This window comes from Perna viridis, chromosome 4 (assembly GCF_037379345.1).
Source record: "Perna viridis isolate PV_CMFRI_1.1 ecotype Kerala chromosome 4, ASM3737934v1, whole genome shotgun sequence".
NCBI lineage: Eukaryota > Metazoa > Mollusca > Bivalvia > Mytilida > Mytilidae > Perna > Perna viridis.
In genome coordinates this window covers 27,529,209-27,601,297 of record NC_142448.1, presented here as the reverse complement: position 1 = coordinate 27,601,297, position 72,089 = coordinate 27,529,209, and the positions used below count along the sequence as shown (strand labels likewise).

General features: G+C 33.0%; 2 protein-coding genes across 2 annotated transcripts; both read left to right on the top strand.

Moving 5' to 3' along the window:
* The first annotated feature begins 430 nt into the window (after positions 1-430).
* LOC148619571 (uncharacterized) lies at positions 431-6,494 on the top strand. Its single transcript, XM_088579637.1, has 8 exons — positions 431-665; positions 1,049-1,117; positions 1,383-1,434; positions 3,709-3,744; positions 3,954-4,168; positions 4,550-4,727; positions 5,689-5,943; positions 6,187-6,494. Exons 1-8 carry the CDS (start codon positions 492-494, stop codon positions 6,459-6,461), a joined length of 1,254 nt encoding a protein of 417 aa, XP_088435763.1. The 5' UTR covers positions 431-491; the 3' UTR covers positions 6,462-6,494.
* A 14,194-nt stretch (positions 6,495-20,688) lies between these two features.
* LOC148619570 (transmembrane protein 114-like) lies at positions 20,689-64,518 on the top strand. The gene is made up of 4 exons (XM_088579636.1): positions 20,689-21,752; positions 57,446-57,526; positions 61,110-61,247; positions 62,662-64,518. Exons 1-4 carry the CDS (start codon positions 21,518-21,520, stop codon positions 62,913-62,915), a joined length of 708 nt encoding a protein of 235 aa, XP_088435762.1. The 5' UTR covers positions 20,689-21,517; the 3' UTR covers positions 62,916-64,518.
* Positions 64,519-72,089: the final 7,571 nt, after the last annotated feature.

Genomic DNA, 72,089 nt, shown 5'->3' with positions numbered 1-72,089 from the left:
TTAGTTACTTTATGTTCTTTGTTGTGTGTGTTTGGTCTTTGTCCCTGGATTACATTCTTTTGATTACCGCTATAACCTTGATTCCCTTGATTACTCTACTAAACAGCTAATATGTGAGGAGAATTACCATTGTTGCACTTTGATTTATCACAGACTGTAGCTTTTAAAATTTCAATAACTTATATATATGTTTGCTGTTTATGTCTGTATGTTTGCTTTTGAGTTTTTAATACATTTTTATATTATTTCGAATGCTATTGAGTTTTTCTTACCATAGTCCTTAATTAAAATTTTGTACATAAAATCTTGTATTTGTGGTGTCTCTATATCAAATAAATTAGCTTATTTACTTATCAATTATAACAGTGGCTATCGGTACTGATCAATAGGACGTAGTGGATATCAAATCCCGGTCATGAATAAGATAAAAGTAGAAGATAGTGCAGTAGGTAAATTATCAACCAAGTGTCCTTATCTAGTTTGTTTCGACAATGTCGTCTGACAAGAAAGGCACATCGCCATGGTTAGGAACTCTTTTAATATTGACAGTAATCCAAAGCAGCGTGTTCATCTCATTCAGTATACTGCAGTTTGATGCTCTCAATGACGTCGAAGACCTAGACCAGGATCTAAAAATCAAATTAGACAAGTTAAATACGGCAAATGTAAGTCTCTGCATGAAGTTTTGTTTTGTTTTGTATTGTATTGTTTTTTTATATATCGTTTTCAAAAATATGGAATAATCCATACACACAAACACGGCGATGTTTTGTTCTAATTGCCTAGGATGTTATATGTTTCTACTTTACATGCAAGTTTGTAATACAGAGTAATCTACGAAGTTTCGCTCAGTGAACATTGCGTTAACCTACAATTAATGTCATATTTTTTAACATTGACGAATTTTTCATCGGCTATGTGGAAATGATAAGATCACTGTAATGTCAGCCATCCTAAAAATGTAATATTTGCGCTTATATAATTGCTTTGGAAGGGCCAGCAAGATAAAGGCCAGGTATTCGTATTTTAATATATGTTACTTTTTCAGGGGAGAGAAAAACGAAATGCGAAAGATAAACGATTTCTTGGAATATTAACTGATCTCTTACAAAGTCAGGTAAAAGAATCATCGTATCATCAATTGTCTAAAAAAACCTCAATGACCCGTTAAGGGTTTTTCTACATTAAACTAGAATAAACTATACATTTTATCTTTCTTCAGGATCTGTGTGTTATAATGAAAAGCTGTCTGAAGTTACACATCAATTAAACGCTAACACAAACTATAAACGGTGTACAATCTCAGTAACAGATATGTTTCAATATAATATGGAAAGTTTCGCATAATCTGGTGTATATCACAAGGCTGAACAATATTTCAGGAGAAAATCCTTGCTCAACACTGTGTGCACAAAGACAGCCCCTGTCCTCGAGGTATTGTATCTTTTTTCCGACCACAAACTAAATATATATTAACAGTAATTTGTCATAGCACAAACTTCGGAACCCTAAAACACTGATGCTTCACTTCTATTATATATCATGGTCTACTATGGAATATCTCCTTTGACAAATTCTATAACAACTTATCGGTGCTGGATTTGGCTTCATTTTTCGATATTGTATGGTTTTTTAAAACGTCTTGCATACAATCTGCTTTTAAATCGTGAACTTCCTAAGAATATAGTTCTAAGACTATTGTTGAGAAGTTAAGTGAACAGAATTTGGCAACATTTATATGGTTAGCAGTATTGTTAAATCCGAAGTGTGAAAGTCCATATTGACTTTGATTTACACGAAAGTTAACGTTTTCAGAGCGTTTGACATAGCTTTTATTTTTTTAGGTTTGTATTTGGTTTTCCTTATTTGTTTTGTTTGTTTGTTTGGTTTTCCTTATTTGCTTGTGTTTGTTTGTTTGTTTGTGTTTTGCCTGTATTTGTTTCTTTTATGTTCATATTACTTCATCCAGTAGCTGTGTTCGTGCAAACTTTAATCTCTAATTGTTTCTGAATATAAATTTATCGTATCTCATGCAATATATCATATTAGTTTCTTGCAATTTAATCGACAACACTTCCTTCACATCGAAAAGATATACCCTTAAAGCATATGCAAGATCTGTTTCTTTTTAAAAGTCTGCATTAAAGTACAATATCCAAGGATAGTTTATGTTCAGAAATTTCAAACGTCCATCCATACTCTGACGGAAACACAATTCAATACCATATATTTGCCTGTCCGTCCGCCAGTCAGTCAATTAGTCATTAGTCAATCGGTCAGTGGGCCGGTAGGTCGGCCGCAATGACAATTCAAAACTACCTCCAGGATTGATTTACTATTTTAAAGAAGATCGTAAGTCGCGAAGAAATGAAACTTTTTTATACAATTCTAATTAGAATTATCGGCATTTTCACACCAAACAATTCAGGGAAGGGAGCCACAAGGTGTACTTAAGAACATCAGTATATTTTGCACTGTTTACTTACTTTATTCTGCAATGAGGATATTTGTTAAACGAATAAAGGTATACGGTTATTTTTTTGCTGTATCCGTACATTAGCAGGTTATCGACTTTCTGGCTCCTCCCACTCACGTGATCGGCGGAACTACTTTTTTTCTGGTATGCATAAATTAATCATGGCAGCCACCATAGATACGATATAAACAAATTGCGATTGCGTATCCGGTTAATCTTTTTTTCGCTGTTTTGTTTCGTTTTCACTTTTTTTAGCTGAATGAAATAAAAGATTTTATGTAAACCAATTAAAGATTTTGTTTGTATTTTTTTCACCGTCATATATATGGCAAATCCCAAATCTCGTTCAGATTTGATTCATTATCAGTTTGCAGACGACTTCCCCTGTCATTTCAGGCATGTCGGACTCGGAGCCAGAGTGTCCGTCACAAATTAACATAAACTGGTCCCCACTTAGAAATTGAAGCATTACAATATGCTAAAACTCTTGAAGAGACAAATTACCAGAAAACTGTTATGTTCTTGGATTTATTACTACCTAAACCCCAAGATAATGAATCAGAGGAATACTACATTATAGATCTGCCCATACAACTGCTTCCTCTTCAAAAATCTCAAACAAATATTTCAAATCCCAAAGAAACTATTGCACAAATTTCACCCCTGAAATCTACTGCCATATACTAAACAGAAACAAGTTAGCTTCCACCTTCCTCGCGAAATTCAAAACCTTAATGTTCTTAAAATCGACTTTACAACATTTAAAATATTTGTATTTACTGTTCATTTTACTTATTTGTCTCTTGGAATTAAATAAATTTTGATACATTGCTTATTTTCTTCAAATAGCTTCGACGGATCATATGGTGCGGATTAAATTTCAATGTTTACTGAGTCATGCGCCATGCGTATTAATTTTTTTCTTCCGGTTTAACGACCGGGGATATGCATTTTAAAATTTTATTTTAAAATGTACACATACACAAAACTATTAATATAACAAGATAAAAACAATATAGGTACATTGTCGAAAATTATTGAAGATATGTGTTCTGCTTGGAACGGGGGAAATAGTTCGGCGGAGCCTCGCATTTCCTACCCGCTCCGTCGCCTCATCACATATCTTCAATAATTTTCGACAATGTACCTATATTGTATATGTATATGTAAGTTGTAATGAAGTATATGTTTATGCGCATAAGATAAAGAGTAATCAAGATGTTCTTTTTAAGGCAACTCAGGGGCAAAAGGTCAAGCAGGAATACAAGGTAATACAAAGATAAATATTGCCATCATTAGTAATTCAAAATGATTTTCAAGACGGTTTTATAGATATTTTGATTATTTTATTTGCCACGATTTTAAATTTTTTTTTTTCATATTTTAAACTAGATTGTTCAAATAATGATTAGCTACAGCGTACATACAAGAATGCGTTCATCTGCATATTAAATGTCTTATGAAACATTTTTGGTAGGTGAAAAGGGCAAGCAAGGTTTATTTGGGACGAAAGGTGAACAAGGCATACCTGGACCTTCAGGTCTGCAGGGAGATCCAGGGTTAGACGGACCGATTGGGCTTAAGGGTGAACATGGTATGATAGGTGAACGTGGATTAAAAGGAAACCCAGGACAGAAAGGAGATCCTGGACTTAAAGGAACCAAAGGCACACAAGGTTTTACTGGATTACAGGTAATACTGAAGAGGAAGTCACGTTATTAGACGTAAAGAAGAACAATGAAACCTGTCTAATAATTGTTTTGAAATTTCGTTCGGTGACCTTTATAACGAGAATAAATACGGAGAGTATGTCATAGAGACAACAACCTTATCGGGATGAACAATGTCAGCTCAAGGCCACCCATGGGTCTTCATTTTTTTTTTTGGGGGGGGGGGGTGTTTTGTTTGTTTGTTTGTTTGGGGTTTTTTTTATTTGTTTTTGGTTGAAGCCTAGTACACGTTAAGTTAATTTGGTGGTACAGTATTTTCCAGTACTTTCAATATTTTATGCCAGCTAGAAATGTTACATGTTACACTGTCTAAACGTTGATTATACTATTGCCATCATTCTAGGGTGAAAAAGGTGAAGGTGGTTTATCAGGAATAAAGGGAATGACTGGTCCGCCAGGTGAAAAAGGTGATGTTGGTGACGGGGGAGCACAAGGGGTCAAAGGTAATATTGGAATAAAGGGATCACGTGGACCGCAAGGCAATGCAGGCGAATCAGTTTCGGATGATTGTGAATGTTTCAGTAAGTAACTTCATTTTTCCGATATAAATTCAATAAAATTCAAATACATGTGTCAGAAAATATATTATACTTTGAACCGCAATTTTGATACAGTTAGGGGAAATTAATTGTCCGTATTAATTTATAAAAGTAAGAAAAAAAAGGGATACAATAAATTTGGAACAAACTCCAGTTTCGCATCATTTGTGCTTCCCTGCTAAATGGCTTCAATCTCCACGTATAGGTATGCATTATATTCCTTCTTTATTAACTGCAGACAGGCATTTCGAAATTCCCGGGCATCGTTGGACAATCGAATATTGTTAGGTAAAAATCATTTATATTTTTGTTCTGCTCTGCCAGATTCTTGCATTTTTAAAGGGCTGTTTCCAGTGCCTAGAGTGAGTTTCAAATGTCAGACTTTTTTTTGGTTTTTTTTTTCGTTTTTTTGTTTCTTTTTTTTTATTATTTTATTTATTTTATTTATTTTTTTTTTTTATTTTTATTTATTTATTTTCTTTTTTTTTTTGGTTTGTTTTGGTTTGTTTTTGTTTTTGTTTTTGTTGTTTTTTGTTGTTTTTTGTTGTTGTTGTTGTTTTTGTTTTTTGTTTGTTTGTTTTTTTGTTTGTTTGTTTCTTTACATTCAACGATCTGACTGTTACTTGAAGTGCCGTATTCTTATTTATTTATTTATTTTTTATTTTATTTTCTTTTTTTTGGTTTGTTTTGGTTTGTTTTTATTTTTTTATTTTTTTTTTGTTGTTTTTTTTGTTGTTGTTTTTGTTGTTTTTTGTTTGTTTGTTTTTTTGTTTGTTTGTTTCTTTACATTCAACGATCTGACCGTTACTTGAAGTGCCGTATTCTTGTATGACAAAGTAGTTCCGGCATGGAGTTCAGAAAAGACGGTAGCAGCAGACTGGTATGTTCGTGAAAATTACTTACTTTTGTTGAAGAAATTGTAATTTTTTTTTTATTTCCACAGGAGCACCGAAATTTACAAAGCCATCGACAGAATATGTATATGCAGCTGCAGGCGAAAGTAGAACAATACCTTGCTTTGCCAGTGGAAACCCTATTCCAACGCTTACCGTGACAACAACAGACCAATCTGTAAGAAGTATCGAAGAAAACGACGGAAAATTTGTTAATCTCAAAACCAGTGACACTGGTGTTTACAAATGTGTAGCCTCTAACACCTTTGGTTCTGCAGAAAAACTCATTAATGTTACCGTAGGAGGTAAGCGTCTAGACTCCGTTCAACGTAATAAATCTTTTAATTAAAATGTTTGAAAAATAAACACGTTTATTTATTTAAATGAAAAAAAAGAGATTTGTTGCGTATCAAAGAGGCTTAGCCAACCAAAGGTATATAGAAACAAACTATGGGGTTGTTGTGTGATCTGCTAAAATAAATGCTTGAAATCGGTATCAAATTCATTCGTTTTAATTAGCATCACTGATGTATTTCACTTACTTTCAGCCAAACCAAAAATGACGAACACACCAAGTGACTTAAGCCTTTCAACTGGAATTACTTTGGAGCAGAACTGTGGCGCGAATGGTGGTACTCCTTCTCCTGTTATCACTTTCTACCACGCCGGGCAGAAAATCACCACTTCGACCCATTTCCTTGTAACAAATGGTCGTCTGACAATCAGAAGTACCAGACAATCGGACAGTGGCACGTACTACTGCACTGCTTCAAATATTTTCGGAACTGTGACGTCACCAACATGGCAGCTGACAATCACGTGATATTCTTGAGTTCATTAAATAATGCTATATTTAGTATTTGTTTGAAATTAGTTCAATATTGCAAAAAGTAGGTCTATTTTAGCTCACATAGCCGAAAGACCATGTGAGCCAATGCAATCACAATGTGTCCGTCGTCGTCGTCCATTAACTTTTTCAAACATCTTATCCTCTGTAATTACGTCACAGATTGTAACCAAACTTTATATAAATGTACCTTAAAATTGTTCAGCATGATTGGATGGATCTATGCCGAATTTTTCGAAAAGATCCATTGACGAATGAATGCGTTATGGGTCTTGAAATTCGATATTTCCAACTTTGAAAATCTTGAGCTCTGAAACTACTGGCTGGATTGAAACAAAACTTAGCATGAGTGTTATGTAGATCATCTTTAACAATCTATGTGTGCGTGTTTTTTGGTTTTTGGTTTTTTTTTTTAAAAAAACATGGCCGTTACTAACAAGAGGCTCCCAGGAGCCTGAATCGCTCACCTGGTAAAAGTTTGTCTTACAAGGGCAATAAATTTGACAAATTGTCCAACAATTTTGACTCAAAAATATTTTGGTAGGACATATCATCAGCATCATTTCAGCAATTGAAAGTTTCTATCTATTATGGTTTCCAAGATGTTGGCTGAAAACAGTACAAAAAACCGTCATTTTTCATCTTTCAAGGGCAATAACTTTAACAAGGAGTCGTCTGACATATTTGATTCCTGAAGCCTTATAATAAGGATCATTTCAGCAATTGAAAGAGTTAACAGTTTTGGAGATATATGCGCATAACTACTGTCTGACCCCTATGTTCTATTTTTTAGTAACGGCGGCCATGTTTTTCAACGGATCAAAAATCCCCACTTTAGTTATATGCAGAATTTCCCAAGGAACATTCACACCAATTTTGGTTTCAATTGGTCAAGTAGTGTCAGAGGAGAAGAGTATTGAAAGAAATAACATTAAAAATAGCAAAAAAACGTCGAAAAGGGGCAATTACTCAAACATGGCTTAACAGATTAAAAAGAAAATTAGACCACTGACAGATCTCATCATGCTGAATACTTTTACCCATGTCAAAATTTGGGTAAACTTGAAGGTTTTGAAGATATATGCGCATAACTACTGTCTGACCCCTATGTTCTATCTTTAGTAACGGTGGCCATGTTTTTTGACGGATCAAAAATTCCCACATCACTTATATACAGGGTACACCAAGGAACATTCATACCAAGTTTGGTTCCAATTTTTGGTCAAGTAGTGTCAGAGAAGAAGATTTTTGAAATAAATATCATTAAAATAGCAAATAAAAGTTGAAAAAGGGCAATAACTCCAACATGGCTGAACAGATTAATATGAAAATTTGACCACAGACCGATCTCATCATGCTAAACAATTTTACCTAAGGTAGTACAATACAGTTAGGTCATTTCTGAAAATTTGGTCGCATTTTCTTTGCGAAATAAGGTATTTTGAAAATCAGCCATCTGATGCTGAGGAGAGAAGCTAATACGGTAGGGGACTGAGCCGTTCCGGATACCATTCTTCATTCAAATTACACCTGTTTACCATTACATATATTATATCTGTCTATGTATAAATGCTTAACTACATTTAAACAATATATCCATCAAATTTCACCTTTTAATTTTAAGTTTTACAAAATTTGACCGGGGTAACTTGATGTGCGAAACAGTGCACCTTAATGTAACTGTATAGTGCAACCTAAATCAAAATTTGGCTACAATTACGTTTTAGGAGATATATGCGGAAAACTACTTTCGGACGCCTATGTTCTATTTTTAGTAACGGTCATGTTTTTCAACGGATAAAAATTTCCCATATCAGTTATATGCAGGATACCCCAAGGAACATTTATACCAAGTTTGGTTCCAATTGGTCGAGTAGTGTCAGAGGAGAAGAGTTTTGAAAAAAAATGTTGACGACGAACGACGACGACGACGACGGTCGCCAAGTGATGGCAATAGTTCACATCGCCTTCGAGCTAAACAATAGACCATAGCGGCTAGATTGCAGAATTAAACATATAACTAAAAACAGTTGGGTTTAGCTTAAATCTGTCAAGAGTAAAATTGTTTAGCATGATAAGTTGGACGTATGCTAAAATTTTCAGAACTATCCGTAGACTGAATAGGTTATGGGTCCTGAAATGGATTGTTTCCACATATTGTCCATTTCCGACTTTGAAAATCTCCTCAAAGACTGCTAATTGGACGAATTGTAACCAGACATGGCGTGGATGTTTGTCAAGATATCCTTAACAATTTTTTATCTGTCGAAAAACATTACCACCATTACTAATCAAAGACAAGTTCTCAAAGTCGATAATCGTCAAATATTCTATGCCACTGATTTTGGCTTGCTTTCAACATCCGAAATGGCACGAATGCGATATGCTCTAAAATAGGGGCGCTTAACATCTTGTCTTGACCAGGGAACTAGATTAAACAACTATCAATATAGTTCATAAATATTACTAGGGTCCATATATATATAGATGTCACAGCAGTACGAGTTCGAGTCCCGCGGAAGGAACGAAAAAAATATTTGCTTCGCAAAATTGACAGTTCTAACATCTTTGGGAATTTTTCAGACCCTTCTATAAGTTTGCGTTATCTTCCCTGTATCAATTTGATCCGATGGAGCAGTGTAGCGAATAGAGTCGTCACATTCTGAGACGTTGTATATATAACACGTGTATGATATCTGAGAGGTACATTTTCTCGTATGAGCCTATAATTGACGGTTTTACGGCACCGAACATTATATTATATAATTATGCACATCATATGCGAATTTAAAGTAATGAAATTATGAGTGCAAAAAGTCTCTAACACTATTAGCGACTTAAAAATTGATGATTTGTGGAAGTAACTACGGGGTGCCGAATGAGGTTTGATATTTTTTAATCAAATTCACTTTACGTGTACACAAAATTGAATTTTTTCATAACAAAATAGTTTTTGTCGTACAAAACTGTTATATATGAACAGACTTGTTTTATGATCATATTTGTAGACAAAATTCATTTTAGAAAATTAACTGTTGTTACCTGATATGGAAATTAAATAACAAAAGTCAATTTTGTGAGAGGACAAAATTAAAATTGTATGCAAAATATTGATTAAATTAGTTAGCATCCTGTGATTTTGTATTTAAAATTAATTTTTGTGGAGACAGTAGTGAAAATTTAACACAAAAGTCAATTTTATATGCAAATTAGTTTACGGGATCCTTTGGATATGCAAATGAACACTCTCATCGCGATTTTGTAAGAAGGCCTCTCATTGAATATAATAACTGCGGGTCTCGCAGGTTTTCGATTACTTTGAGCAAGGGCATATCATATGGTTGATGCGCTATTCTGCAAAAGTAAGTAATACTTAGTGAAGTATATATGTTAAATACAAGACATTTCGTACAATATTGATTATTCTAATATGACGTCCTTTACTTGCTCGAAATAATCGGAAACCTGCGTCTGCGAGACCCGTAAAGACCGTATCCACAGTAAAGACAAATCACCAAAAAATACAAAAAATAGTCATAAGAATAACATAAATAAATTTAAAGAATTAATGAGCAGCCCAGGCTTGATAAAAAAAAACACTGGGGGTTCGGACCTGGTTCATTTATAGGATGTTAATTTTGACGCTTTATCTCTGTTTTTCCACAAGCGCCCGTAGATCTGTTCTTATATAAATGATGTTGTTCCGGATTTAAATGAAGGAGGGAAACTCCGGCATTGCTTTAAAGTCACCTAGTATGCGACTGTGAAAAAAAGAACGTTACAAAGATTTTTTTTTTTGTAAATGGATTATTTCAAATAAAATCTGCCTTTACTATCATATAGACCGACCAAAAGTTCCTAGCTTTTACATCCTCTTCGCTAGACAAAGGTTACGGTCCTGCCCTCCCATTGGTAGGAAGCAAGACCGTAACCCTTGGGTATCGAAGCTGCTTTTACAATTGTGATAAATCCCAATTTCAGTTTGACTTATTCATTCTTTACGTGAAACAGACAGACGTGATTGGCTGCCCGAAAATTAAAATTATGACATTGTAAAACGTTCAAATAATCTTTCATTTTCAAAATATGACAACAGAAGTAACGATACTTTCTTATACCAATCAATTCAATGCACAAACAACTTACTACAACTGCCCTGTACAGGTATGTTAACGCCGCAAAAAAAGTAAGTTTATAACAACTTATAGACAGTAAATAGTAAATGATAGATTGTATCCCATGTTTATAAACCTCTTGATCAAAGCCCCTCCCTTTTTCTAAGATTGTTGATCCGCCCCTGCCCTGGACAATGATGTTTCCTTCGAACTAATATTCTATACATGTAACAACTATGTTACCATTGAGGGTCAGTTCGTATGGCTACTTAACTGGAGTCTTTTTGAGAGGTAAACAATCATAATGCGTCTGAAGTACAAAGTACCTTTGTAAGTTGGTATAACTTATGTCCAATACAATTGCCTGTAAATTTTAGCAATAAAATATGTTTAAACTAAACTGAAGTTCTTTGTTCTTTTTGAGTTGGAATGTTTATACAAGAAATCTTGTTTGTTTTTATCAACTCGTTTAATTCATTCTGAGCAGCGGCGGTTCCAGAGGGAATGAAGGGGGTTGGCACCCCCTTTTTATTGGATGAATATGTCATTTTCATGTTCATTTTCATTGACAAAATGATAAATAATGTCCTAGCATACATACATCCTTTTTCTGAGGAACCCCGGACAGCACCACCCTTTCAAAGTGTGGATCCGCCCCTGCAGATGATATTGCATTACAAGCATCAGCCTGGCGCACAGTTAAACAGAGTAAGAAAATAAATATTGTGATAGCATGCATGTACATGTATACACATTCTTCCATACAAAGTTCACAGCTTATGTCTTGTCAAATTTATTACGAAACCAGTCTTGTCATGAACCCCCGGGTCGCATAAATTTATTTTATTTGAGAATCCCTGATTCATGGTTAAATCTTAAACATTTTATTTGAAGTCCTAGCAAATGAAGACTAATGAACAAATATGTATGATTTTTGTATGTAGAATTATAAATCTCAAAACCCTAAGTCTTTTCGTCAAAACGTAAGGTGGACTGTATACTTTACATGTGTCTTTGTTCATGAAACGTCCCGGAAACTAGGCAAATTGTCCGGAAACGATTCCGTGTTATACAAATTTAGTACAATTAATAGTATAAATATGTGAAAGTTTGCAACTTCAAACTCATTTTGCAAAGCCCATATTGCGGATCGAATCGAGAACGTTGTGTTTATTTTATTCGTTATTCAATACAGAATATTTAGATATACATTTTAATATTCTACGGTGCCTCATTATCTCTTAATCATTGAAAATGCACTAAAATGCAACCAATTTTAGAGGCATTTTTGTTCTGTGATAAAATAATTAACTTTTGTCGGAAAAAGTTATTTATTACATTTTTGAAATTCTATACAAGTGATCTTTACATGATACCCGTTTCCCAATACCTACAATAAACGATTTCACTTAAATTACTTATCAAAGTGTATGGGGTCGATTGATCTTTGACCCCTTCTTTAATTAATGCAAAATAGCAGAAAACTCTACCGTTTTTCACTTTGATAAGTACGATATTCAAACATTACTTTGATTTATCTTTCCATTGATATATACTATAGCCGTATACCCTCTAGGCCCATTAAAGTTCGAAAAATTCTTAGCCGTCCGCAGCACAAGATCTATCTTTAGAAAGCTAAAAGAAAATTTTTACCAGGTGAGCGAGTCAGACCCCCTAGAGCCTCTACTTATTCATGAATGATTCATAATGATAATTATTGACTAACCTTCAAATATTAGCCCAAATATGATCAAAATTGCCAATACAATACAAAAGTGCGCCAATCCGGGATATAGCCGTCCAATATGTCATATTGGACTGGTTAAAATCCATAGTGGCCCAGTGTATTGGACTAGTAATTTTTTTTCAAAACGTAAAAAAGAAACGAAGTGTGACGTTGAGAGAACTAGTCTTTAATTGGCTTATTGAATTTTGCTTATAGCGTTATTATACCGGGTCGGGCTTTCCTACGACGGCTGATTAATCTTACTTTACGTGAACGAGTGTGTGGAACGAGTTAAAGACTCAAACGTTATAGGGACGAGTAATTCTACTATGGTTATTCACAATAACCATTTGATGATACTATATAATATATAGGTATATTTTGTAATAGCCGGGTTGATATTTGTGTTGTGACGTTTTGGCTATTGCACACAAATGAAAGATAAAAGTACAAACATTGGAATCTCACGTAAAACATATGTCAAGTCATATTGGTAAAGCACAGAAAGCATTCAATGCCCTAGACAGAAACACGCAAGGCTGAAACAAACAAGAAAATCTGCAAATAAGCCAACAAGATGTAAAATGGGCAAGTGTCATTTTACTTTTAAGTAAACATACCTTTCTCGTGTTTCGTAAGATAGTGTATTTATTCATTTCGATTGTTGTTTACTGAACTTCTAAGAACTCAATTTGTTTAAAAAAAAATGATCAAAAGAATTAATTAAATGAAAACAATGAATAATGAGTAAAAAACACGATCGTCATATGCTACAATTGTTTTATACAACATAATTGGATGAATTATTAAAGAATTCTGATTGTCTTTGCAAGACAAGCTTTTTGATCTACTTAGTAGAACATTTTCTGAAAATGAAGGGTAGTAACAATATTACCAAACTGATTAGAACTATGGGCAAAATCAAAAGGGAAAGTCAAAAAAGAAAGTCCGTCTAACAAACAACAATATCAAAATGAAAACCGGAAAGTTGGAAACAATTTCCTTAATGGTCTTGACATTGGTAATGGTAGGTTAATCCATGTTTCCCTCCCGTTTCAAATATTGTTTTAAACAGTTTCCGGTTTATCGCAATACAAACTGCAGCGTAAAATTGTCATCCGGCAAAATTATTTTTTGTACAAATTTAAACCCTGTAACTCAGGCAACAATGGCACATTATAAAGTCAGAATAGTGGCTACTAACTCTTGAATACCTCAACAACTGAGAAATGTAAAAACCATGTGCAGGGGAAACTGGTATTTTACTTTTCATGGAATGGAAATTTATAATTTAAGAATTAAAATCTCGCGTTTGTCATATTTTTTTTTGTTTTGTTTTAAAAATATAGTTTAAAACTTATTAAAAAACGATTGATGAAGGAAAAAAACTATTAGGTACCAGTATCGCATTGATATTCTCCAAATGGTGTAGGTCAAAACATGGAGGCTAATAAAATATAGTTCCTTTTTTTTTCTTATATTTTTTACAGTTGCATGTAATTTTGAACTTGAATTTTGGTCATATTTAAAGATGTATCCAAATAGAAAAAATGCGTGATTTTGATTTACTGATACAAAAACAGGAAAGAGGAAGGATACCCAGTTGATAGGGAGTACTGCAGCACAATAAAAACACCAAAACGATAGAAGAAAACATGTGCTTTCTCAATTACCTCGGTGAATGAATATATAAATTGATATGCGTTTTGTTGAATCCGAGTTTTGAAAACGTTAAAGACTATAATATATTATCAAAATATTGGCAGAAAAAGCATCAATATACGGTTTGTGCATGTAAAAACGGGAGCTTAAAAACAGTATAATGGCAATTTCATTTTCGCATAATTGATAAATGCGATTGTGAACCACACCAGTCTAGGAAACATAAACTAGCTTCGATGATTAAATAAATCGAATCTGAGATTTTTTCTAAGATAAGGATGGTCAAAACATGGCACCGAATGTTCACGAAATTGATGTAATAATACACTGTCAGGTCAATTCGACCTAAAGGCATTTCGGACCATGACAACCCACAGTTCCTTACCAAAGTTGGACATTTCGGCCCGAACATATTTCAGATCATGAAAAAGGGAGAACGCATAAGGACAATAAAAATTGTATACATGTATCCTGACACATATAACCAAGTTGGTAGTTAGTAATAACAGGGCTGACAAAAATCATTAAAGGACTTTAATATGTGTTTCTTCGGGAGCGTTTAAGGTTTCACCTTCCTCAAATTAACTAACGAAGCTTCGAAGCGCTTGGCAAAATTGGATACACTGGGTAATTGATGACGTGTTGATCTAGAAATATCTGTTTCTGAAGGTTGCAACAGAAGATTCAGTCTAGTTAGAAACATGCTTGAAAAAGACAAAGTTATTCCTCAAATAAATGAAATTAGCGTTTTAAGAAATGACAAGCATTAGTTTGTACTTGATATGCTATGCATGAGTGCAGTAATTTCTTTTGATATAAATGAACACTATACTCGGAGTTTCGGTTTTGCAACTATGTGTATTTTGCCTCTTCCCTAAAATTTTATTTTGAAGTAATTATTATTTTTTTTTTATATAATGTGAGAGTTAATGATTTCATAAATTAATATTATATTGAAATTTAATAGTTTTTCTAAAGATGATGCGTTTCAATTTTACAAAAAAATATAAGGGCGATTTTATTAATGTTTACGGCATTCTTGAGATGGTCCCTCTAAACAGACCTGTTGGTTTTGGGGTACAGTATCGAATGAACAGCGTATTTTTCCAACCGTAACCACTAGGCCTTAACAAGAAGAAGGATGATTCGTGTTAGGAAAATTAATAGAGGGAAATTTATATCACCAAATATTTTACATTAACTTCAAGAAATATGCAATCACACCAACATTGCAATCTTAAAATGTGACCATAAAAAACTAAGTTATAAAAATAGAGCACAGAATGAAATAAAGCAGACAAGGAAACAACGAAATGCATACTACAACATAGAAATACATTGTGGACCCAACTCCTCAGGGACAACTGAATAGATTTTGCTGAAACTTTGTAGAATTGTTAGTAACCATGTGTAGTTGACCATATCCCACAGTCATTTGGATTCGACAAATTTTACGAAAGTTATGTGACTTAATCATCTTTGTGCATACTACAATATAGGAATACTTTGTGAACGCTACTCCTCGGAGACCAAAATTTCAGCCACTTTGCTCAGCTGTATCAAAAATAAAGTCGCCTTGACACTCATTTTCCATACGAACCACTCAGATTATGGTTCAAATCTCAGCAACTCTAAGAGATTTAGTGATGATAATTTTCAGCCTAGGCATTCGCCGACGAAAATTGTTTAAGGGAGGGGTTATTGGTGAGAAAATTCAATTGAAACAAAACTGTAGACAGCCCAAGATTAGTGTACAAGGTTTTCATGCAGATTTAAGTACATATAGGGATATAAACATATAGTAATTCTTAATAGTACTAATATTTCGAACTCTCCAACTTCCAAAATAAATTCTAATTTAAGTCTTGAAAACTATTTCTATTCACTTTTCATTCCTTGCAAACTTGAAGTTTCCCTCAAATATGCCAAATGAATGACCTCAGCTTTTTTTAAAAAGCTAATCTTGTTACTTCAAGGTTTAACGATTTTCGAATCTTCGTGGACTGGTCTAGGTTTTCCGAGTTAAATTCAAATTTGAACATTTCCTGAAACATGCATATGCATGAAAGTTTAATTGAATCGACTTTTCAATTTTTCAAATTTGGTCAGGTTGAATGATCTCCCTTTTCCCATTTAGCTGAAAATACGACAGGAAAGAGAAATATTATTATTAACTGTACTTTTCTAGACTGTTGTCAACGTGACTTTAAATACGAGGACAAATCAAGCGGGTGTGGGGGTCCCAAGGGATTAAATGTAGACGCTTTTTTTAAATTAATTTTTTGCATAATTGAGTCAAAAAAGCAAACGATAGCTCAAAACACTCCGTTTAAACTAATCTTGCCATATGTCATATGACCTCTTGCCACGTACGTCATTGTCGCCGTTGTCGTCGTTTACATATTTTTTCAAACGTCTTCTCCTATGGAACTATTGGACGGAATGTAATAAATATTGGTATGATTCTTCCTTGGGATATCCTACAAAATATCATCCCTGGATTTTTTATCCCTCGAAAAACATGGATGCTGTTACGAAAAAATAGAACTATAGGGGTCAGACAGCAGTTTTCTGCATACATCTCCAAAACCATTAATTTATACCAGTTCTTACAACTTAAAGTGGGATCTATCTGTCAGATGTTCGTGAAAATCTGTTTATCAATGGTGACGTAATTGCTCTTTTTGGGTGTTATTTATAATGTTATTACTTACAAGAAACTTCTTGATAGAATTCAACGAAAATTGATTGATTATTTCTTCCTGTATCCTGCACATAATGATCGTTGGGATTTTTTGAAAAATCATGGTTGTTGTAACTAAAAAATAGAACAGAGGGGTCAAACAGCAGTTTCTCACGTGAATCTCCAAAACTCCCAGATTAAGCCAGATTTTGCATACATATAGTATTTAGCATTGTGAGATCTACCTTTGATCAAATTTTCGTAAGAATCTATTAATCCACGTCGAGTTAATCCCTTTTTATGTTTACTGTTTTGTTTTTTGTTTTGTTTTTTGTTTTTTGTTTTGTTTTTTGTTCTTGTTGTTTTTGTTTGTTTGTTTGTTTGTTTGTTTGTATTTGCTATTCATTCCGTTGATTCAAACTACTGGACATAATTCAATGAAATTGATATGATTTTCCTTATGATATTCTCCGAAAATGACTTGAGATTATTACCCGTAAAAATATGCTTTGGTCTCTCATTCAAAAAGAAAGAATGTACTTTTGTCAAACCAGGTAACCGATTCAAGCCTCGAGTTAAATATCAAGATTAATAAATTCTGGATCCAAAGACGGAACCAGTATTTCAGAATGGGGAAGTGTAAATAGAATTAAAGGCCGAAAGAAACAAGACAAGTAAATTTTGATGGTAGAATTTGTGAAAATCCAGATTTCATCCCAAAAAATTGTCTTCCAACTTTTAGGTGGGGATGTACGCGGGGTCATCTCCGTATAAATCCGCGCCTGTGATCAACCCCTGAATTTAACCGACTGTGATTAACAGACTGTCTCGTGAAAAAAAGCATAACAAATATCGAAGCGTGAAAAAACATATTTAAATATGTCAAAATAAGAAAAAAGACATTACCAAAACATGAAACAAAAACGCTCTTCGTATAAAATGCAGTGAACAGAATAAAATAGATTAAAAATAAAAACTGAAGGGAAGCAAGATGTAAAACAACAAACTAAAGTACTATGAACTCTAACACAATAAAAAAGGGGGAGTGACATCAGGTGTTACAGGAGGGTCTGCCATCGGCACTCGTCAGGGCAAGTGTGTGTAATCCGGTAAAAGTCTAGCAACAGTAATGCAAAAAATAAAAAATATTAATTACAAACGGAAATTTAAAGCACATTCGGTTATCAATGAATGAATGAAGGAATTTCCATTAACTTAAGTAACGCAGTCTAAACAAAACCCTGGATACCAATTCCAATTCGTTTTGAACCTGACGTGTCTTAAATGGAGCAATGTCTGATTTTTGACATGTTTCACGGTACATTAAGATATTAATTTTGTGGCAATACATCTATATATAGAAATTGCCTTGTCCCCAGTTCGACCTGTTCGTTCTTCCGGATAATGTCATTAGTTTTTTTTATATTTATTTTAGCACCTCTTTTTTTTTCAAATTAATTAAATTGAGCGGAATTAAGTCGATTAGAACAGCGTATCGATTTTATGGGAGAAATGCAATCAACAAAATGAAAACATATCCTCGGGGATAGACATTAAATAGCACTCCAGATAAGGAACATGCAAAATGTGATTCATAGGTGAAAAACCCACATATTTTTATTTTTGATATTTTGTTTGAAATGTCATAGTGAACAGAAATGAACGTGGTTTTTCATATAACCCGTGCTCATAGGAGATTAAAATTATATAGAATGCACTGTAGATTTCAAAATTAAGGGAGATAACTTTTAAATGGCACTCAAATACAATAGAATCTACTGTATTTTCAATGTCGATTATGTCCTAAGAGCAGGCAGATTTGAATGAATAATTATACATTTCATAGTATAGACCCATAAAACAACTTAATTACAAAAATAAAAATATGTAGCCTTTTTGGGGTGTATCTCATTTTTCAGATTTTGCATGATTCTTACAAAGACAGCTACTTAAGCATGAAAATATCCCTGTATGCGGCTTTATCCCAATTTTATTGAGATGATGGAATGCTAACGGCTAATTGAAGAAATGTAATACCGTTGCTTGTGTCATAAGAATTTGATCTAATTAGTAGAATGATATATGGGGAATCACCAAGAGTTATATTTGCTAAATCGAGTTTTAAATCGGAGATATTGTTTCCCAAGGGAGTTTGTAAAATACGCACTTTGAATTTGTTGAAAACCAACAAATATATGCATGAGAAACAATTAATACAGTTACTTATTTATTATTTAATCATTTTTCAATATAAATGCAATGTAAATTATACAGTGAAAGAATATGGTGCAATCTGACTAAAATCCAAAGGACTGCGAACTACAACAATGTAGTTTAGTCACGTGGGTTTTAGTTTCAATTGGTGTATGCTGTCCTGACTTCGGAGAATAAAGATACACGTTTATGCATATATATATATATATATATATATACGAGAGCATAAAGTGTTTTTTTTTATAAATGATATCAGGGGCAGATAAAGAAAATAATAAAAAGGGGATTGCGCACAACTAACAAAATATTACAATCACCGGAACTACTGGTCATAAATTGTTGTCACTTTAAGTAGCAGTCTTTTTAAGATTTATGCGAAGTCGGTGAAATGTGATACACCTAAAAAAAAGGCTACATATTTTTTTATCTTTGTTATCAAGTTGTTTTATGGGTCTATACTATGAAATGTGTAATTATTCATTCCAATCTGTCTGCTCTTAGGAGATAATCCTCATGGAAAATCCAGTAGTTTCTATTGTATTTTTATATCATTTACAGAGTTATCTCCCTTAATTTTGAATTCTACAAAGCATTCTATATGTTTTTTTTAATCTCATATGAACAAGGGTTATATGAAAAGCCACATGTTACTTCCTGTTTTCTATGACATTTTAAACAAAATATCAAACATACAAATATGTAGGCTTTATAACCATGAATCACATTTTGCATGATTCTTATGTGGAGTACTAAGTAATGTTTCTAGATCATGTGAGAATTTGTGGATATATTACAAATATACTTTCTGAAATGTTCACCTTTTTTACTTGATTACCTTACAGTTCTCCACATTTTTTACAATTACATATAAATACAGCTGTTAAGGTACTTTTCGATGCATGTACTTCTGTCATTTAATTTACAAGAAATTCAACTGTTATTATTATTTTACGAAATAAACTTCCAGTAACACATATATACACATACTAAGAGCTAACCTACAAAATATATCCGTTAAAGTTTTTCTCGGGAATATCTTTGTTTAACTTCAGTACCGGTCCATATAAAATTCAGACACTGCCAATGGTGAAGTGATTCGTGGAGTATAAAAACTCACCAAATAAACGATGCTTTTTATGTCTACATATGCTATATTTTTACGGGACAATAATATTTTCTGTATTCAGATCTGCACCTTTGAGAAAAAAACATGCATTTATCTCCCACTAAAATCAACCAACCAGACAAAATCAAGAACGATAATTCTTGCAAAGAGCCAATTTCACATACAATTTATATATTTTTTTATCTCAAAACCACAACAACCAAATGAAAAAAACTACGACTGATTATGTGGTCTATAACTGTTTCTGAACAAAAAGTAAAACTGAATTCGGTGGGTTATTGACTTGCATGAATCGCACCCTGTCTGATTTTTATAAAGACTGCTACTTAAATTGATTGCTATAACCATATGAATAAACAAACGTAATTCAATATATGAAGTTATTCCAATTTGCGATATACAAGATGGGTATCTTTGTATCCAATATAATTTTAAGTACAGAACAAACACAAAGTTGTTATTTTTTTTATAAAGAAATTTAACTTGCTATAAGGGGTCCTTGATATAAAGGCTAAAAGCTTCTTATTAATTTCGATATATAATATTTTTATTTATTTATATATCTTAATTCATATTTAATATTTATTTTAGTGTTATTTGATTATTAAATCCTAACAGTTTTGACACAGTGACAAACATTTGTGAAACACTACCAAAATCGATTTTAAAGAATGTCATGTATCGGAAAAATTAATGACCGTAGATTAAATCGCCCTTAACACGTGTTTGTTTTATATATGCTATGTATACCATAGTATCGATTTTCATCGATGTTTGTGACATAGGAAATATATTATATTGCAGTTCAACAGAAGTATAGTTTTAGCATAATTAATGAGGATGGCTAAGCTGCGGTGCTGATACAAAAAACTGAAACAGGATCCAATTTCATCAATGAAAGGAACCGACTCGTTATTAGCATTTGGCTATCGACAACCTCTAGCATCACAATGTTTATGCTGATAAAAATCAGCTGTGGCGATACTAGCTTTCTGAATCACAGCCAAAACATCGGTTAATCAAAAACCATTCGATGCGAAGGCTTTATACAATATTGTCCGAGATGTTTCGAAACGATATTATGAGAAAATAGTGAAACATTTTTGGACATTATATACACTTAGCACGAGTAACATTTTCTATATCCATTGTTTAAATGGTATAGACGTATACCGTTTACAAACAGTTCTGAGTAATTGAAAAAAATAACACGTGTAATTTGTATTTTTAATCATGCTTTTATGACAAATCAAGTCTCTGTGAATATCAAGGAATAATTCAATCATAAGCTTATCTCTTAGGACTTACCTTGCCATTAAAACTAATAAGGACGAATGAATAATTAACGAAAACCATGTTCTTGTGGTGTTAATTAGTCTAACACTGTGTATTGATCAGCAAGAGAAGTGCGAGATGTGCTAAAACAAACACACGTGCATTCTATTACACTTACATGTGCATATGGCCTGTTAGATAGATATTGTGACATTAAAGATAAGTAGCATCATGGCCGCACAAATGGAATGGGAAAAGAAACTTTTACTCGGGACAACTGCAGGAACTGTGTTCGCTTTCATTTTACAAATTGTGGCATTAGGCACAAACCATTGGCTTACATTCGAAATAGAAAAAGGATTGTATGTGAACAAAACTGGGAAATTTTTATATCAATACTACAGCGGTCTGTGGCGCGTTTGTAATGTCGAGTTCACAAAGGATAGCAGTGGAAGTAGAATTTACCGTAAGTAAATTGTGTGTAGGCGTTCTGAAGTATTGTATGGTTTTTGTTGAATCACTAAATTAACTTAACCTTTATTTTGGCACAGTTCATAACGAAAACTTAACAGATCTATGTAAACATTCAACAACTCAATTTTTAAGTTATTTAAGTTTCTACAATGAGAAAGGTTAAAGGTTAAATGTTGACAATTGGCTTTAAAATAGATTAAGAGTACTGTAACTACATCAAATAACAACAGAAGTTAAGATAAATTCGAAGAATAAGCTGTACACTTGATTAAGAGAGTACCTGTGAACCATGTGTGTAGAAAGATTTTATCACTAGATGAAACTGGATTATCTGATACGCCCGTCGGAAGATCATATCACATTGTTTCGCAACTAATCCAATCTCCTTTATTCAATCGGATTAAATTAAAGCTGGAATTAGGCCCAGCTTGTATAAATGAAAAATGAAAAATAATAATAGCATATAACTAAACTTTCAATTCCAGAAATCTCGCATTGTTTGTTTGCTTGTGTTTTTTTGGTATTTTTTTTCGTGTGTTTGTTTCTTGTTTGCTTGTTTTGTTTAAGTTTTTTGTATTTGCATTTTGTTCTTTCATTTGTATTTGTGTGCTTTGTTTTACAAGTACAAAAAATCATTTAGGATTGTTTTATAGTTTCACTTATAGTTAGACACATGTAGCTTTCCTTTACCATATATTTTTTGTAACTCGTGATCTTCATAAATATAAGTCATCATGTCGTCATCAATCATTAGTGCTTTTTATAATTATGGTATTAATCGTCGATATATTTTGGTCCCACCGCTACTCGACTTATCTGTCTGCTACGGACTTGTTTGATGAATATCAGATGTAAATGTTTAACAAGCACGACATTGAATAAAAGACCCATATAACATGTTGGGATATGCATCACCATCATATATTTCTCAGCACGTAGATATCTTCAATATGAAGTACCAATATAAGCAAGATTCTTATGATAGCAAATGGCTAAGCAATATGCAGACATTTATATTGTTGTAATATCCGGTATTTGTCAAATTTGTCCATTACAGAAGATCTTTATTGTGTATGTAGTGTATAAACAGTGTCCAAAATGAATGACACATTTTAATATCTTTTTGATTTACTTTTGCAAAGTGACAAAAAATCACGTAGCAAGTACAAGACGCCTACTGCACATGTCTTTCTGTAATATTATGCCAAATTACAATCCGTTCATATTCATGATATACATATATTGTACTGAAAAAATGAGAAAAAAAAATTCGAATAAGGTAAATAATTTAAAAAATATATAGATAGCAACCGTTGAATTGATAGAGTACATTATATAGAACAATCTAACAAAATAAAGCCTTGTAACAGTTTTGCACTATCCAGTAAGTAGAGAGATCGACAAATTCATGTACGGCTGTTTTCGATAATATACAAGCTGTAAAATCTTTAAAGCCAGTCCTATCAGAACATGCAATGGAATATTTCCCAATTTCGAGTAATACAGGGTGCTGATATATATGTAAGTAACTTCCTAGACCAACAATAAACAGGGGGAAACATTTTAAGTCTTCACTAGAGTCAAAACATGAAATGGCCTTAGTTGTCGTCAACGTAATACATGTATGTCTCTTCCATCCTTCTGTTTCTAAGTTTTCATTTTGAACTTTGTTCAAATCAGAACTACGTGTAGTGAAATATTTCAGTCTTAAAACTTTCAGGTAATGTGAAGATTAGCTAGAGTCAGTAGTACATTCAGTGCAAATGAACTAATTGCGCTGGAAGTTTTTTACACCCTTGATACGAAACTGCATCTCTTTCAAGCGACCGTGAACTTCAATAACAATGATTACATTCCTGACACAAATTACCAACAGCAGAATCAATCATTGACGTAACGAGAAGACAAAGAATGCTCCAACCCTTTACTGCTTGGTGAAGTGGTTAACTGATCTCCGTAATTGTGTTTACATATTGAAAGATTTGATCTGATTTTTAAACCGATTCCACTACACCTGCATGTAACTTGATGAAAGAACTTATTTATCAATTATTAGTTTGTTTGAACAAGTTGTTTTAAAGCCTATTAAGTAAGCCTCTGTGGTTAGGTAAAAACGCTATAAAGGTTGTAGTGGTATATGTTTCTCCTTTTCCCAGCTTCGAATGTCGGTCAGTAATAAATCAGTCAGTTGACTGTTTAAATAGTTTTTTAATTCAGTAATAAACTCGTGCGTGCATTAGCGGAGGTACAACAAAAGCCTTGTTTCAAACCCTATCAAAACTCTATCAAAGCACACAAATGATCCATACCTGGGTTCATAATGTCAATGTACACCGATAACTTTAATCACCATGGGCAAGGTAATATATAAATCATTGATATGTTGCATACGTTCTGATATCGCTATCACAAATCAGCATGCAAAATTTGGTGCATCAAATCTGGTACTATGCCATTGTTACTTTATTGTGAATTATACCCCATTCCATGTGCAAATCGGTTAATTTAATTTTGAATCGCTGATCTGGATACAAAGAAAAACGCAATTATTTTTTACGGATCAGAGGGAGAGGTGCAGGAAAGTCTGATGATATAGAGAAAAACTGGATATCACTGAAGTGTGCCCCTTTAGGCCACTACGTGTCCACCACCTTTTCAGAATTTCTGATCTGCCACTGCTTGTATAGGGCGATAAATAGAAAAATGACAAAGAAGTTATCACCTTTAAAAGGAAGATATTTCACAGCACATTTTAGTTTTCTTACATTGCGATTCGTACAATGCATCACCCATACTTTTGCACACAATAAAATCCACGGTAACAGAACGACAACACTCCTTCAAAATATACTAAAAAGTCAAATAACGACACGAAGACACATTGATGACCAACATTAAAATTAGGGCGAAATCATTCATTTCTTACTTCATTTGTTGTCATCGTGAACTTGTAAATCGTAATGGTGTATCCATCTGCGCCATGAATACTGATTTATTGAACGTGTCATGGTTTCCATTTCTTCTTTCGTCTACCCCGGACTTGACTTTTTATGAGCAGCTCGGCGGGTGTTTCTAAAAAAGCAGAGGACGCTTACCCTTCCGGTACACCTGGTGAATGCTCCCAGTTTTTAGTGGAGTCCGAGTAGCTCATTTGCTTTTGTTACTTTGTATGTATAATTTTAGTTACTTTATGTTCTTTGTTGCGTATGTCTGTTTTCCATGTCTGGTCTTTGTCCCTGGGTTACATTCTTTTGATTACCGCTATAACCTTGGTTTCCTTTATTATTCTTACTAAGGATCATGCTGCAAACGAAGAAGACAATTTAGAGGAAGTGGAAGAATATCAGAAATAGACAAATTTAGATTAAGTCTACGAAAAATCATCAAAACATTCATAAATTATTTGTTGAAAATTTTTGAATTTGATCTTGAACTTGATATCACAAAGCAATTAATCGTACGATAACAATAACGCAGGGTCAATAATTTATCAAAAGATTTCAAAAGAAATAAAATGAAGAAAAAATGAGTTCAATCGAAAGTTTGCTGTTGCATTGGTTGCATTTCACCATATCCGTTCCTTTTCTATACATGTATGATGTGCATTTATAAGTAAAAATATTATAAAACGCGATTTGCAGCATTTTTTTTTTTTTTTTGCTCGGAACCTTGAAGTTTTGTATCCTATAGTAAGTTAGACTTTGAAATGATTCATTTTAACAAAATACTTTACATTCTTTTTATTTAACATCTTATTTTTTTCCTGGTTAGTTTTAAATGTTTCAGTAGAAATAAGGGTCTCGATCAACACTCTGCATTTCATTTGCAGTGCATATAGAATTTGTTCTGTAGATACATGCAATACATTTGCGGCTATGTAAACAGCTTAATTAATATGGATAGCGTCTCGATCATTGCAAAGGGAGGCAAAAGGCTGTAAGGAAAACCCATTAACTTTATAAACAAAAAAATATTTCTCATCTTCTCCAAAGATGACGAAGGCATAAGGAAGAAGAAAAAAATAAAAATGCATTCTCACAAACGGAGGCAAAATGAGGGCCATGGGGATTATACAAACACTTTCGTCAACATATCGTCGATGGTTTTGTTTTTGGTGTAAGTTTCCAGTCAACTTGAATCTACATACGCCTCTCTGGTTTTATGTGTTGGTGTTTTAAATGAAATTTTAATGTCATTATGACATAGTGGTTTCAGGAGGATTTTTTGTGCTTACGAGGTTTTAACTGTTACAAATGAAACCCTGGCGTCGGTTTCACAAAAAGTCGTAAGTGTGAAATTGATCGTAAATCATGACGTCACAATGCTATTTTAGTTTATGACGTCATTACTTACGATCAATTTTACACATACGATTTTTTGTGAAACTGACACCAGAAGTTTGAAATGTTCCTTAAAGTTCGATATGTATTGGTATTTTCCTTTGACGTGTACAAGTTCAGTCCTTATGTTTTGTCTTTTCTAAATGTTTCCAATCTTATGAGTTAAAACAATAAATTAAATCACATCAATTTCAGTCCTAATAATGTGGTCATTTTAAAGCCTTTTTCTCGGAATAATTAATATAATTTATGACCATCATTTCCCAATAGTACCATTTTTACCATTCTCCTGTACAGTATATGCGCTGTGTCAAAGTTTTTACACCTCAAAACATCTAATTACAGCCTTTTCAGCAAATAAGTGAAATTCACTGAAATTATTTTCGCGGATTCATATCTTTTGAAAAAAAAATCACATCCGGTATAGCAGAGGATATAAGCTACATGTATACTACATGCACTAAGTAGTTAATCAGAAAGCGGTTATTCGGTCTGCAGAGGAAACTAATTTTTCCCTATCAACGCTGTTATGGATTCCAAAAGAAATCCGTCATCACGGTGTAGATAAGTGCCGAAAATAACAGATTTAGTGTGTTGATATCTTGATTCGTATGATGTCGAATTTGTCCTCAAACTGAGGTGTACGACTGTACAAAGACAGGGTCAACGAACTTTTCCATAGGGTACCTAGCTTGAATATTTTTTTACTAATACGAAATGGCTTGTACTACTGGCAACTTGAAGATATGCATATCCATACTCGGAGAGTATAGATAGTCGAACGACAATAAAATACATACATTTGCAATTCAACACAAAATGCAAATTGAAAAAAAAATGTATATGTCCTGCACATAATGTAATACATACTAAACTTTAAGGATGTTTGCAGTTCTGTTTGAGAATAACAGGGATTCCGAAGAGTTGAAAAATGTTTTTAGATCTTTCGTGCCGGAATAATGTAAGAAGAGAAAAATGATGTGTCAGTGTTCTCGTATTTTTGAGATATAAGCATTTGAAATTTTGACAGGAAAAGGAATTTTCTTGGTTTTTCATAGCTTTTGTCTTAGTAGGTTTTATCTATTAAAAACAGCAAAGAATTAACAAAGGTTCCACAAAAACTTCACAAATAACATGTTCAGGTGTGTTTAATGAAATTAAATACGAGAAGAAAAAGTGTAGGGGGGGGGTTCACTAGGAAAAATATCAATGCTATGAAATGGATAAAACCAAAGCAGTAATAAAATCTGACAAAAATGGCTGAACATCTTATTAAGCTGTAGTATCGTTTTCTCTGATGACGTAATTTGATACGTTAAATTGAATGAATTTGTTGGAAAAATCACAAACATATTATCTAACTACAAGTGACTAAAACAATTGACAACTTACCAGAAACTCGATACATAAATAAAATGAATGTTTATTTTTGTATACATGTTTAAAAGCTAAACAAAATTAAAATTTTAATACGTTGATAAATAAAGGAATTGACTTGCAAATGTCATAAATTTAAATATCGCGAACTCTGTAAAGCAAAAATAAATACTACTTTAAAGTACTTTCACAGATACATAAGCGTGCCCTAATTATTTTAAATGATTGCAACAAAGTTAAGGTATTGATCATGAAATATTGAATATTGTTTGTACAGCATTAGGATAGCCAAATATAATATTATGCCATCAGATAACTACAGCATTACGGCATTTTGTAATTCGATTATTTGCAGCCTTGCTTGGAAATATGTTTACTGTCAATACTTGCTCTTTTTTACGAATTGGATGTTTTTATTGGGTTTAGTGTGTAGCAATATAGAATATATCGGCCGAGGAGTAGCACCAAGTATGATATTTAAAAACAAAATAAAAGCAACTTCAAGTTGCATACATAATGAAAGTCGTCTTACGAACAAAATATTTTTTTGTAACAAAGCACGAAGTGTATTACCGCTGTAACATCTGTGGCAACACCGCCTGCACAAAGTTCAACGCCCTAAACCACTCGGCCAGCTAGACTATATAAAAATATAGCTTTCGCTGGCCGGGTCATTCCTCCTCGTAGGATTTATCTAGGGCTGTAACTTAGTACACAATGTATGGTAGTACGGGACAGTTCATTTTAGATGTTATTATGTAGGAGAGAGGATCAAATTAATGATGCATGTATCAATTTGATCCGATGGAGCAGTGTAGCGAATAGAGTCGTCACATTCTGAAACGTTTGTATAATATTGATTTGTTGTGACATGGATTGTCTAACATCTTTGGGAATTTTTCAGACCTTTCTATACGTTTATATATCTTCCCTGCATCAATTTGATGCGATGGAGTATATATATATAAACGTCTCAGAATGTGACGACTCGCTACAATGCTCCATCACATCAAATTGATACAGGGAAGGTAATGTAAGTATAGAAGGGTCTTGAAAATTCCCAACGATGTTAGAACTCTCAAATTTGCGAAGCAAATATTTGGTTGTTCCCTCCGCGGGACTCGAACCACCGTGATATCTATGGCAACACCGCCTGCACAAAGTCCAGCGCCCTAGATCATTCGGCCAGCCAGGATATCTATGGCAACACCGCCTGCACAAAGTCCAGCGCCCTAGACCACTCGGCCAGCCAGGCTATTTTCAAGGCCCTTAAAGTTAAATATATAAACGTTTCAGAATGTGTCAAATTTTTGATCGTACTCTTCGCGGGATTCGAACTCGTACCGCTGTGACATTTTTTGGCAACTGTCCCGTACTACTATACATCGTGCACTAAGTTACAGCCACAGATTAATCCTACGAGGAGGAATGACCCGGCCAGAGAAAGCTATATTTTTATAAAACCTAGTGGGCTGAGTGGTCTCGAACTCGTACCGCTGTGACATCTTTGGCAACACCGCCTGCACAAAGTCCAGCGCCCTAGACCTCAGTCACGTGGTACACAGTAACCCGTTATTCCTGAAATAACTTTTAAGAAAAATCTTAGTTGTAACAGCTTAGCCAGTTTCGGTACACGATAGAGTGCCAAACATACACCAAAGCTAGTATCAAACAGTCAAAAGACATAAACATGTAGTAAATTGCATCCACGCTGATGCATTGTACATGCCAATCATGTCTGATTAATCCCATTATTGATGGACGGTGCACATATTGTACGTAAACATTATAATTACTTCGGAGTAGATCAAAGAGTTTTGTGAGTAATCACCAAGAAGAAATAAATACTTATCACAAACGTATTACAAATGGCCGAAATCGTCAATCAGAATTGGTATGCTGTGTTGATGATTTTCTCCAGATTTCCTTGTTAGATACACTGAATTCTTTCTTTTAACTATCAGCATTGTTGTTAAGGTTTGAAGTTTCTTCTACATATTTTGTGGGTGAATTAATTTACCGATCAAAAACAAAAGTTTTTAATTTTTTTTATTTTTACCGTCAAGTATTTCTTGCAAGTGATGCAACATTAAAAAAATGCGCAATCACCATATAAATTTAGTTTTAAAAACAATAATTCAAGTATATGTATATGGATCGCTTTGAAATTGTAAGATACAACTTTGGATTTTGCACAAGAAATAGTGTGGTTTCCTTTGAGGGATCTGGGCTCTCCGCAAATAGGGATTAAGAACCAGACGGGCCTAGAAACAAGACTCAGTATTCCTCATTCCTTGACCCATTTCAATGTGACTTTATTCGAAGTTTTTATTAAGCCCCCATCAACAGTTATTAGTCGATATCATCAGAGTAAGAGTCCACAATCAGACTTTTAATCTAATCTGATTTTTACAACTATTGAATGTATTTTTTTATAGGCTGAATCTAACTGTGCATTCATATTTGTGGGTTTGTTTAAGACCATAAATTCAGAGTTTTTTTTTCTGCCGTATTCATTTTTTGTCAGAAACCTATGATGTGTCAAAAGTATATTAATCCAAGTTCAGAGAATTGTATCAAGCTTCATTGTTGTATCCATTATTGGGTCTTTTAAAGGTATGGTCTCTGCAATCGTGTTAAACTGCACCAGCGAAACATATATTCAAAATCAATTCGCAAATAGAATTTTAACGACCGATGCAATGAAAGATCTTTGCAGTCGGATTACTGGCCTTTTTATATTATGTCTTACTATTGTCGTTCCTCTTGAGCATATAAATTTTGTCAACTGGTAGGATCCCTCCGGTCATTTTTTTTTAAATTATCTTATTCAATTTTGGTATTTTGTATTTTTGTTTTATTTATTTATTTTTTATTTATTTTTTTCGTTTTGTATTTTCGTGTGTATGAACAATGTTTGTTGAGACAGAGAGACAGGTTTAATTTTGTTATTTGCTTTTTCTTTGTTTTGTTTTGTTTTAATAGTTTGTTTTCTCAAACAGTTCATTTTTGTTTCGGTAGCTCTCACCAGAGACACGAAGAAATAGATATTAACTATCTCGACTATGTGAACTGATAACAAACTACACACAATTAACATTTATATTGTTCATCCTGTCTGTGGTACTTTGAAGAATAGGTGTATCATATAAGGTTCTTTCACCATACGTAAAAACCTATTGATATTAAATTAAGTTCCTGATAAGGAGACATTTACATCGATTGAGTGTAATTGAGTTTGGAATGTTCAACGGCGTCTTAATTACAGGCATTTGACCAAATTTATGCAATAACTACTACTACCAGACATAGATAATGTAGACATGACACGACAAGGAAGATTAAAATGTGCATTATCGCCAATAAAGTCACTATTTATGTAAGACTGGCGTGATCTATTGCATAAATGTTTTTCGATGATTTGCTCAGCCGTTGACGATTAAATATTATACGTCTTTGAGTATGTATAACTTTAGACATGTATATTGTATGCACATTTTTGGCTGGCAAAAACATCGATTAAGCAAGTAACACCTTTTTGTAACATTTAAATGCAAACGAATATTTCTGCGATGAAAGTGAAAGAGCTAGTAAAAACCACCATTGTCAAGTATCGGTTAAACGTCGTTATTTTAAAGGATTAATTGCGCGAACAGTGCAAGTTGCTAACGATAATATCTAATTAGAAGCTGTTAACCAATAAATTATATAAAATTATGTTGACTTTATCAAAATGTTAAGAACCGTAATATTTATTATAGTATTACCAACATGCACGACAAGCAATGACCTAAGTCAGGCGATTGGTATTAGGATAATAAATCCAATCATGATGTATCGTGAAATAGACAGAATTTTTCTTTACCAACGTCATTGGGGGGTCTATCTTCCAACTTTGATAAGTTGTATACAAGAGTAACATATTATGTCAATAAACGAACTAAAATAAATTGAACTTAAAAAGGAAATGTCGAAAAAGTGCATGGCTAAACAGATTAACACGAAAATTTTACCACATACATTTTTTTATCAGAATTTAGTTAAACCTAGCAGGTTTGGTTATGTATGCCAAAAACTTCTGTCTGATCCCTCTATGATCTTTTTTTAGTAACAACTGCCGACGGATAAAAAATCCCAATATCTGTTCTATGTAGAACACTCTATTTAGCAATCTTAAGTTTGGTTATAATTGGACTGGCAGTGTCGGAGATGAAAGTTTTTGAAAGAAGTAACATTAAGAATAGCGAAAAATAACAACATCGAAAAGGGGTGATAATCCAACATGGCTAAAGAGATTAACGCGAAAATTGAACCGCAAATAGATTTCATCATACTTAACATTTTAACTCCAAATTTGGCTAAACCCAACGGTTATGGAGATATATGCGAAAAACCTCTCTCTGACCCAATGTCCTATTTTAGTAACAACGGCCATGTTTTTTTCGAATTATCAAAAACCCTCACATCAATTCAATGCAGACCACTCAGTGTGCTCGTTTTTTTTTTTTTTTTTTTTTTTTTGTGATATAAGCATTTGACGTTTTGGCGGGAAAAGGATTTCTCTAGATTTTCCATGGAGTTTGTCTTAGCAGCCTTTGTCGATTAAAACCACTGAAGAAACAAAAAAAATCGTAAAAGTTCCCATTTAAATTTATAGATGTGTTATATGTAATTATCAAAAGATAATTTGGGGTCACTGTGCAAAAATAAATGAATGAAGAATGAAGTTCAAACTAAATCTGTCAAAATAGATATTACACCACCGGACTTACTAGTACCGTAATGATCCTGACCAGGTACAGGCATTTTAAACGAAATAGTGGGTTGAGTCTAGATTTTACAGCGCACCAAACCTCCTCCTTCCATTGCGGCGTGAATATTACGGTGGTGGTTAAAAATCATTTGCATGCTATCGTGTCATAATCGGTAAAACAGTGGTCACATCAGCACAAAGAATATTTTACCATAAGAAATCATAATTCATTGTTTAAGAAAATTAGAAAAAAAAATGATTATTTTTCAACCGAGGACTGATATATGAAAAAGATTTGACAAAAGACGCATTTCCTCATACCCCTGATTCAGGAGTCTGTTACACAGATATTTATTGCGTTCAAGGAAATCAAAGTAGTTAGCACTTGCTCTATTGTAGCAAATCAGTTATGAAATATAAACACCGTATGCAGGAGGAGAAGGTGTAAGGAAAAATAATGATTTAAAACTAATGTCGTCTCTTTTATCATAAATATTAGTACTGAGATGGGAACTGTTGTTAAATTCGAGATGTAGGTCCAAAAAGATGCTGAACAAGCTGTTTCTGTAATCACATTTATCTCGAGTTCTTGCAGTGATATTTAAGGTAACCACTTACAATACAATTTAATAGACAATACAACTTCAATATCTGTATGCGAAATTAAAAGATTTGGCATCTTTTATATTTTTATTCTTTACGAGATTCTGAAGATATTCAGTCTCGTATAAATACAAAAACAAGTTCACTAGGAGAGGAGTTAGTGCCTCTTGGAATGCCAATTTATTGCCAAAAATAGCTCCTCCAAAAAAGTCCTTTTAAACGAGATTTCAATTTATCATGTTGTAAGTGTAAAGAGTTGAGAAGGCAAAAGTTTGAAGAGAAGTAATTTTCGAAAAAAAAAAACTACGGAATTTCAGGTTTTCAAGCAAATTAGTATCCGTATACGACTTAAGTCAGTACAAGAGTGGGTGGTATGAAATTGAAACCTTATATCATTTATGCACATGATAGGAGTATGGAATTTACAATAACTAAAACAAATGCAATGAGAGTTTTAAAATGTTTTCCACCATCTCAAAAGATGGACAACAGTTAGATACTCATTTAGGAAGTAGAAATTAAAAAAAAAACTTCCTACAAAGTCAAAAAAAAAAATTATAATGTTGTTGCAATTTTTGTTCTTGTCATTATTCATGGCTAGTAATATTGCTTATTGTTATGGCAAATCAGCCATATCTATAAAATACGTAGATATTATTCTGAACTTCAAAATTTAAGTTGGCGTGTTTGCCAAAAGCAAATTATTGGAAACATACACAATTAAAAAATAAGTATTAAATATTTTCCTGCTGGAATAAAGAGAATTAAAAATATTCTCAACATGGCAAGCTATTATTCCAACAATGATTATGAATACAGATATAAATTGTTTTCTGTACTCCTACGGCAGCCATTTTATACATTAACGTTTAAGTATAGAGTAATAAATTTCGCCCACTTTAATTGTTAAACTGTAGCGTAACTTAATCATGGACATGTTAAGGGGTTCGGGTACAATTGTTCAACACCATGCAACTTATTTGAACTTTGATATATATATATATATATTACATATTTAAACTTTTGTTTATTTTTTATGTAGTTGAAACTAAAAGTTTCGTGAAATTGTAAATGAAACTGGTCGGAACCACGACACGGAGTTTAAAAAAAGTTTGTTGATTTGTTCTACTTTTAAGTTTGCGTGCTTTACCCTTTCTAGCAATCTAAAAACAAAGACGATTATTGTTATTTACCGTCTATGTACTGGATTCCGAAACTCCACATCAATCCATACTTCTATACTGTCAAAGTGTATCTCCAGTTTTCCCACAATACTTGTTACTCTCGTAGTGGTATTAATTCAATGTGGACCCTGAACCATTCGAAAGATATTTTGGAGACCTTCAATTCAAGATTATTATCAGAATATAATAGCAATAAACATATGATTTTTTAACACTGTATACTTCTATTCCCCATACTCAGTTAAACTCTCGACTCAAAAACATTATACATCGTTGTTTCTCCAAAAAAGATGGTTCAACTACATACAATATATAATTCTTGGTAGAGATTCCTCATACATTTCTTTTTAAATTCCAAATGATCTTCGAAAGAAAGAACATCCTTTAGCAAGATCCTTGAATCTCAGTTCCCGCTATATAAATGACGTATAATCGTTAAACAATCCTAGTTTCGGGGATTTAATACATAGCATCTACCCCAAAGAACTTTAGATAGAGGATACTACTGACACTGTGAAGTCAGCCTCATATCATGACCTACACTTAGAGATCAATTGAAAAGGAAAACTATTGACCAAACTTTACGACAGACGTGATGACTTTTCATTCAGAATTGTCAACTTTCCTTTCATCTGTGGCAACATCCCTTCAGCACCTGCATATGGAGTCCTCTTATCACAGCTCATACGTTATTCCGGAGCTTGCCGTAACTTCACAGACTTTTGGGATCCCGCTAGACTTAATACAATTAGGCTTCTGGAACAGGGTTATGTTGCTACAAGATTGAAGTCATCAGTACACAAGTTTTATGTTTGTCATCTGGAACGCGTTGATCGTTACGGTGTATCCGTCTCCACCATGAAAACTTATTTGTTCAACGTGTCAGTTTTCCTTTCCTCTTTCGCCTACCCTGGACTTGATTTTTTATGAGCAACTGGGCGGGTGATTGTAGAAAAGCAGAGGACGCTTACCCTACCGGTGCACCTGGAGTGTGCTCCCAGTTTTTAGGGACGTTCGAGTTCCTTTGTCTGTTTTTCATGTCTGGTCTTTGTCCCTGAATTATATTCTTTTGATTTTCACTTGAATCTTGGTTCCCTCGGTCTCGGTTACTCTTGCAATCTAAAACCTCACGTGCAAAGCGACAGAAATCCTCACACCATGACAGTTCCAGCACCATGTGTATATCTATATATATAGAAGCCTAAACATCATAGAATTCATTGTTGGAACAAAAGGTAATTGCAGCAGGTTTACTCGACGAGATTAATGTAATTATATGAAATAGTTCAGGGAGTGGATCGAAACAAGTTTTCGGAGTTTGGAGGATTCCCAATCTGATGGTACTGAAAAATCATATAATCATGTTTTATAAAAACGAAACAACACATTACGCCATGCTTCTAATATTTGAAACATGTTTGCTCCTCTTCCTACCATAGAACCAATTATGAGTTGACTTTTTGTATAATAAAGAGATCCGTAACATAATTCAATTGCTGTTAGCTCGGTTTGTTAAAAAATTGTGTAATGCTGGATGTATTGCATAACCACAGTACTTTCATGTCTCTTAACCCAAAACATATTTGTCACAATCGATTTACATCGTATTAAAACTATTGAAGCCTTCTATTACCACGCAAACAAAACATATTGTCTTTCTGGCCGTCTGTCTATTCATTTTGTAGGCAAATCTCATAACTTAAATCGTGCAATGAAAATCATTTAATATTGTACATGGACAAGATAATTGTTGTCGGAGACTTCCAAATATAACTAATTTTTTATTACTAAAATGGTTTATACATTCGAAGCTAGTAAACAACTCTTATATCGTTTAATTGATTTGATGACAATACATCTGTCTAGTTGTATATGAACTGTTAAGAACATGAACAGCTTGAATTAACTATGATTAAAAGATTTTCGAAGTAACAAGAATGGATAAGTACGAACTGTTGTTTTTGTTTGTTTGTTTATTTTTTATCTCCGTCTTGAAAAAAAGTTAAGTAGGTGGTCATTCCTAAAAAGAGGAATGCAATGTATCTGAGGTATTAGTAAGAGCTTTATTTCATATCATAGCATTTTATTAACAAAAATCTCAAAACAATACGACCATGTTGCAATCAAATATAATAAATTCATAACTATTTACAGTATAACTGATTTACATGCATTTTTGCCCTCTGTAGTTATTTTTCCACATTGTATAATTGATTATGTTTAATATTTCTTAAATGCAAGTTTTACTTAACTATATTATGTCACGTTCCTGACGATTAATATGTTTTATAAAGGCTACAGCTGTTTAGATTGATACAAAAAACTTTCTCCTTCTTCGAGTGTTCTGGCTTGAACTGGAATTTAAGGGTTATAACTAAATTACCGAGCTGATAAATTCCAGTGATGTGCATCAAATCATCAAATATATATATATATAGGCATATTGTTTAAGACTTTAAAAAGTATTGATGCGGTATTCTATCGGCTCCTCTTAACAATAATTAATCCTCTATTTCGCCTACAGTGTGCGCTTCTAGACACAGTAATGCTGATATATGTTTGAAATGGGAAATAAATCCTACAAATTGGACTGTTACTAAATTTAGCTATAATTGACATCGATTCAAGCCTAGGAATCACAGTAAAAGTGTTTTGTTTTCAGCGTTGACGTGCGACGGCTTTTGTGATGTAGTAGTAAAAACACATTATCAACTGATATATACAAATATATTTACGACATATAGGTTTTTTAAGATGAAGTGGGTGGTCCATACATTTCAGTATGCATGTGTTCTGTGCAAGTGTTACAGGTCGACTTTTTTATATTTCGTCCAATCTTGAAACTTTTTAATTGACTTTTAAATTTGTGCAATATAGTGTCCAAACCAGTTGTAGTGCCCATAATGAATTGCAAGTCACTATGCTTATTATAAGTGTGTCAAAAACTAGATTATTGTGGCCATCTTGCCCCAACTGTTCATGGTTCGACCACTGCGGTCGTACCATGCTGCGCTCGGCGAAGCTTTTTTAAAATTTTTTTTTTGTGTTTTGTGTGTGTGGTTTTTTTTTATGCGTGTATTTTTTCTTTTGGAGGTGGGGTTGTCATGTGGATCTGTTTTAAGAGGCAAATCTGTAGATTTAGGAAAGTGTCTTAATATTATAAAGCCAATTCTCTGTGTAGGGCATAATTATTTATTTAATAAACTGAGTATTGATGACCTGAGGTATCCATTGTCGTCGTTGGAATGTAAATCAAGAATTCAAAAACAAGCGTTGTTATTAGCTTGCTGTAACTTGTTTCACCAATGGTTAAAGCAGGTCTAAAGTAGCCGCTTGAAACCAACCATTACAATTAAGGGATACCTTCTTTGTGTAATCTGTGACTCAAAAAGTATTAAAATTATTCAGAAAAAAGTATCCTCATCAAAAATAACTCTAAAAGAATGTAAATGGATTGCAGAAAAGAGAAATTTGCGGTTTCATGGACCGGGGCCACTTGATATCACCTCAAGAGATATTTTAGGAGAATTTTTATCATTGTAATGGGGTAGATAAAAAAAACTTGATAGGTGAATTATATTGACCTAGATATTACAGTGTCAAACAGATGATGTTAAAAGTTACAGGTTTGTTGAAACACTGACCAAGTAAATAAGTTTTTTCAAACAAAAGTAAAATATACATAATGTTCTGATATGTGATACAACGATTAGTATGTATATGTACTTGGTTTGTATTGTTATATACAGGATCGGGATACCCAAGAAAATTGACGTTACCAATCACGTGATCGTGACGCAAACTCAATTTTTATTTAAGATTTTCTTAGTTTTTAATTACACGATTGTCCTTTGTCGTTATTCCTTTTGGTGTTCCTACTACTTTGCTTACACTAATCTCCCGCTATTTGTATATTTGATGCTCACTACGTTTTTTTACCTCTACACTGTTTGCTGTACATTTTTATAAATGCCAAAACATATATATACAATATATTTGTTAACATAATCAACAATGTCACTTTTGACATGAATAAAATGACGAGTCGATATCATTGGGTTATTCTTGTTTGTGTATCATCTGAGATCTATAAGCAGACATTTTTATACATTGAAAAAAGTATAATTGCATTATTTTCGTTCTATAAATAACAACACTGTTATGACATACTGAGTGTGCAAATATAATGAAAAAAAAAAAACTATATTAATATCCCAAAGTGTTTAAATATGAGCAACCTCAATTCTTACGTTGATAATACAAAGTTTTCTCCCAATACTTCCACATTCTTTTGTAGTAATGTATCAAAATTAAATACAGTTTTCTCCTTTCTATGAATACATGTGTAACCATTTCTTCAATGATTATCTGCATTTATTCGAATACGAAATCAAAAGTCCAGGTAAACCATGAAAAAAACTTACACTGGATGTAGAAAACATTTGAACATAGTACATTCTATATTAAGTATCGAGGGAAGTGCATATTTTAAATATGACATTTAAATAAAAATCATTGTACCGGAGTGCTTTTCATGTTTTTTTTTTATTTTCATTGAGTATGGTAGAATCTTTCACAATAATGTTGATGATGACTGCTGTTTCGCTCTTTACCCTTTGACCTTAAAGACGCTCTTCCGTGGAAACGCAAGTCACCTGATCATAGTTCTGTTTTCCGATTGGCCAAATACTGATAACTTAGTTGCGTTCGAAAAAAAACATATCGAAAATTAAATTTGCGTGCCATGTATTATTTCCTGAATGAAATATAGAAAATTATAAGTTAAAAGAACAATTTTTACTGCTTCGACTATCTTTATTTTTAAAGATAGTACGATTAAACTATGAAATATTTGGTTCTTGGTAAAATATGTTTAGTGATCACAATCAGATTAAAACAACTAAAAGATAGGACGCTGTCTTATTTCCCTCCGTCGCTCCTTGGCCAGACCTCAATTGAGATATGACATCAAGCACAAACTTATTTTTGCTCTAACCTTTCATTATTTTTAAAATTAAATTGAGCTCTGTAAATATGCAATATTTCGAATCCAATAAATCAGTTGATACGTTATCTTCTAAATGTAATTTTTCAATTTTGATGATTTTTCACCATTTTCTTGTAATTTATACTACGAAACTTCGTTTAATTAAATGATATCGTCCAGGTGCGAAACAATCAAGGATTAATTTCTTTCTTTGTGCCTCTGCCTTGACAGAGTGTGTTGGGAAACTTGTTATTGTAGCGAAACTGAAATTTGGATTTTGTTATATCTGAAACTTCCTTGACTCTTTGCAATCGGTATTTTTAGCCGACGATCATTAATATAGTCAAATGTCAATGACAATTGACATTATATCCTGTTTTATTATGTATGTACTATTTTATTGCCGTTTCATATTTTACGATGTTAGAATGCTTAATTCTAATTGCCCTCTCCCTATTTCCAGTGACAATCAAAATTTGTCGACCCCATTATCCTTGTGTTCCATCCCATTTTTCATTTCATCATCATTTCATGTTTATTTTATCATCCATTTTACGTTCAATGCCTGGATATAGCTGAAATTGCTGCTCGGGCGTTAATTCCCAACAATATATCAATCAATCAATCATTTACATATCATACTGTGCTTTATCCTGTATCAGTTTGATGGCAGTATTTTTTTCGAAGAATGTCCATCACTCTGTATGTATCGTTCAAAGAAAGTTTGCACAAAGAAAATTGAAATGAAACATTGAGTAGGTATATTGCTTTAGAACACTTAGCATGGTTTTAATCTAACACGATACTCTCTTTCAAGTACCTAACAATTATCAAAGTAAACGCAATATACGTTGATGTTCAATGGATAACCAGTCAAGTTACTCTAGTTCAGTTGCTTCCACTTTGAAATAATACTAAAATATCATATGGATTTAGTCACATTTTTTATTGTTGATAGAAAATTGATTTTTCGTACAATTTTAACTCCAACCTCTTCTGACTAAATGTTTTTGTCGTTGTCGTCCGTACAATAAATGGCAATATAGTGCATGTTATCACAGGTTTCCTTTTAAAAAGACAGAAGGTTGGAATTCAATTTTGGGTTAAGGCATAACCACTGTATAATGATACACTACTTTCTACTAAGGGCTTTGTTTTCAAGCTGGTGCAAAATAAATTTTTGTGGATATTAATTAAAATAAAATTGATTTTATTTGATTACAAACAAAGCTAATAACCGATTAATATGGTTTATATATAAGATTTTTGTAGAGTAAACACTTGACTTTGACAATAGATTTCTTGTTTTTATTTATTTATTTATTTTATTTTTTTTTTACTTTTTTGCAGTATAGAACTTTCCTCGGTTTAAATGTCTTATTGATGAAAATTAAAGAGGTATCACCGAAATAGACTTTTAAATACATATTTATACTGTTCATAGTATATAATTCATGAATGCTGTGAGACATACAATTTGCAATTAACCTACGTAAGAGATTCAAGGATTCAATTTAAGTAATCAATAACAATTAGACAAGAAGAATATTGCATTAGGATAACAGAAAATATATTTATGTATGACCCATGCAACTGAACTTGACTTCAGTAAATTACGTTTTTAAGGCTGAATCTAAAAAATGAAATAATCAACAAATTAAGGTTAGCAAGACACACGGTGATTAATGATGTATTAGAAAAAAGCTCATTGCTACTCTCATCTAACACAAATCTCTCCGAAAGGTTCTTTCTGTGGGTCCCAAGTACCAGAAACTACTATCCATAAATCGGAATGATAACTTTAAAGTTTTTACGGATGCCGTGGATGACTACGCCACAAAATGAATAAAACGAGAACAAGAAAACATTGATTTTCTGTCTGAGTGGGTAAAGGCTGTGAGGTCTATATCTGTGAAATAAATGAAAGTTTTAGGTAGGTAAATAAGTGTCAGTGCTACATCGGTTTTGAAGAATCTGATGTAGCAAAAACATTGTCTACTATGCATGACAAGTAAGTTATCGTACCAACAGACAAAACCCAAAACAACATTGTTTTGTCTGCAAAACGTATTACATCCAATGTTTATTATGAGAGGTAGACATAGAAAAAATAGCAGTAAGAAGACCTATACCGCTACCACATTATTCAAGAAGAAATAGTGGAAAACCAAAAATCCTATCCTCTTTTTGTCTCTCTACCAAAGATGATGATTGTGATCTACCGTCTTTGTAATGGATTCCTAAACTCCACAAGAATCCATACAAACAACGCTACATAGTTGGATCTGCAAAATGTACCACCAAATCTTTTTCAAAACCTTCAACTTCTGTACTCGCAGCTGCCAAAAAGATTTACCAGTTCTAGCATGACACTAGTTACTCCCATAGTGATATTAATTCAATGTGGATCCTGAAAAAATTCGATAGATTTTCTGGAAACCCTTGATTATTATCAGAATACAACAGCATTACAACCAATGATTTTTCAACTTTTACACTTCTATGCCCCATACTCAATTAAAATCGTGACTCAAAACACAATACATCGTTGTTACTCCAAAGAAGACGGCACACCTAGATACAAATATGCAGCTCTTAGTAGAGATTCCACGTACTTTGTAAAAAAAGATTCCAAATCATCTTCCAAATATACCGAAGGAGATGTTTTCAAAATGCTGGAATTATTGATCAACAACATATTTCTCCAGTGTTGTGAACGCGCTTTCAACAAACGGTCGACATGCCAATAGGAACAAATTGTGCTTTCTTGCTTGCTGACCTACACTTAGAGATCGATGGTAAAGGAAAATTATTGACCAAACTATACTGACTTTTCATTCCGTATTGTCAACTTTCCTTACATCTAAATCCGTTCAGCACTTGCATATGGAGTTTTCATATCACAACTCTTACGTTATGCCAGAGTTTGCCGTAACTATGAAGACTTTTTGTAGCGCGCTAGACTACTTACAATTAGGCTTCTGGAACAGAGTTATGTAAAGTAAAGGAAAGCGCACACACGCACACACATTATATTAAAGACATAAATAACACACGGAGGTAATGTACAGTTTGTAATGATCAAAACCTAATTTATTTTTGCAGAAGACAAAAAAAGAACAAAAACATACAAACAAACCAAAACAAACAAACAAACAAACATTAAAAAAAAACAGAAACATGAAAACAATATTCGGGTGAGGCCAGGTACCATCGAGAATGGATGGAATCAATAGGCTATAAGCCTCACATCTGTATGTCAAACGGGATCTAAAAATAATCAAGGGAACCAAGGTTACAGCGGTAATCAAGGGAATGTAATCCAGGAATAAAGACCAGACATGGAAAACAGACATACACAACAAAAACATGAAGTAACTAAAATCATACATACAAAGTAAAAAAAGCATGAATGAGCAACTCGGACACTAAAAACTGGGAGCATGGACAAGGTGCACCGGTAGGGTAAGCTTCCTCTGCTTTTCTAGAAAGAACCACCGAATTGCTTATAAATAGTCAAGTCCGGGGTAGACGAAAAAGGAAAGAAAAACTATAACAGGTTGAACAAATCAGTTTTCATGGTACAGATTGATACACCGTGACGATCCACGAGTTCATGATGACAACCATAAAACTTCTGTAGTGTTGACTTTTATCTTGTAGCAACATAACCCTGTTCCAGAAGACTGTTTGTTAGAATTTTAGTAATTTGACATTATAATAACAACTAAAAAGAATTAAATTCATCAGAAAAAGTTGCTACATTTATAAATTATCGAAAGTATTGTATTTTAAGAGCTGTGAACTATGCCCACGAGAATATGGTTATAGCTCCATTTTAGAGACAATAACACACCATCCAGTTATGAATCTATTTCTACCATCACATTTATTTGCATCGCATTTTTTACACTAGAATTATACTTTGTTGGATACTTGAAAAGGGTTTTTTGAGAATCTGTAATGATAAATGCATGACAGCTCTACATTTACGTGTTGTGAACACATTTTTAAGCAGATAGATCGTGAAAACCATTGAACTATGCACTTCATTCATAATCAAAATTTTTTTTGGTTGTCGTTGTTTGGAAAATTTTCGGTAAGATTTATCGTTCTGGCGGATAATTTCACATGACCATGAAAATATCAATGTATTATTCCGTATTTGTAAGTCGTTTTAGATTTTCAGCATGGAGAGAATACATTGATTTGTAGTGGATGGCTTGCACTCACATTTAGATTTGAATACTGCGCTTCATTAATTGCACCTGCACCTGCACCGGTGCACCTGGTCCATGCTCCCAGTTTTTAGTGGAGTCCGAGTTGCTCATTTACTTTTGTTACTTTGTATCTATGATTTTAGTTACTTTATGGTCTTTGCTGTGTATGTTTGTTTTCCATGTCTGGTCTTTGTCCCTGGATTACATTCTTTTGATTACCGCTATAACCTTGGTTCCCTTGATTACTCTTGCATAAGAGGAGTGTACTCCTTTAGGAATTTGCAATTCGATTCGAAGAGTGATCTGACAGTTTTGGTTTTCAAATGAAGTACGGCTAGATTATTTATGTTCATTACTCTGTATATTATAATTTGGAGGCTAGAATATATATATATATATATATATATAAAATGTCATGGTCATGACATTTACTTACAAAAATCTAACACCCCCTACGAATCAATTGGCTGTCCCCTTAGCTCAGTAATTGGTACAGTTGTCATGGTCCCGGGTTCTATCCCAAGCTGGTATTGTCATACATTGTGTAAAATGCACCACGTTCTCCTTTTACATACATACCACCCTACTTTTACTGACAGTTAACCCTAGGTGTTATCTTTCAAATGCGTTTTATTTTCCACTTCTTAAGTATTTATTCAACATGAATCCAGAATAAATAGAGAAATTAAATTTTTAATTTGAAAACGAAGCAGTCGTCCATATAATGTTTTATGAATCTATAAACCGCCTGATTCGTAAAGAAAACAAGCAACGATAAAATTAAAATCGGTATGTCTGATACAAATATATATCAAAAAATCTAGTTTGTAAATTTGGAGGATAAAATTAAAACATAATATATTCACCTGGACAATGGGTTATACGACAGTCGGTACACCGTGTTAATAAAATTTATCGATTCATCGACTTTTAAAAAAAAAAATAGTTGAAGAATGACACTACATGATTCATTATTTTTTCCTGTGTCAAATATGTAATAATGTCAAAATTCGAAATGAATGGTGTGTCCATACTTGTCAAAACAGTTCAGGGTCCGACCTTTGTGCTCGTATCAAGTTGTGCCCTTCAAATCATTTATTTTTCTTTGTTGTCTGAAAGTTACAGTTACAGGTTCTTTACTGGAGGGATTGATTTCCCAGTGTTCTATAGCCACACAGTAGTATGGTTGCGTTTATTGAGGGGGTTTATGACCCATCCGTACAAGAATATAAGGAAATTTTATTGCTGAATTTTTGCGCGAAAAAAAAAACAAAACCGTACATTCCTAACGTTTGATTCCCAAAGTTGCAATCCATATAAAATTATGGTAGAGTTAAAAGTCAAATAACGACACATAGACACATGAATGACAAAAATTGTCATACACTATTGGCATTAGGGCGAAATATTTCATTTCTAGCAAAGTATCATGTTGCAAGCGCAGCGGACAACTTGGAAATATTTGACAGACATCCGAAATCGACAAAATAAGATTGAGGCAACTAAAAAGCTCAATTGAAAGACTGATATTTAGATATAAACTTATAAATAATTCAGAATTGTGTAAGTATGGATGGAGCCAAAAATGATTGGTCTTCATGCATTTTAAACACAATGCGAGATGTTCAGTAATATACATGGCAGCGTGCTAAGTGTTGAAAAAAACTTTGCAAAACGTAAAAAACGGAATATAATATAATAGAACACAATGGAACCAATTATCAACATTATGTATTCTTACTATAATGGTTAACATCGACTTAGGGAGCAACCATTTGGTTCCTATGATAAAAATTTTGTGTCCTGGATTTTTTATCAGTATATTTACTGACCTGACTTTTTACTTTTTACTCTAATCCGTGCCATGGTTTTACCCTATTATTCATCTTGGATTTTTTTACCATACATCATCGTCCTCCCTTTTACTTCAAATTTGATCCCAACCCCATCCCCCATATAAATCAAATGATTGTTCCCTAACTCACAGAGTGGATGTTAAAATCATATGCAACTTTCATACTGAAAACTCAAGTTATACAAGTTATGTCGGTACTTGACATAAAGAACAAGACATTTCAATTGTCTGAATAAATTGGTTCTATTTTGGATATGAACTTCACATTTTGTTTTATAAACATTTTCTTAATGTTCTTCTTCTTAAAGAACTCTTGAGATTTACTGCGTAAATCAATGGAGAGAATCAAGTGATACATTCATAACTTTGCTTTCAAAGATAAATGCTATTCAACAACATACTGCACAGCGCAGACGATAAATGCCAAAATTAGAGCATTGAAGGTCTGTAATGCATTATTCTCAAGTGAAATGTATACTACATGCAACAAATATATTTGGTTAATTTAAAATTGTTCAACTTTGATACTTTACGTGAATTCACCTTAAGGGCTGCTTTACATTTAAGTTTTCAATGGTTATTTTTCCTGCGTCGCCAAAGGTGAAAACAGTCTAGTAGACGATCGACTCTATCTCTCTTTCTCGCGTAGAGGGTACCTACTTTGTGTGATCTATAACTCAAAAATATTAAATCAATATCACTTAAACTTTGCACAGTGTTTATACACATATTGAAGATGTGCAACTCCTATTATGCAGTAGGGCTCCGCCACAGGAGGCTAAATTTCCCGACCCTATTTCTAGTGGCAATCAAAATTTGTCGACCCCCCATTGTCCTTGTGTCCCATCCCTTTTTCATTTCAGCATCATTTCATGTTCATTTTATCATCAATTGCATGTTCATCGTATGAATATAGCTGGAATATTGCTGCTCTGACGTTAAACCCCAACAAACAAACAAACAATCCTATTATGCAGAAATTTGACGTTTTTTTCAAAATTTAAAGCATGTTGACTCCAATCATTTAAGTCGTCTATCCTATCATTAGTACATTATATAAGGCAATGTGTAACCAACACTGTACTTTCTTAACTTGTTTAATGTTAATTTACATATTAAGATATCTACTAACACAGGTACTCATGTTTGGGTCTTGTTTATCATATGAATTGATTATTTATGAAAAAAATCAATCGTAAGTACAATATACTTTTTTTTTAAACCTAGTAAAATTTTACGTTATTTAGAGTTAATTAATCATTTGAAAAAAAATTAAACGTGTTTCATTAACATGTATTAAGTACTTGTAGGCCTCGTTTATTTTTTTACCTGTTATAACTCATATATTTTCAAACGCCGTTTTTTTTCGCCTCCATATATTTCGAATCTCCAAGGTTCCCACTGATGAATAAAAAACAATTCTATTTCTTATTCTAACTTTTCATGGTTAGATACGTGACAAAGTAGTAATGTTTATTTTCAACATTTCATTTAGGCTTGTCCTTTGCAACAGTGCAATGTAATCGAAGAGGACAGACATCTCAAATACAAATATTGCGATTACTGTCATAATTATTATGTAATTCTAGAAAAAAGAACTCTGAATAGCGATGTGATCAACTTAAATAACAAAACAAATTATAGTATCCCGGGGATAAAAGTATGTGCATAGGATTTCAGGTATGGCGCCAGTTTTTTAGATCTGACGTTATAAACAATAAAAAAAGACAGATGGGTCAACATCATTAACTGAATATAAATATGCATGGCGATGTTTTATACTGGTATAATTGAAATTAATATCTGAAGATTTTACTTTTATTCTTTTAAGTTTTATTGATAGAAATATAACCCTACATGTTCAGGTTTAGATATTGTGGGCCAAGTATCACCACATATATCGATATACATTGTATACTGAAATATTTAGCAAGTGTTGGTTTAATGTCCTGTGAGGTTAACTTCTGTATAAATTTAGTTTGTATTCAACTTAGAACATCGACAACACTGCTGTTGTCAAAGATTTGATTTTGTATAGTAAACTTACATCCCCTTAACAAGGACCCGTGCAGGTCCGGGTGTCAAAAGAATAGACTTGCAGCAGCGCTAAGCTTGTCGTAAAAAGCGACTAAATAGTGTTCAGAACCCTAGCCGGGGGCTAGGGCGCTCTGTCCACAAAGCAACTGGGTTGTGTTCCCCAGGTGGTGGAATGGAGTACCCCTGGCATGTTACATGCTGGAGTTGTCAGGTTATAGTACGGAAAACCTGACCGCAAACCATAGTGGTACACCGTGTTGGGAAAGATGCCACGTTCCTGGCAGTTAAAAAACCCTACTGTGGTATTTTTGCGGAGTAGGAACCATAGGGCTCCGCCACAAGAGGCTAAATTGCCCGACCCTACCCACCTCTCCCTATTTCCAGTGGCAATCAAAATTTCTCGACCCCATTATCCTTGTGTCTCAACCAATTTTTCATTTCATTATCATTTCATGTTCATTTTATCATCCACTTCATGTTCATCGCCTGAATATAGCTGTAACATTGCTGCTCGGGCGTTAAACCCTAACAGACAAACAAACAAACCCTTTAATAAGATCCGGAAATCCACATTTGTTTTGCATATTCCAGGTCAATAACATATTATCTCATTGTCCAAGTTTTATGCAAAGGGAAATAAAGAAACAAAAATCTGAATGGTAAACAAAAGATAAATTCTTGACAAGGAAAATAGACACAACCAACACAGATAATGAATAACACATACAAAGAAACAAAAGTAAAGTAAATGGGCAACCTGGACTCCCCTAAAAAACTTGAAACATAAACCAGGTGCACCTGTATGGTAAGTTTTCACCGCTTTTCTAGAAACATCCACTAGATACTCATAAAATGTCTCGTCCGGGATAGATGAAAGAAGAAAGGAAAAATATGACACGATGAACAAATCGGACTCATAGTTCAGAATAGGAAAAAAATGTGCCGGGGTTCTTGGAAGCTCTATTTCGCCGGTATTTTTGGTGTATTCTTATAGTGGCAATATCCGGCTACCTCATTGCTGTTACTACCTTTGGTTCTTAATGTTGCTTATTTCGTCCCTCTCTGTTTTCCGTGTTTAATTTTTAGATAAGATTTTTGATATATCAATTCTCTCATAAACATAGCGATACTGTCTAAATTTCAAGAACTGTAAAATCATTTCAAAATAGTTTTTATTGTTTTATGTACAATATTAAGACAATATTATAATAAGCTAGTTATGCTGTCGTCATTCGAAGTAAACAAGACTTCATTGGTTCAACTATAAATCGAACTTTATTCAATATAGTTCGGGAAATATCAATTAACTTTTCTGGTGGAGAAAAACTAAATCTCAAAGGAAACATCATTGTTATAATCTATATACGTTAGATGATGTAGATTAGCATATAGAGATGAAAGTTGACATTTAAGAACATAATTATGGGATACAACTGCTATCTCCTATAATTGAGAAGAAATAATACTATTGTCTGTCACTGAACATCGTGTCAACATCGATGCTAATATCTCTTGATCTGTAATTGAATCGTACTTAGGGAATTACTTTTGGGCAATTTCATTTGAATAAGAGACATTGTCATAAAATTTGACATTGTCATGACATATAACGGTGTTGCTACTCGGAATAATAGTCTTGAGAAAGACATGTGTATCCGTTATCTTTAATGTATGAACTGTGTATCTCGTTAGTAATGTGAACAATGTTTTTGATTTTTGACCAATAAATATTTTTTCTAGTCAAATCCGGTCCAAACTAAGACTTGGTTCTTAATGAAAGATTGATTGATTGATTGTTGGGGTTTAACCCCGAGCAGCAATATTTCAGCTATATTCAGGCGATGAACATGAAGTGGACGATAAAATGAACATGAAATGATAATGAAATGAAAAATTGGTTGGGACACAAGGATAATAGGGTCGACAAATTTTGATTGCCTCTGGAAATAGGGAGGGGTTGGTAGGGTCGGACAATTCAGCCTCCTGTTGCGGAGCCCTATGGTTCCCACTCCGGGAGAATACCACAGTAGGGTTCTTTAATGTGAAAGGAACATAGCATCTTTCCATACACGGTGCACCACTATGGTTTGAGGTCAGGTTTTCCGTATTATGGCTTGACGACCCCAGCATGCAACACGGAAGGGGTACCCCATTCCACTACCTGGGGCACACAACCCAGTTGCTCTGTAGGCAGAGCGCCCTAGCCCCCGGCTAGGGTTCTGAGCACTATTTAGTCGCCTTTTACGACCAGCTTAGCGCTGCTGCAGGCCTATTCTTTTGACACCCGGACCTGCACCTGGCCTTAATGAAAGAATAGTCAGGGGAACCAAGGTTATTGTTTGTTTGTTTGTTGGGGTTTAACGTCCGAGCAGCAATATTTCAGCTATATTCAGACGATGAACATGAAATTGATGATAAAATGAACATGAAATAATGATGAAATGAAAAAGGGATGGGACACAAGGACAATAGGGTCGACAAATTTTGATTGCCACTGGAAATAGGGAGAGGTGGGTAGGGTCGGACAATTCAGCCTCCTGTGGCGGAGCCCTATGGTTCCTACTCCGGAAGAATACCACAGTAGGGTTCTTTCACGTGCGAGGAACGTGACATCTTTCCCAACACGGTGCACCACTATGGTTTGAGGTCAGGTTTTCCGTATTATAGCCTGACAACCCCAGCATGTAACACGCCAGGGGTACCCCATTCCACCACCTGGGTCATACATCCCAGTTGCTCTGTGGGCAGAGCGCCCTAGCCCCCGGCTAGGGTTCTGAGCACTATTTAGTCGCCTTTTACGACAAGCTTAGCGCTGCTGCAGGCCTATTCTTTTAATACCCGGACCTGCACGGGTAGGAACCAAGGACATAGTGGTAATCAAAAGAATGTAATTCAGGGACAAAGACCAGACATGGATCACAGACATACACAACAAAGAACATAAAGTAACTAAAATCATACATACAAAAAAACAAAAGTAAATGAGCAACTCGGACTCCACTAAAAACTGGGAGCATGGACCAGGTGCACCGGTAGGGTAAGCGTCCTCTGCTTTTCTAGAAACACCCGCTGAGTTGCTCATAAAAAGTCAAGTCCGGGGTAGACAAACGAGGAAAGGAAAACTATGACCCGTTGAATAAATCAGTTTTCATGATGCTGATGGATACACCATAACGATCCACGAGTTCATGATGACGAACATAAAACTTCTGTAAAAACGTATTTAGTTATGGATTATTTGAATCAAGAACTATGAACCACATGATGTTACTTCCATCACAGTACCAAATCTATTTATACATTTGTTACCAAAATAGAACCCACCAATCAGACAGCTATCCACAGCTAAAATTGAATTACATTGTCTATAGAATATTACAAACGGCAAGTAATAGTTGCATGTCTGAATGATTGACGAGTGGATTATCATAATTTATTTGAATGGTCCACAAATTAAACTAGTAGATTTGTTCGTTTAATCAGTTTTTTTTTTCATGTATTAAAGATTTTCTGACTTTGTTCAGGTTTGATATAGAACAATATGTTAATTTCAGTCAATACACAGCTTAAATTGTTCACGTGAAAATTTCTTATGAATTTCACGCGATGTTTAGGTTCACTTGAATTGAATTTCACTTAACTCTGTGACAAATTACTTGCTCAAATCGGGTAAAATGACTTAAAATTAGTATTACTTAATTATATTGTTTGTTTGAGATAATTCAACAAAATAAATAAAACTGGTTAGGACCGGGGAATCTTTTCTCGTGTAATAGTATGACAAATATATATGTTTTAATTAGTTACCTAATTCCGTATTTTTTTTCGTGGCAATAGGTTCAGCATAAAATTATTAGAAAAAGAAGAATGAAATGGTTCGTTACAGTTATATGTTAAAGTCGTTATACGTTATGTAATATTCAAATGTTTAGGTTTTGTAAAAATCAAGGACAAGCGAGGCAATAACCTTGTATAACAAGTAAAAGAATATAGAAATAGTGTGTCTTAATGGTGAAAGTCATGGTGACGTACTAGGAAAAAATATGGAAGAGATACAAAAGGAGAAGGAACATTCAGGGATTTTATTCGCCTAAAATAGAACTTTTAAATAATCTGCAAATGTTGGAAGCGTTCATTGTGAATTGAATATATAACAACTGAAAAAACATAAAAAAAATGATGCTTCAAAATAACAAATGAATTGCTTGAAGTGTACCCACATTCAGAAACCTTATTGAATTTTTTAGATATATATTTTACTATGTTCGAAGAAATTTAATGTTATTACAAGGGAGTTGATATTATTTGACCATAATCATGGCCTAATACTCTTAACCTTTTAGAAGAAATGACACACAATAAGATTTAACCAAAATTCCTTAAAATGCCCTGTCTTTACATGTACATATTTATATAAAAGGTGACGATTGTTTGTTAGGGTTTAACGTCCGAGCAGCAATATTTCAGCTATATTCAGACAATGAACATGAAATGAAAAAAAAAGGATGGGTCACAAGGATAATAGGGTCGACAAATTTTGATTGCCACTGGAAAAAAGGGGGATGGGTAAGGTCGGGCAATTTAGCCTCCTATGGCGGAGCGCAAAGGTTCCTACTCCTATCGAATACCACAGCAGGGTTCTTTAACGTGCGAGGAACGTGGCATCTTTCCCAACACGGTGCACCACTATGGTTTGCGGTCAGGTTTTCCGTATTATAGCCTGACAACCCCAGCATGTAACACGCCAGGGGTACCCCATTCCACCACCTGGGGCACACATCCCAGTTGCTCTGTGGGCAGAGCGCCTAGCCCCGGGCTAGATTTCTGAGCACTATTTAGTCGCCTTATACGACAAGCTTAGCGCTGCTGCAGGCCTATTCTTTTAACACCCGGACCTGCACGGGGCTAAAAGGTGACGATACCAAATCGAAGTTATGCTTGTACACAACGACAACTGTGCATTGCTTATGTCAAGAAATTAATTGTCTGTAGATTTAACTTGTACATTTCGCATACTGTTATTTTCATCTTTAAATGGACGCGTCTATTCCACAAAGTTCAAGACTTATTTTGAAACTCGGTGCCCGGTGACTATTTATGCTACTCGTTTGTGTTGAAATTTACCGGAAATTATAAAGAGTAATGGAAACCGGACATTTAGCGCTATAAAACCTGGATTAATCCACCTTTCGAATTGGATATTCCTGTACAAATCAGGACTATTGCGGTTGCTTCCTACTTTCAAGTTATATTTACAGATTTTCGTTTTGACTAGTCCTCATGACAGAAAATATCGCAATAAGTGCGATAGAGCGAGAAGTACACAATTTTATTTATTTATTTTTTTTTTTTTTTTTTGGTTTTGTTTTTTGTTTTTTGTTTTTGTTTTTAATGCTTGTCCACGAAAAGTGATACTTTGCTGGACTCGTTTCCAATAGACTTGTAACAGACATTGAAAACTTATCCCAAAGAACGGATGCAAATTTGCACAGTTGTTTTAAATTTGATTGAAGAGATTGTGTTTTATCTAAAGCATTGTTTTATTTATCTAATTATCGTCCTCTCATCCACGCAGAAGACATGTGATTGCAATTAATAAAAAACGCTGTGTACAGTTACATTTAAGTTCCCTTTACTTACATCATCATATCGATAATGGCATAAGAGGAAAGCTTAGTGCACTCGATTTTATGAAAATTCGACAATTCGGATATTAATTTGAATGGGTTATTGACCTAAAAGGGAAACAATTGAAAGCGACTAAGTCATTCGACAGCTTACAGGAATTGTGTAAGTGATTAAGTCGTACGACAGCTTATAGAAATTGTGAAAGTGATGAAGTCGTACGAAAGCCCATAGGAATTGTGAAAGTGATAAAGTCGTAGGACAGCTTATAGCTTTTAATTAAGTTTTTGCCTTCTTTTAACAGGTGAGCGAATCAGGTTCTCAACAGCCTCTAGTTTTATTTAAAAAGCTATTAATGCATTGTTACCTTGAGGTAGCTTACGCTGTTACCATTAGATATCTTCGGTAGTACTCTCATATCGTTAAGAATGGCACACACACACACAAGTCTAAAAGAAGTGAAATTTGATTAAAAAACGAAGACAGATGGTTATATGATTTACGTGTCATTACTGACACATTACATAATCTTTAATTTGAGAGAAAATATTACGCATTGCTTATTTTGTACTTAAATCAGACATCTCAAAATTATTTTGACAAGAGTGTTAATACTTTTTGAATATTATGTGTTCAAGTAGAGGTTCTATGCAGTGCAAAATAATCTCGTGTTTGCACAGAACGCCGTAATTAGAATAACGATTAAGATAAAATTATGAAGGTAAAAAACACTATCAAAATAAAAAATACAACAAATCACTTATTTCATCAGATACAAATCAATCATATAAATATTGCAAATTTCGGTCACGTGTTTCGTGGAGTATTCTCTCAATTTGGAATCATATACAAGAAGTATTCAATTCAAAAGTATCGTAAAAGTCAAATTTAGCACGACAAAGTCTACTAATTTATGTAAAAAGCTACATTATTGTAGCCTTATGTTTAATATATGAAGCCTAAGTATTTTAAGGTAAATGTATTATAATTTTGTGTAACGGCGAATTTAGAACTGTGTGGGTGAATTCGCCCGGGTACCTACGTTCCATCAGCAGTGGCTAATTGATCTAGTGGTTTCTAAATATAAAAATATCAATCATTTCAGAAAGGTAAATAAAAACACCGAAGTTTCAATGAAAATAGGCCAAATCTATGATAATTAAAATCTTATAAAGATAAACAACAAGAAACACAAAACAAAATTTGTTATTACCTGGGAAAATGTAAACACATGAATATTTTGAAAGAGAAATCAAGGGAACCAAGTTTCTAGCGGGATTCAAAAGAAGGTAATCCAGAGACAAAGACCAGACATGGGAAACAGACAAACACAACAAAAACATAAAATAACCAAAATAACACATACAAAGTAACAAAAGTAAATGAGCAATACGGACTCCACTAAAAACTTGGAGCATGGACCAGGTGCACTGGTAGGGTAAGCCTCCTTCGCTTCTCTAGAAATACCCGCCAAGATGCTCATAAAAAGTGAAATCAAAATTCTAATTTATCGTTCTTGTACTTGTATAAAAGCATGTTCAAAAGTATACGAATACTTGTTATGAAATTGTCAAACGAAAAGTGACGTCAGATGAAATAATACTTGTATTTTGATTGAGATAAGGTGATGTAAACAGGATATAAAGAATCTTAAACAAGTACTTCTTTCTCTTCTAGCGATATTTATATACATGTTTACTAAGTACAACTGTATAGAGATTGACATATGGACGCCCGCTGTGTTTGTTGTTTTCATTCAATCTAAATGTATAATACAAAAATGTAGTCAAAACCGATTTAATCATGTTTACATTGCAGAAGTGAGTGAAATCAACCAATATAAGTATTTTCCTGGAATTTTGGTATATAGCTCTATTGTTTGTTCATTATATCTTCTTTCACTCTATAATTGCTCCCTCGTTTACCCCAAATTAATTGCCTGAAACGTCAACGTTATGTTATTGAAAGTAGTAATATTTAATTAATTTAAATTGAGATTTTTTATTCAATTTTGTCAGTTTTTTCCTGATTTTTTCCCAAACAAACGAATATACACGCTACCGACTGTAGTCTCATTAAAGCTTACAGTATACATATGCATTTTGTTGTGCATGAGTTAATGTGAGTTCTTTTTCTCTCTTTCATTCACCATTTCTTCTTTCCTTTTTATCCATGTGTTTTGGTTTTAGATACTTTATTTCATCTTTTATCATTAGAGCTACTATCTATGGCAATTATATGTTTTTAATGATGATTGATAATATGTAATAATTCCGCAGTATTTGTTTTTCACTTTTGTGGAAACATGTTCATATAAGATGATATATATTCATATTTAGTCATTTAGTCCAACTTAAAGCTGAATCTGTCATTTAGATGCTTGTGAAAGGTAAGACACTGTTGACAGTGATCTTTGTATGTAGTGTATGATTCATCACTGCATAGGTCTTTGCATTACGGCTAAATTCCCCTACATCTCTGATTTTAAAACACTTTTATGTTGTGACGCTTAGTATGTCAAGCACGTCAGAAGATGTGTTACGGCCGTCAGTCATACAAAAGTGTTTATATACAAACACACACTTTACTTACACGAGAAGTAACTTAATACAAACTCTTCATTTTGGAAAAACCATGAACTGTAGATTTAATGTTAAAACAATTTTGCTATCTCGCACTTGGTTAGAAGGTTCACTTTGGGAGATAGACATCTTAGTTGCCAATTGTTTGTGATTTGAGTCTGTGATTCTTACTTAGTTTATTTGAACAAGAACAGGTTACGAAATTTTGTTTGTATTTTCCATGAATAACTAATACAAGGCTAAATGGTAACCTCGGTGAAAGCATGATCCAAAATACAAACAGCTTTCAATTTATTTCTGTAGTGCGCATTAATAGGAAAATAAAAGTAAAATAAATGAATGTTGTTCATAGTGGCGCCAATAAAAAAGATAAATTGACAGAATTTCTTAAGAAACCTTAAATTGTTTACCTTTTTTTCATATCAATGTCTAGTTAAAACTCATATTGTGTTTACCTTTGACCTTTCAACACTTTTGGTTGAACAACAAAGATTATCTTTAAAATTTTAATTTCGCGGTCAGTAATCATCATTTCCTCCTTTTTAAAATTATAAAATGCAAAACAGTTTAAATGTTTAAATTTGAATTTAAATCACCAGTTCATCAACATAGTAAAGCTTGGAAAAAGTAAAACGATGTTACAATAAATGATTATATATTCGTGTACAGATTTGTAAGGATTGGTTTCAACCCGGCTGTATTTTATTATTAGTTTCATTTATCTGATAGAGAGTGCGTTATCTTTAATGGACTCTATTGCAAAAGTCCATTTAGAAGTATTAGTGGTAGACTAAGTCGACAAATGAGAAGGTTTATGTTGATTTGTCGTGTCAAATAGAGTGCACCGAGATACAGATATGGGCAAATGCCTTGCCAATCTCAATAAGAACACTGTAACCGTCCGTTATTCGGTAAACATTCTAGAGCACTTGAGCTTTGATTCTTTAGTGAATATTGATTTTAATGGGTAGTTTCTTAAAACATGAAAACTTTTTTTTATTGTTAGTCAATGCCAAATATCGTACAACGTAGGTCACTATAAATGTAAGTAACATTTTTATCCACGGTACGGATAAGTCCATTATTTGAGTTGTCCATTTACATGTCAACGGTGGATAGTGATTATCAGGAATCTTTTTTAAAAACTTGACACTGATAAAAGTTTATCGGAAAATAATCTTTGTAAAGTTTTATTCTTTAATACTTGAAATTCACTTGAAATACATATAATAAACAATTAATTTCCTAAATATCAATGTGAAGTACTTTGTACTTTTAAAATATTTGGAGAAAATCTACCTGGTATACTTTTTATCATTTGAAATATATGTAATAAACAATTAGTTTCCTGAATATCAATTTGAAAAACTTACAATTTGTGAGAAAAATCTACTTTTTTATCAAAGCCTTCATATCGATCTATAGTGTATTAAAGTTAGCACTGTGTTGTTACACACTCTTACACCTCTGGTTACATTCCACAGTTTGGTATTTTTAAATTTATGGACGTCAGTAGAAGGTTCTATTCACACTTTTTGACATCATTCTTATTAATTAGACCATTGAATACATCATTGTCAATATTCAAAATGACACTTTTTAGAAACATCAGTAATCGCCAAAGACTACCACGGTAAAAGTACACTAAGCTGGAAAAAGAGCATTGCCAGATGATGTTTTTGTACATGAAGTAGGCCTTATCTTAGGAATTGAATAACAAATCGGATTGTCAGTATATTTTTAGTTGAGCTATTGTACGAGCTTAAATATTTTCTTTTGTGTATTTTAGAAGTTTTCCTTCATAGCAAGTAGTACGTCTGCAAAACAAACTTTGTCAAATAGAGCCATTGTGCTTTGAGTTATCGTTCTAACGTATTTGAAACTTGAAAATTCACAATTTTTGTTACTAAGTTGTAAACTAAGTACAAATTAATGCTAGTTGCTTATTCCTTGGATTTGAAATCATATGTTGAGAGATCTGTTTTATGAATGTGTAAGGTTGTAGAGTTGTATTGTAGATTCTGGTTGACTTTAACCATCCATTTCATATATTGACTTTAAATGATACAGATAATTTTTTTCAGTACTTTGATTTTTACACGAATTTTGCTCTTTTTTTCAGATGAAAACTGTAAAGACCACAATCTGTTTCCTTCGGAGATAGAATTGTACAACGATCACACATCAGATATGAAAATTTTAGGTAAGAAGTCACAGTAGTGATATATCACTTTTTATAATATAGATATATACACTTGTCATCAAGACGGCTTTTGTCTTGGGTTTCTCTGCTAGTTTCACGTCATTATATATGGCATAAAACGTTTTCGTTGGTGTCTTTATAATGGCCATTGGTTAGGACAAATCGGTAAATGAGGAAAATTGTATATAGAATGTCACCATTCATTAATTACACTGTTATGCACTTTTTAAAGTGAGTGAAGGATTTTTTTTAAATTGAAATATTCCAGAAATGTGTTTGCGAGATGCTACCTCTCGTGTTTGGCAAGGTTTTGGTTTTGTAATTTGTTTTTATATTTTTATTACTGCTTTGCGTTTTTCACTGAAATTCCACTATACATTTGTAATCAAATGCAGTTCAGGTGCTTGAAAACAGTTTGATAGATAAACAAATACGACGAAAAAGCATCTGATTGTTAGTATAAATGGAAGCATTTTTACAGTTTATCCTCATACATGCCGATCAATTTTACTTTTAAACCATAAAGCACTTTGAACGTCTTCTTCCGTGTAATAAAAGAAAAGTTACCCATAAAACTGTAATTAATGGATTCAATATTACGTAAAAAAGCAGTCTACTTTCGCCTGCTGTCTGATTACAGAAGATTCTTGAAGTGTTTTTAATGTTACCTATCGAAAGGTAATACCTTCCTCTGTCTGGTACTGAGCAGCGTAACTAGTATATACCTGATAACATTCTGTATGGGTTAAGTAGCACAGCTAGTTCACAGCCAGCCTAAATATCAGTTTATCTACTTGGGCGAATTTTGTAAAACAAGCAACGTTTCCAATGCAAAGTACATTGTAGTTTAGAATCTGTAATAATTTCGCATATATCATGATAAATCATCCATTGAAATACCTGTGTATAGGGGTCATTTTGACGAAAGGACACACGTTTTCTTACCACAAGAAAAGGACTGGGTTCTTTTAAAATCTACGTCTATGCATTAAATTACATTGGGTAAGGGACACAACTCTTAAAAGTCATTAGAACGTTTGTTTTCAGCATTTTACATCAATCTCATGTAAGCATCTAAGTAACTTGGACTGATTTCATTCTGTTTCATATGAAAACTTGATAGGCTTTAGTGAAAGTGAATATGATACAAACATATGACAGATTTCAAGAGTTATGCCTTATCCTAGGTCTACTTCCTTAAATTGTAAATTTTTTGCTCTGTTTCAAGTCGGTTTAAAAGGTCGTGCGTTTAAACATTGATTGCTTTTATAAAATATTAGAATCCATAAGTCTCCGCGATGCGATGAATTGTGTATTGATTTTGGAACATTTTTGCAAACTGGTTCACACTGGCGACCAAAATATACACAATGATAAACGTTTTATTAAAGAAAAAAATACTTTTAGGGGTTCTATATCCTTAATTAATTCTTCTAGATTTCGAATATTGGACCTAATCTTTATAAGGTATATCTTCAGTGTCATTTTCTGAAGTTTTTTTTTATTATTTTGTCAAACCTAAGTAGTTGTAGGTAATACATGTTGCTCCCTTGATCATAAGAAGGCAAACTTGTCTTCCCTATCAAATATTCAGAGTTGTATGTACCTTGAATGTTTGAGTTAACATTTACCAAGTTCAAGTTTCATTTATATTTTTTGTTTATATTTTTCTGTTATTCATATTATATTTATCTTCTCGTTTCATATAAGGTTTTGTAGTCTTTTTTATATTTTATTGTTGATAAAGTTCTGCTATTAATATGAACATTAGATAGCAACCAATTGCTATGAAATTTTAATCTTGCCTTTATCGCTGAACCAGTAGTTAGTTTGGATGAATCAATTAAAATGTGAAAAAAACTGTGTTGCCTTGCCACTCTCTAGAAATATTTAGTGTGTTCACGTAGAAGCATGGTTAATTTATTATTACATCCTACTTACTTCAATAACGCCAAGTATGTAATGCTGTTACACACAATCTGAAGAGACAGAAATATATTATTTATAAATAATTACGTCTTCAACAATTTATACCGCTAGATTATTCTTCTTTATCTTGTAAGTTGTATAGCTATTTTTTATATTTCATCAAAACTAATCGGTCAAACTGATTATCAATAATTTATCGGTCACAAATCGTATGATAATTGATTAATTATCTCGACACTTATTGATCAAATTCCCTATAGAGTTTGGTCGATGATTTTAATGAGTAAAAAGTGATCGATCTTTATTGATAAGTGATCGGTTACAATATCGAATTGTTATTTTGTAGTCAGGTATAGTTCAACATGGCTGTAAAATATTCTTCTTGTCAATTTTAATGCAGTTTAATCAATAAGTTAACTTACTTCAAAGATTTTTTTCACAGTTATCATTAATTGATCATACTTCGATCAGACATTTTTAATCAAAATCATCGATCAAAATTTTTGGAGTGTGATCGACAAATGTTCGATTAACAGAGTTAATCAATCAATTACCATTCGATTTGTGACCGATGAGTGATTAAAATGATCAGTTTGATCGACTAGTTATATCATGTTATATATCTCTGAAATAGTTGTACAGTAGACCTGCTACAAGTCTCTCTGTAATATATATTTTATTTTATTAAATATCATTACTTTCAAATATTCATTCACTATCCAACTCACGAATTTTCTTTGTACTTACACATTGACGCAAATATTTTGCCTGTGTTTTATTTGATTAACTTGAAAGCTTGTAAAAGTCGTTTGGTATATTCACTCTACGACACTGATATACAGTTGTAACATACAGATTATAAAGATTTGTATATGTGCCAATTCATTAGCTGAATTCCTGTAGCAATTAGTTGTTTCTTTTAGAGGTAAATAAGAGGACAAGAAGAAGCTCATTCACTTTAGGGTTTTATGAATAGATTAACCAATGTGTGTAGTCTGTTTTCCTACACAAGACACATCATTATAGTGTTGATGTCGTAGAAGCAGAATCATTTATTCTATATGTAACACCAAGAAATGCATAAGGAATAAGATTAAGACATATGTTATTAAAGACAAGAAATACACCATGAATAAGATTTAGACATGTTTTATATTACATTACTTGTCCATTTCTATCATTTAAACCGTTTTCTGTATCATTACTTATGCATAAGGAAACTTTTTTACATGATCTTCACGTGAATTGGAATATAAAATATGTGATAGGTTTGGCGTGAAATTTATCTGAATAGAACCCTTCAGAGTTATAGAAAATATTTATAAATCCTTGATTTCTTTCAAGAAAAAAACACGTGGCACGCAATTTCAAATTTTGGATACAGTTATTTCGAACGCAATTTCAAATTTTCTATACAGTTTTTATGAACGCCACTAAGTTATCAGTATTTGGCCAATCGGGAAACAGAATTGCGATCAGGTGATTTGCGTTTCCGTAGAAGAGCGTCCTTAATGTCAAAGGGTAATAAGCGAAACTATACCGACTGCATCGGAAAAATACAGAAAAACCTTTGTTATCGAAAAGTACAACTTTCTCTTTTATCGAATTTGTTTATCTTATGTATATTTCGATGAACTTTATTATATTTTTTCAGATTACATGCGTACAGGTACCGCTTTTGGAATAATAGCTGTCATAGTAATGGTGATAGGTCATATGTTTGCATTTTATGCCTTAAGACGACCTCGTTACATCGTGAAAAGATTGACAGCTTTGATTCATTTTATGACAGGTAAAATACAAACACTTACAATATATTAACACTTTTTGCATGCGGTTTAATGAATGTTACTCTGAAACAAAAGTACACACTATGCTTCATATGGAGGTATATAGGAATTCCGAATAAAGGCATGTTGCATATATATAAATGAAAAAAACCTTGCAGCTGCTGACTGCAAACGCCACTTATCAGTATTTGGCCAATCGGGAAACGTAATTGCGATCAGGTGATTTGCATAGAAGAGCGTCCTTAATGTCAAAGGGTAAAAAGCAAAACTATACCGACTGCGTCGGAATAAATTGTATGAAAATGCCTAGAACTTATACGAGAATAAACCCATAATTACGACAAATGTCATTGGATAGATTTGAAGTGATTGTTTTTTCTAACGATATGCTGCCAAAATTTTAAGAATATCAAAAACAAAAAAGAGTTTTTAAACCGAAATAAATTGTGATTAGTTCTTTATAAAACTAATATAGTCTATTTTTTTAATACTGGTTGTTGATAAATTCTATTTTGCTGGAATGCGAAAAAAGACAAAGCCGCTGGCAAACACTTATAAAATTCAGAAAATATCGTAAAAACAAAAAAAATATCTGTAGTAATCTATCATTTGAATTAAACATAATGACCCCAAATCGATCTTAGACAATTCATCCTCTGACAGTTTGTATCTGCTGGTGGTATCAGTAATTAAAGATTCAGACCAATAAATAATAAAGACACCATTGATCCCGGAATTCCTACGACATTTGTGATCGAGCTTTTCCGTCTAAATTATAAATCACTACGACCAAAAGAAAACCTTTAAGAAAACTTAAGTAAAAGATTTTCATATAAAGAATAATGGTATTCCTGTGAGGCTTTTATTGCTTATAGAACCTTATTTGTGTCTTTGGAGAAATCCAATGAAAGATTATATTTTGTATACTACGGGAAAATAAAGCTAATGTTTCAATGAACTTCTCAATAGTTGTATTTTATCTCATAATGAAGAAAAGGTTACTGTATAAGCTTGATATATTTTTAGCTATAGGGATTATATTTCTAGATTAAAATCAATACATTCGTTCTTTGTATATTTGTTGCTCTACCAACGGATAATATTTCATAATTTTATAAAGTCTCGTGGCTTTTAGGAATATTTTTTGTAATTAGGAAGTAATATGAATGGCTAAAATTATAATTTATCATGCAGCTATGGAATATGCAGTTAAAATATATTGCTTATCTTTAAAAGATTCGTTTAAGCTTAGACAACCAACACGGCCAGTTCAGTTTATAAGCAATAAGATGGATGATTTCATATTACTATTTTTACCTTGGTCTTTGTAGTTTTGATACGTTAATAAAAAGTTAATAAATTTCTTTTACATAATATAATTTTCTCAGACATTTATCATTATTTCTTGTTTTTCAGCTGCATGCGTTTTGGTTGAGAACGAAGTGTTTATAAGAAGAACAGAGTATGCAAGACTAAAACTTCCTGTTCGCCTTCCGAAAGAGGCAGATTATTCATACGGCTATTCATTTGTGTTGTCATGGATTTCTTTCGTATTTTTTCTTGGTGCAGGATTGGTGTTTTTGTTTACATCTCACAAAAAGAAAGCTGATAATCTAACGGATCCGATGGATAATCTAGAAATTGACGAACCGATTGCTATCAGACGATGAAACAATATCCGGTATTCCCAATTTCCGGATCTATTCACATGCGGCATTGTTAAGTCAAGATATACAGATTATTGAATGTGATAAAGCAGTCTTCATTGCTTAAAAAGATTATTTTATATAGACCCATTTCGATTGCACATGTTCGTCCGAAAACCTGAATGAGAAGTAATAACACTGAGGAAATAGGAAAAAGAAAAGCTTTGGAAAGTTTTTTTTTCTTGTATTGAAAAACTATTCTATCAAAATATACAAGTATATATCTTTGTCACGCTCAATCTTTTCTACCTTTGGTTCGTGAAATGCTCAACGCTTATTTCCCTTGATGTTGCACAAACTTCGCAGAACGTAATTCATAAATTCTGATCTTTTATGTGATCATAATTACTTGTACATGTGATTATTTTTCAAATCAATTTAATTTTATTGCAGGACAGACCATTGCTTAAAAAGATTATTTTATATAGACCCATTTCGATTGCACATGTTCGTCCGAAAACCTGAATGAGAAGTAATAACACTGAGGAAATAGGAAAAAGAAAAGCTTTGGAAAGTTTTTTTTTCTTGTATTGAAAAACTATTCTATCAAAATATACAAGTATATATCTTTGTCACGCTCAATCTTTTCTACCTTTGGTTCGTGAAATGCTCAACGCTTATTTCCCTTGATGTTGCACAAACTTCGCAGAACGTAATTCATAAATTCTGATCTTTTATGTGATCATAATTACTTGTACATGTGATTATTTTTCAAATCAATTTAATTTTATTGCAGGACAGACCACAAATAGAAAAAAAAAAGTGTTCTTGAGTGAATACTTCATTGATTTTAATGTGTTGCTTGAATAATCGAAATACAAGAAGGTGCTCGCTCTTCCATAGTGACATGTAGTAAATACCAGGTCTCTCTCTCTCTCTCTCTTTAACTTATTTATCTGAAGTACTTTTGATGCTTATACTGAAATCATTCTAAAAAAAACATTGTAATTCATATACTCTTATTTGAATATTTATTATTTCGTTAGTATTGGATATATTGTATTGAATTTATTGTTACAAAATATTATATGTAATTTATTGCATTATTAATGTTGTTAAAGACATATTGCAAATATTGAATTAAATTGGTAGATTCTTCGACAATTAAAGTTATTAAGAAATGGATACATGTATTTATCCCTTTCGGTTTTAAACAATTCAAATAATCAAAACATTAAAAATATGTGTAATATGAATACAATACAGCCATTGATTTGAATTCCTTATTAACATTTATACATTAGGAAACCAGGGAATATGAAGTTAAACGTATTGGTATTACAGTGTTTTGTTTTTTGGTTTTTTTTTAAGATATATAATTTTTTTGCAACTTGAATCTTTCCCTTAAACTTTTTATTTACTAGAAACGATTTAAATGTTGTTGTTTTTAAATTTATTGTGTATTCCATGTATAATGTTTCTTGTGTTGCAACAGCAGGTGGTGTCAGTATTTTACAGTTAACTGTACATATTTTGCCTGTTATTACACTCGTTTTATGTATTGTTCTATTTTTACCACTTTCACCAATTTTTACCATTTTTACAATAAATTGCGAATTAAACCATATTTAAAAAAGAGTTCTTATTACCTTATTCATTAACTTTTTGTGATGTGGAATCCTTTGAACTATGAAATATTATATAGCTTACAATCCCTTGATATATCATTATTTTTGATGCAATAAACACTTCAAAAGCAATACTTTAATTCGACATATTTGTTATTACAATCTCATTTATTATTTAAATTAAAAAAAAATATAAATTATAATAAATAAAAAGAGGAAAAAACGTATTTCCAACACAACCTTTTCAACACTATGCAACATTTAACTTGTACCCATTTAAAAAACAACTTTACCAAAATATTCCTTCAATGTTGTGGATGACTGTAATATAAGTAATTACTTTTCTGTTGCACTCGCGTCTACAAATGTGACATATCTAAGTCAATGTGCCATCAACAGGCCTTGTGCATTTTTCTAGTAAAATTTCGTACATTTTACATCTGTAAATACAGAAGAAAAAGATTGATGACATAGACCGAAAAAATCTGCCTGTTTTAACATTTTTATTGTTGTTTTTTTACACAAAAAAAAAAGTTTTATAATGGTTTGGTGCTGTCGTTGGTCGTTCACACTCCGTTTGATAACTTGAAAACTAGTTGGTAAGTCGTTATTACACTTCTAAAGAAAATATCCAAACTACAAGGAGATTGTTATGAATTAAAAGGGTAATGTTTCAAACTGTTTTGAAATTTAGGCAAAAAAAACAAAAAACAACAAAACAACAAAAAAAACAAGCAAGTTATTAATTTTATTTATATCACCAAAGTTTTTATGTATCTCTTTGATATTGGTTTTGACTAGAACCATCTAGGAGTCAGGATCTGAAAGGGCCCAAAAAGAGCAATATTTTTTTCATAAATAATGCCATCAGTAAACGAATGCTTTAATTATTCTTGTGGTTGTAACCCTTACTTTTTAGAAAAAGGGATTATATTGAGACTAGAAGTCACTTTCTACTGTCAGTTCTGATAACCTTTCTGATCAGCTAATCAAAATTTATCTTTTGTGATTTTGAAACTTGGTTGAATGGGAAAAATCTGTACAAAAACTTAAGGTAGGCTGGGATTGATTTTAGGGTTGTTTTCATATCCATGTAGGAATAAGGCAAAAATTGGGTTAAAACAAACATTTCCTGGTGTTTAAAAAATCCAGGGTGTCGAATTTGATGGGTTGTCTATCCGGTAAAAGGTGAAATTTAATTTGACATTTCTTGTGTAATATGTGATATTGTTTATTGTCAATCAACATGGTTTCTTTGTTATGGTGATATAAACGCAGGTAAAACATACTCTTTACTTAGAAGCTAATTCGATATTATCTTCGCTTTACAAAAACCTCATGTAAAGCAAACAGTTTCAGATCAATGTGGGAAATGTAGAGTCAATCAAGCTCCAAAGCAGCGTTTGACGTTCGAAATTCACTATAGACGCTGGAGACAGCTCTCTCGGAACATGCAAGAAATGTGAATGAGTTAACGCGACGTTATACGATTGTCAAACGTCGTTTGATTTGAATAATGTCCGAGAATTTCCAAAGGTCTGTCTGCCTGCAGCGGTAAGTAAGAGAGGAGACAAACGACTCCCGCTGCGCGGATCTTGAAACTCCATATGTTCAAGTTGTTAGTATGAAGCGGGAAGTCTACAAATAAAGTGAAGAAACATCTCACGTGTCAAAATGTTTCAACCGTCATATATCATCTATGAATGTTATATTCCATGTACAAAACAGAACAAGGTGTATCGATTATTTCTTAAATTTACGATAGGGTTTTTTTTCTGCTTACCTTTTTCAAAATATATATTTTATCCAATTTATTAACTTTCTATCTTTAAAGTTGTCTTCCCTACAGAAAACCTCTTACACTATGAACACAAAGATGTTCCAAATTAATTTTATGTTAACCATATCAGTCTCCGATCTAATGAAACTTAGAAAATGAAGAAAACAAGGAAATACAGATATTTCATTCAAAACAAAAACAGATCAATTTCTCAAACATACACTGCTGGTGAGTCTCGTTGACTCATCATTAATGTCATTGTACTGCTTTTCTAAGTATAAATATTTTTAAAATCAAATATTTTTAAACAGGGATTCTTCTGTATTCTGCTATACCAAAAGGTTAGTGACCATTTGTTTTCCAATAGATTACCAATATATTTTTATTTATTTAGAGCTCAGTAATTTTTGGAAGCTTCTTGAAACGCCCTTGGAACGCTTTAGAACGTGATTTTGATCCTTGTCAATCTTGTTAACCTTATAAAGCTCAAAGTTTATAATCCAAGTTTCAGATGTTTTCTCTCTTTTATCATGCCAGACATTGCATGCACATCAATTAAAGTCTAATGTAACAAGAAAGCGGATCACCTTGCTGGTAGTCTGATTAAATTTGGGTGGATGGCGGGTGGATTTTGTTTGCTTTTGCATTTTGTTCATTCTTTCCTTTTTCTTTTCGTTTATTTTGCTATGTCGAGACCCTTGGATTTTTTTAGTTTTGTATTTCTCTTTAACCCTTGACGAATCTTGACGTTTTAAGTTAAAACACGGGAAAACGATTACACATGAAATTGTTTGGACATTAAAAGTCCAAAGAAAGATAACCCATACACATTGTATATACCATGTATATACGTAGCTCAACCGCGAATGTCCTAAAATATTGAATTTGAGTAACATCAAAATCTACTCCAGTGTGAAAAGAAAACAATTAAAAACATTCAAAACTAGAAAGACTGTGTGTAGACCTCACTACATGATACCCCGCTCTATATCCCAGTAATATTATGGTCAGGTATAACAAAATCGTCATACGATGTAAATCCCGGCTGAAATCGAATTTCTCCATATGACATCCCTTCATGGAGAATGTGCCAAAATATCAAGTATGATAAGTAGTTGAGAAGAAAATAAGCATTATAAACCTATGGTATTTATATAACAAACACTTATTCTTCATAGAATTAGGGGGAAAAGTGCATCTACCAACGAGTTAAAAAATGTTTCGTATATAAAGTAAAAAAACTCATTTCGCCGAATTATGACAAAATACCGTAATCTAGTTTCAATATATATGCTTTCCAAAAGTTTTTTTCTTATTGCTGAGTTGTATTCAACATTATAGGATTTCACATTGTTTTTTTTCTAGAATTTATTGATGTGTAAAATCGAACCATTCACTCACAAATAAAAGGCTGAAGCGTCTTTACATAAATAAAACATATGAAAGAATGTTAGTTATCATTAAGTTGTCAATATTTTTGTTGAATGAATGGTATTTGCATTTGTGATAAATCTTTTTCTCTGCATATTATTAGAGTAAAATGTTACTTTGTCCTAACCTGAAATGGACTTATCATGTTTTTTTTAAAGCTTTACAAAATATAGGTGATGATTCTTAAATATCATGCAAATTATCAGTGATATGTCATGTTAGCTGATTCAGATTTTCTTACTAATATATATCAACTGATCAAAATCAGGTCGTGATAATAGACTAATATATAGTAATGTGTTTGTTCAAATAATCTGTGGGTGAACCACATAGAGTGTGTAGCTTTCAACACCTATAATATGAGGCAGGTGTGACCTCTAAGATTACAAAGTTGAAAACATTGAAATTTAAAAAAAAAAACAAACAAACAAAAATCATGTCTTTTTCAATCTTACATCAACTAGGATTTTTTTTCTTTATAATTGAACAAAACTTTAGGATGTGAGCTAAAACAGATCAGCACTTTGTCTGTTAAAATACAAAACTAGTAACGATCCTTAGTCTGTATTACATGTTAACTTCCTGTCAGACTGAAATTGGGCTCTATGTGCTTCTTAGGCCGAGGATAAATTCGTATTATATAACACCTACTTGAAATATTACTTCAATTATATGATTTTGTCTCTACTGATAAGGACATAAATACGAATTGCTCACTATCCAGATGTTGTACCAATTCAAGTTTTCGATATGAACCCTGTAGCCATATCTTTTAGATATAACATTACCGTTATGATGACTTCGGCCAACTGAGCCTAATTGTCCTGTTTTGTATGCATGTCGTACCTTTGTTTCACGGAGAGTGGTTAGATAATTGAAACTAAGCTGTCAGACAAATGACTTTATAAAACCTGTTAAGAAGTCGTAATGGCAACGGGGAATTGTGAACAACCAATTGCACGTCAATGACTTAGCCAGTTATTGAACTCTTGATGTATTTAATCTATAATCTATATAACAAGGAAATCAAGGGAATCAGGATTCGACAGGTGATCAACAGAATATAATCCAAGGATGACGGTTAGATATGGACACGTATACACACAGCAAAGAAACTAATGCAAATGAGCAACACGGAGGCTTCTGAATAAATTATTCAATCAATCATAACGCCACAAGAACTATACAAATAGTTAGAGACATATAATGTAAATTCTACTACACTTTATTTTGTTCTCAAATTCACATAACACGTACAAATTGAGTTTCTAAGAAATTATAAATACTTAGGAAAGTTAGGCCTTAAGAGTAGTTGAATTTTCCAAAATCAAGTTTTCTAAATTTTGCTCAATTTTTTCTTTCGCACTTTTCTTCATTTTATTGACCTTGTTGCTCTGCTGCTTGTACCTAGCAATATCCCACTTTGATTTCAGTGCCGATTTTCTATACCGATTTCGTGTCCGTATTTCTCTTCTAATTTCACTGTTGAAACAGGATTTATCTCTTTTGCGTATTGTTATGAGCTTTGTCTGTGTACAATCTTTTACAATCTCAAGAAATTCGACAGTAAGTATTTTACAAATCTCATTTACATCTTCATATACGGGAAATAATATTAACCAATCAACTTGATCAAGCTTATTTTCAACTTTTTTTAGCTCACCTGGCCAAATGCCAAGTGAGCTTATGCCATCACTCGGCGTCCGTCGTCGTCGTGGACAAATTTTATAAAATCTTCCATTCTGAAACTATCAAACTGACAGGATTTAAACTTAGCATGATTGTTCCTTAGGGTGTTCTGCACAAAATGAATGTTGGGATTTTTGATCCATGAAAAAACATGGCCCCTGTTGCTAAAAATAGAACATAGGGGTCAGATTGTAGTTTTTTCCAAATAACTCAAAAATCGTTACCTTTAGCAAATTTCTGGCCTGAGTAATATTGTTCAGTATCATAAGACGGACCTATGCCAAAACGGTTGGTCAACTGATGTAGGAGTTACGGCCCCTGAAACAGTTTTTTTGTATTTTCGCATGTGCAACTTTGAAAATCTTCTTCTCAAAATATATTGCACAGAATTCAATGAAAGTTGGCATATATGTTCCTTAGGGTATCCCACACAAATCAAGTGTTTGGGATTGTTGATTCACGAAAAAACATGGCCGCCATTACTAAAAATAGAACATTGCGGTCAGATAGCAATTTTTTGCAAATAACTCAAAAACCGTTGCCTTTACCAAATTTCTGGCATTGGTTAAATTGTTAAGCATCATGAGAAGGACCTATGCCGAAATTTTCAAAACCATTCATTGACTAATGTAGGAGTTACGACCCCTGAAATAGTGTATTGTGCTCAAAATAACTGTTGTGATTTTTAATTTGTGAATAAATATGGCTACCTATACTAAAAATGGAACTTAGGGATCATAAGACAGGTTTTTGAAAAAAATTCAAAAATTGTTGCCTTTAGGAAAATTCTGGTTCATGAAAATGCTATGAAGCATTTCCTGCATTTGACAATTTAGTTGATTTTAACTTAGCCTGGCTCATTCCTCAAGTTTTTCAAATAAGCAAATGGTTAACCAGGTGAGCGATTTAGGCTGTCTTGAGCCTCTAGTTTTATCAATCTTCTGGTAGAGCCAGACTTCTCGCTTGTATGTCCCGTTCGATTTTTCAGGATAGATCTACCCCAAAGAACTTGAGATAAAGAATACTACAGACACCGTGAAGTCAGCCTCATATCTTGACCTACACTAAGAAATCGATGGTAAGGAAGTATTACTATTGACCAAACTTTACGTCAAACGTGATGACGTTTCATTCAGAATTGTCAACTTTCCTTTCATCTGTACCAACATTCTTTCAGCATCTGCGTATGGAATGTTCATATCACAACTCATACGTTATGCCAGAGCTTGCCGAAACTACGCAGACATTTTATTATTTCTTACAAGTAGGCTTCTGGAACAGGGTTATGTTGCTACAAGTTTGAAGTAATCATTACAGAAGTTTTATGGTTGTCATCATTAATTCGTGGATAGTTATGGTGTATCCATCCGCCATGAAAACTGAAAACGTGTTATAGTTTTCCTTTCCTCTTTCGACTACCCCGGACTTGACTTTTTATGAGCAACTCGGCGGATCTTTCTAGAAAAGCAGAGCATGCTTACCCTACCGGTGCATAAATATCATGTATAACATAGATCATGATCAAACACACACAAACAATAGGGAAACAAAACTTTAAATAAACAAAATTTGAACAACAGAGAATAACTATAATGAGTAATTCTGAATCTTTTTAAGATAAAGTAATGATAGGATTAGGCAATGAGACTGTTGTAATCAAAATCAGGTGCAGATGGTCTTGGGCGATCCATTGGGTCAATTATGTCATTAACGTTATCATAGCCACGGAATACTAATTTACTGCTTTCGTCATTTTTTTAACAAATATGCGGCCATCAAATGTCCTATAAGCTTCAATTGATTTTTTATTCTTCAACTTCGATAGTTTTTGAACCAAACTTGTTCTGTATTGTGCTATATTTCAGTTATGTAGATTCTTTTGTCGTCGCTCTTTAGCTGAGACTAACTTGTATTTACTAAGTTTCCAGTACGGTATGAAATGAAACGAACAATTATCTGTGATTTTCCATTTCGCACTTTTCCCATGATATGTGACCGACCTATATCATTTAGTGATATGTTCTTTAGTTTAAGCTTGTTATTTATAATGTTAAAGACAAGCTTGTCTGTATCAATTGGAAGGATGACTCGACTCGTCTACAGATACATTGATGTTGTGATATCGGAGGCTGGTCCTGCGCGTATATTGATTCTGATTTTCAAGTCTATACTAAAGATCAGTAATTCTGGATTGAAGTTCTTTTCATGTTCTCCAGCACTTTTGATTGTGTCTACAAGTGACCTTTGAAGACTTGATATGTCTATAAGGTGCTTAGTAATTTTCTGATTCAAATTTTCTATTGTTTGTGATTGTCTATTTATTTGTTCTTTGAGAGTTTTCCTTCTTTAATAGCATAGGTCTTTTAAAAAAGGTATCCTTATGTAATAGAGATAAGTTGATCGGTACAAAATAATATTCGTGCTCAAGAGAAAAAAGCTGATGGAACAGGAATATGCGCATAATACAAATCTGCACTTTGCTAATTGAATTCTGGAGATCACACACGACCAGCGACCAAGTAACTGAAGGCAATACGAAGTCTTGGCGTTTGTAAATGATTTTTATGTTTTTTCTTAGATAATGATGTATTGGCACACAAAATATAACAATAAGATAACATTTCAAACAGGAGTTGATTATTCAAGTTTAGTTTTCTTGCGTTGTTTAGA

What these genes read in the sequence shown, in the direction of transcription:
- LOC148619571 (XM_088579637.1), top strand. Translation starts at nt 492, where the DNA reads ATGTCGTCTGACAAGAAAGGCACATCGCCATGGTTAGGAACTCTTTTA. An exon ending in CTGATCTCTTACAAAGTCAG is followed by an intron (nt 1,118 to 1,382) that starts GTAAAAGAATCA and finishes ACAATATTTCAG; the next exon opens with GAGAAAATCCTTGCTCAACA. An exon ending in AGGTCAAGCAGGAATACAAG is followed by an intron (nt 3,745 to 3,953) that starts GTAATACAAAGA and finishes CATTTTTGGTAG; the next exon opens with GTGAAAAGGGCAAGCAAGGT.
- LOC148619570 (XM_088579636.1), top strand. Translation starts at nt 21,518, where the DNA reads ATGGCCGCACAAATGGAATGGGAAAAGAAACTTTTACTCGGGACAACT. An exon ending in CAGTGGAAGTAGAATTTACC is followed by an intron (nt 21,753 to 57,445) that starts GTAAGTAAATTG and finishes TCTTTTTTTCAG; the next exon opens with ATGAAAACTGTAAAGACCAC. An exon ending in ATCAGATATGAAAATTTTAG is followed by an intron (nt 57,527 to 61,109) that starts GTAAGAAGTCAC and finishes ATATTTTTTCAG; the next exon opens with ATTACATGCGTACAGGTACC.